This window comes from Triticum dicoccoides, chromosome 6B (genome assembly GCF_002162155.2).
Source record: "Triticum dicoccoides isolate Atlit2015 ecotype Zavitan chromosome 6B, WEW_v2.0, whole genome shotgun sequence".
Taxonomy (NCBI): Eukaryota; Viridiplantae; Streptophyta; class Magnoliopsida; order Poales; family Poaceae; genus Triticum; species Triticum dicoccoides.
Window position 1 is genome coordinate 586,290,822 of NC_041391.1, and position 72,089 is coordinate 586,362,910.

Consider the following 72,089-nt stretch of genomic DNA (forward strand, 5'->3'; position numbering starts at 1 on the left):
AACGAAGCACCGGGATAATTGGATAACGGTAGCTGGAATGAGAGGACGAAGAATTCTTATGGAAAGGTGGCCTCCGGTGAAAAGAAACGGGAAAACAACTCCTGAAATACTCCAGATGGTTAAGAAAAGGAATATCTGACAAATGGAATAATTTAATAGGATAATAAGAAGCTAGAACCGAGAAACTTCAGGAGAACGGGCAAGATTTAGAGGAAAAACTCTTCCTTTCTTCAAATGACGATGAGAAACACCACCAAAATTATTGAGATACTCCGGGAGAATGAAAAACGAAGAGGTTGAGGCAACCATGAAAGAATTTGAACGCGATCTTGGAGAAGGCATGTGACTGATGAAATTCATTCTTACGTCACACTTGAAAAGAGTTTAAGAATAACTCCGGTAAATTTGAAGAGTCAGGTAAGATCCTGGGAAAAGACCTGTGGGTTAGGGCCCACTGAAGAGAAAACACCGTTTGCAAGGATGATGAACAGATAGATGAAGCACCGGAACAATTGAAATATTTGAATGAGGTGACAACCTCGAATTAATTGGAACATAGACGAATCTCCTGAGATGTCTTGAACACTTCGGAAGGATAAACTAGCGAGAGGCAAACGAGCAGGGAAAACACTTGAGCCGAGGAAAAGAATGTAATCACTACCAAAAATTAGAATTGAATCCACCGGAGAAGAAAAGGAGCTGAAGAATGTCCACCGAGATGAGAATTCACCAGTTGAAAAAAATATTTACAAAAGACTGAAGAGGTTCCGCACGAATGAGATAGATGGTCGAGAGAGAGTCAGACTCCGGGAAGAAAAGGGTGGGAGGGTGGGAAAAACAAAGGCAACTCGGGAGGGGAAACGACGAATATCTTGAAGAGACAACACCGGTTGAAATCATTGAGGAAAGAAAGCAAAGACTTCACACGAGTAGGATGGGTACTCGATTACGGACTCCGGTTCCGAGAAGAAAAGGGGTGGGCGGGTGGGAAAAGAAAACAACTGAGGATTGAACTTGGCAATGATGAAGAGGGTCGAGTCGACTTGACGAGAAATGCACCGGATGAAAAGAGAAGAGAACCAACGAACGAAAAACTACCCGCATGAACCTAAAGAAAATTTGAAGGGGAAGAGAAGTAATTCAAAACACCTACGTCAAGATTCCTTACCAGAGCGACAAAGGGACTGAGGAGTAAAAAGAATTCCTACTCTCCGATATAACTAGACTCTGAAAAATAGTTTATTCTAGACTCAACATCGGCCAAACTACACGATCAATCAAGGGGGCTCCTAGGGTCGGTCGAGGCTCTGATACCAACTTGTTACGCCCAATATGCGATACTATCCTAAAGAGACTCGAAGGTCCCACCAAGGATAGAACCGCATATTGAAACGCTTTGCAAGGTGGATACCATTACATCAACATTACATAATAGATGGGGATACATACAAAAGGCATACAATGCCACACATATACAACATCATCATACATAAGAGCAACATCCGACTACGGATGAAACATAAACGGAAACTCAAACGACATCCACACTGCTAGCCCAGGCTGCCGACCTAGAACCTATCCCCTGATCGAAGAAGAAGCGGAAGAAGAACTCAAGACAAGCAAGCATCGCTCTCGCGTCATGATCATTGAATAACCTGTACCTGCAACTGTTGTTGTAGTAATCTGTGAGCCACGAGGACTCAGCAATCCCATTACCATGGGTATCAAGACTAGCAAAGCTTAATGGGAAAGGAAGGGGTAAAGTGGTGAGGTTGCAGCAGCGCTAAGCATATACGGTGGCTAACATACACAAATAAGAGCAAGAAGAGAGCAAGCGGAACGGTCGTGAAGCTAGCAATGATCAAGAGGTGATCCTGAACACCTACTTACGTCAAACATAACCGAGAAACCGTGTTCACTTCCCAGACTCCGCCGAAAAGAGACCATCACGGCTACACACACGGTTGATGCATTTTAATTCGGGTCTGGTGTCAAGTTATCTACAACCGTACATTAACAAATTCCCATCTGCCTATAACCGCAGGCATGGCTTTCGAAAGTTTATACCCTGCAGGGGTGTCCCAACTTAGCCCATGACAAGCTCTCGCGATCAACGAAGGATATACCTTCTCCCAGGAAGACCCGATCAGACTCGGAATCCCGGTTTACAAGACATTTCGACAATGGTAAAACAAGACCAGCAAGACCGCCCGATGCGCCGACAATCCCGATAGTAGCTGCACATATCTCGTTCTCAGGGCAACACCAGATAAGCTAAGTGTACAGGTACCGACGTAACCCAAGTTGCCAAGGGATGGTCCCGCACGGTGCTCTAGTTTGGACCAACACTTCAACAAGCATTGGCCCGGGGGGGCTGTAATAAAGATGACCCTTGGGTTAATTACTCCCAAGGGAAATATAGGTGGTGGTGAGGCAAATGATCAAACCAATGTTGGGCCTTGCTGGAGGAGTTTTATTCAAAGCGAACTGTCAAGGGGGTCCCATAAATCACCCGACCGCGTAAGGAACGCAAAATCCGGGAACATAACACCGGTACGACGTAAACTAGGGCGACAAGAGTGGAACAAAACACCAGGCATAAGGCCGAGCCTTCCACCCTTTACCAAGTATATAGATGCATTAATAATATAAGAGATATTGTGATATCCCAACCAAAATCCTGTCCACCATGAAGAAATCTTCAACTTCACCTGCAACTAACAACGCTATAAGAGGGGCTGAGCAAAGCGGTAACATAGCCAAGCAATGGTTTGCTAGGAATAGTGTCAAAGGTTAGAGGTTCATGGCAATTTGGGAGGCTTGATGAGCAAAACATAGGTAGCGCAGCAAAGCGATAGAACGAAGCAACTAGCATAGCAATGATAGTAGTGAGATCCAGGGTAGCGGTCATCTTGCCTGAAATCCCGCTAGGAAGAAGAACGAGTCCATGAAGAAGATGAAGCCACGAAGACGAACCAAGAGTAGACGAACAACTCCTCACGATCGCAACGATACGGGAACTATCAAGAAGAAGCACACAACATGGTAAACACACCACACAAGAACAAGGCATGATGCACAACCAAGCATGATGCATGACAAGGATACATGAAGCTACTCATGGCAAGAGATGATGCAAACAAGAGCAACATATCAAAGCAAGTTTAAATGAGGCCGGGAACAACATATAACAATTCCGGCAAGTCCTCATATGCAAATTTCGAAATTGGTCCAGATCTGAATAAAAATTATGTTCAAGTTGTTAAATAGCAAGTTAAGATGCACCAAGATGATCTACACAAGATTCTAGTCAAGTTACATATGAAGTTCATTAGATTTGGAGCTACGGCCTAGAAGATATGAGCAAAACAAGTTAAACATGGCATTGATGCAAAATGCACCCAAACATCAAGAAAACACCTCAACACAAGGATGCAACATGATAATATGAAGCTACATGCAATTCTAAGCAAGTTTCATATAGAGCACACTCAAAACGGAGCAACGGTTCAACACACACACATGAAACAAGTTTAAAGGACAAGTTGTCCAAAACAGCAACTAGGCATCTTGCAAGAATCAAAACAAAATGCTATAGGACCTCAACAAAAAAACAAAAGGCATGGGCATGATGTAAAGGTAAAGCATAACAAAATATGAACACTGGGCTATCTCTAGAAATCACTAGAACATGCTCAAACACACATGGCAAGATTCAAATAATAACAGTTCAGACTTTGCAGAAAATAACATCAGGTTGCAATGTTTAGAGCTATCAAACAACATGTTACAGGAACTTATCATGGCAAAAAAAGGCATGGCATGATACTACTAAATGCATAGAACAAAAGTCCCTTACTGACCATGAGCCAAAAAGGATCAGAAGATATGATGGCACCCATGTAAACATAGCAAGTTATATTACAGATTCAAACATGGCAGGAACAATGATAAGAAGGCATGTTGGTGAGCTTGTACCACTCACCACAGAGCATTACATGGCATGACAAGGCAACCAACAGTAAGAAGACATGTTTATTAAGCTAACCAAGGCAAGAACAAGTTCATAGCATGCAAGGATCAACTACAACAACCTTGGCAAAATTGAATAACATGTAAACAATCTGCCAGGAAACATTTTAGAGCAAAAGTAGAGCAAAAAACTGACATGCTAGACTACTCCATAATTGCAACCAGGGGCATGAATGGATAGACCATAATCATATGTTCAAAAATTCCTTACTGAAGTATCTCAAAATATGCATTGATCTCTCTGTAGCATCATGTTTACATGGCATAAAAATAACAGCAGAACAGGGACTGAAATCAGTAATATCACAAAGCCTAGTTTGCATGCTTGTGCTAGTCACCGCATTGATCACAAAAATACATGGAATACACCACTGTAAAGATGGCATGTCATAGTTCAAAACACATGTAGACATCAACCTCATAGGATGCACACATCAATCATGGCAAAAATGACAAAAGAGCATGTTCTGTTAACAGACAGCAGACAACATTATGAAGCACTCTTGTAATGATGATTAAGGCATCAAGACGAACTCAAATTAACATGGTGCAATGGAATGAAATGAAGTACTTGTTGAGATGAACAATTTGACATATTACACGCACAAAACGGAGCTACAGATGCAGAGTTACAGCAGTTCGAACATGCACACATATTATGAGGTTTTGAGGACTTAGCAGTTTTTCTGGAAAAAAAAGGACGAGCGCAGGATAACTAATATGTGACCAGGGCGGGATTTGGTGGTTTCTCACCATGGACTCAGCCCAGTCAGTGGAGAGGCAAGGTGGGCCGGAGCAGGCCAGCAGGAGGAGGGCCGGCGATGGGCCAGGACGAGGCCGGCCCACGCAGGGTCGATGCGGACGGTCGCGCTCCTCCGCGCGAAGCAGGACGGCGGCGGCGGCTTGTCGCGTCTCCGATGGAGGAGGGAGGCGGATCCCGCCGAGGATGAATGGATCCGGGCGGTGGGGACCGGATCCCGCCGGATCTGTCCCCGGAGCAGGGCGGCAGCAGGGAGCCGGCGACGAACTCCATGGCAGCGGCGACGAGGGGCACTACGGGGGAGAGGAGAGAGGTTAGGGAGAGGGAGGAAGATGGAGAGGAGGGGCGGCGGAGCTGGCCTGAGGCTCGGCAGCGGCGGAGCCAGCCGGCGTAGGGGCGCTCGGGCGGCGGGGCGGCGAGGCCCTGGTCGCCGGCGGCGGGGCGGCGGCTGACGGCGGCTCGGGGAGGATGCGAGCGCTCGGGCGCGGGAGGCTGGGGCGGCCTCGGGCCCAGATCCGGCCCGGGGCGGGCCGGTTGCGGGCTTCCGCGGGCCACGGCGGTGGGGAGGTGTGGGGTGAGGTGGCGATGCCACATGGCGGCGGGGCAGAGGCTGGCGGGCGCGAGGAGGCGACATGGCGCGCGTGGATTGGTCCGGGCGCGCCGGTGGCGGCGCCAAGTGGCGGGGAGGGGTTTGGCCGGCGCAGATAACAAGGGGGAGGCGGTTGGTGGCATGGAATTTTAGGAGGGAGACGGCAGGGAGGTAGGGGAAGGGCTAGGCTGCCCAAAATAGAAGTAGGAGGGGTTTATATAGGGCAGGTGCTAGGGTTAGGAGGATTTTGAGGGGTTTCGGAGCCCTCTGATCACGATCGGACGGCACCGGACGCGAGGAGGGGTAGGTTGGACCTTGTGGGTTGTGAGATAGAGGTTTGGGCTGAGGGGAGAGAAGGGAAGTGCAGCCCGGCAACTGTTTCCAGAGACCGAAAACGTCCGACGATAGACCGGCTATAATGCGGTTGTAGGTTTAACGGTTGGGCTATCAAATGGACTCTGAATGTGACGAAACTTGGCAGGCGGTCTGTCTACACTATAATAAGACCGCACGACAAGTTGCAACCCATTCCAAGAACATGTTTATGCCACTTATAAAATAATATTTCGGAGGTGCCGCGGGCGCGTGCGAGTGTGTCTAGACTCCGAACGGACAACGGAGAGGACCGGCGGAACCCGAACGGATGCAAGTTTTGAAAAACATGCAGATGATGACATGGCAAAATGCAACACGCAATAAAATGACATGTCAATGACGGCGAATAACTAGCAGACACCTGGCGCATCGGATCCGGGGCGTTACACTACTCCAACCCGAGCACACTTAACTTCTGCGTTCTATTCGACTAGGCTAGCGGATGGGAAGCGGCACCTTGCTAATAGGAATTGCCTCCTTGCCTTTAAGGCATTTCACGCTGGTCACCCTATGGGACCTACTCTGTCCTATCATGCACATTTGTTCTTTTAGAAATCGTGTGTGGTATTTACATGGCTAGTGTGTCGCCGCCTAGCCTTTAATGAGCACTGATACTGGTAGCGGGAAACCGATGGGAGAAGAGGTGGGAAACCGATGAGAGGAGTGGCGGGAAATAGTAGCCTGTTTAGAAAATGTAGAAGAGAAGGAAGCGTGAGCTAGCACGACACATGCACACAGTGCTTACCCACGTAGTGCATGTGCTATCGAAAGGGCTAAAGGTTGTCGTTCGCTCTGGGAGCATCCAACGATGCAGACGTACGATCCGTGGGGTTTGGGTTCTGGCCAATCAGAATGCACGACTCAGATCGCGCGCACAGCAGGGGGTGAGGGGGGCATCGGCCACGGTTTGGTAGGCACACGGCTTTCGTGAGTGAATCGTGTGCTATTTGAAAACATTTCATGAGAAGAATCTCGGTTTTTAAATCCCAGTGAATCCAAAACTCACTCGAAAATCATGAAACTTGGCATGATGTCACGACATGGCACATATATGTCGAGGAATTTTTTTCGTCCATTTTGGCGCAAGTTTTATTACAAGCCTCGTACAAACCGGAGCTTCTCTCAAAGAAAGCCTCGTGGTTCCGATAGGGAAACGTGTCCCCCTTGTGGGGGAAACGATAATCAGTGCCTCTTTTCGCCTTGTATTTTCTTCTACCGGCAAAATGGAACGACAAGATATCTGTGCTAAAATTTAAACTTATTCAGGGTTCATTTGGCCTTTTATACACTAATTGAGTTTCCTAGGCATTTATTGTCCATAATTCAAATCTGAACCTCAAATACATGCTCTAGTTCTCCAAAATGGCTAGAAAAAATTATACATGCATATGTCCTTGGGTGCTTGTTTAGGTCTCAAGCCACGAATGAGAATGAATTACAACTGTACCGGCGTCCTGGCTCATCCTCAAACATTCCGAATCTCGATTTTTAAATATCCGTAAATCCTAAACTCACGAGAAAGTCATGAAAGTAGGCATGGTGTCACATCATGGCACATATATGTCGTGGTAAAAATATTGTCCAATTTGGGCCAAACTTTATTACAAACCTATTACAAACCGGGGCTTCTCTCAAAGAATCCTCGTGGTTCTGATAGGGAAACGTGTTCCCCTTGTTGTCGAAACATAATCATTGCCTCTTTTTGCCTTGTATTTTATTCTACGGGGAACATTGAACGACAGGATATCCGTGATGAAATTTAAACTTATTCAGGGTTCGTTTGGCCTTTTTGTACACTAATTGAGTTTCCTAGGCATTTAATGTCCATAATTCAAAACTTAACTTCAAATACATGCTCCAGTTCACCAAAATGGATAGAAAAAGTATACATGCATGTGTCCTTGGGTGCATGTTTAGGTCCCATGCCAGGAACGGGAATGAATTACAGCCATACCGGCGTCCTAGCTCGTCCTCAAACATTTGGAATCTCGGTTTATAAATCCTCGTAAATCCAAAACTCACTAGAAAGTCATGAAAGTAGGCATGGTGTCACGTCATAGCACATATATGTCGTGGTAAAAAAATTGTCCGATTTGGTCCAAGCTTAATTATAAACCTCTTAGAAACCAGAACTCCTCTCAAAGAAGCCTCATGGTTCCGATAGGGAAACGTGTTCCCCTTGTTGTCGAAATGTAATCACTGCCTCTTTTCGCCTTGTATTTTCTTCTACGAGCAACATGGAATGACAAGATATCCGTGCTGAAATTTATACTTATTCAGGGTTTGTTTGGTCTTTTTATATAGTAATTGAGTTTCCTAGGCATTTAATGTCAAAAATTCAAATCTAAACAACAAATACATGCTCCAGTTCACCACAATGGCTAGAAAAATTATACATGTGTACTTGGGTGCATGTTTAGGTTACATGCCAGGAATGGGAACGAGTTACAACCTTAACTGTGTCCTGGCTCGTCCTCAAACATTTGGAATATCAATTTTTAAATCCCCATAAATCCAAAACTCACCAGAAAGTCATCAAAGGTGGCATGGTGTCACATCATCGCACATATATGGCATGGTAAAAACATTGCCAATTTGGTCCAAGCTTTATGACAAACCTCGTACAAACTGGAGCATGTCACAAGAACCCTCGTGGTTTTGATAGGGAAACATGTCCCCTTGTGGGCCAAACGATAATCGCTCCCTCTCCTAGCCCGTATTTTCTTCTACACGCAACACGGAACAACGGGATATTCACGCTGAACTTTGAAATTATCCATGGTTCGTTTGACCCTTATTATTCATTAATTGAGTTTTCTAGGCATTTAATGTCCATAATTCAAATCCGAACTACAAATACATGCTCCAGTGCACCAAAATGGCTAGAAAAAATGTACATATGTCCTTTGGGTGCATGTTTAGGTCCCATGGAACGAATGGGAATGAATTCAACCATCTCGGCGTCCTGCCTTGGCCACATACATTGCGAATCTCGGTTTATAAATCTCTGTAAATCCAAAACTCACCAGGAAATCATGAAACTTGGCAGGCTATCACTACAAGGTACATATAATTTTCCAATTTGGGTGAAGCTATATTACAAGCCTCTTACAAACCAAAGCTTCTCGCAACCCTCGTGGTTTCGGTGGGCGAAACAATAATTGTTTTCTACAGGAAACATAGAATAACTGGAGTGTCGTGCTAAAATTTGAAACTGTTTAGGGTTTGTTTGGCCATTGTATATATTACTAATTAAGTTTTCTATGCATTTAATGTATTCCATAATTCAAATTTGAACTACAAGCACATGCTCTAGTGAAGAAAAATGGGTGGGAAATCGTACATGTGTCATTGGGTGCATGTTTAGGTCTCATTTAAGGAATAGGAATCAATTACAAACTTGACGTCGTCCTAAAAACTTGAGAATCACGGTTTTCAAATCCTAGTAAATCAAAAACTCACACAAAATCATTAAACTTAGCATGGTTTCATGACATGGCACATATATGCCATGGTAAAAAAATCGTCCAGTTTGAGAAGAGGCGCACACATTAGTAGCCAACAAAGTCCTTTTTGAAACAAAAAGCTGACACGTTAATATTGAAAACGGTTGTATTATATGAACCGTGTCAAAATTTAACCATACTCAGTGGCGTGCGTGCAACTGTTTGATTAGACGGGACGAGCGTGAGAAGTCTGTCATGCAGGCTCGACATGACGCGTGCGAGCTGTCTGCCGCGTAGGCTCGACGGGACACGTGCGAGCAGCAAGGCCGCCCATGCTCACCGGGAAGGGTGCTCTTCGACCTCCATGCACCAGCCGCCACCCGCCTCGCTCACAGCATCTCCATTAATGGGTTAATTAAAGCGCCTGGATGGAGGGTTTTTTAGGGGTGGACGGAGGGTGTTTGCTTGTGATCCCATGGCAGCGTTTGCTTTGTTCGTGTTTTCAACTCGTATTCTGGCCTAATTTAAATTTCCACATAGGGCAATGGATAATACGATGACAAATAAAATGGCAACATATAGTACGACGACAAATTTACAATGGCGCAGATAATAATTGTCTTACATATTCCGGATAATTGTAAATGCCACATGCGGCAAAGCCCGGAAGACACGGGGGCAAGAAAAGAAGGAAATCATAGACAATGATCTGGATCACTACTGTATCTACTCTTCGATGGATCGTCGCGCAATGACATCCTCCAGCTCCTTTTTCAATTCATCACGACTTTGCTTGAAAGCAGCCACAGATTCCGCCACCTCCTACTCGTGCTCGATCCAGATCTTCCTCAAGTCACCCATCAGTTCCTCGACGACCACTGTCAGCGTCATCCCCGAGGCACTGCTCTGCTCATGCAGCATATTCCAGCCGGCCTCCTCCTCCTCCTTCTCGGTGAGCGCCTTGAGGAGCTTCGCATTGTCACCCATCAGTTGCTGGACGAGGTCGGCCGCCTTGTCAACCGGGGCATCTCTGATCTGGAGCAGCTTCATCAAGTCGTCGACCAGCTCCTGCTACTTAATGAGGCCAGCAAGAATGTCGTCGTTGCTGGCCAAGGACTTTAGCAATGCCAGCTCGTCGCAATCGCCGACGCCGAGAGTGAGCTTGTGAGAGCCCTTGCGTGCCCGTGAGAGCTTGTTTGAGGGCTTCACGGCGCGTCCGGACATCTCTGTTGCGGCTGCCGCTTCTCGGCGGGACCTCTCTAGTGCTTCCGCGGCCTTGGTCTTTGCTCCTGGTTATATGCCCACCCGGAACTCCTCCTACCAGTCATGGCGGAACGACTTGACAAGAAATACCAGTTTTGTGGGTAATGAGGAGAGGAACCGTGAAGTAATTTTCGAGTGTGTAGTTTTTATAGCCCGGTGCTAAGTGTGAACACATATTAGTTTGATAGGTGTGAACAGATTTGCAATTACTTATTGTGTTGTAATATGCAATGTGACGAGAAACAAAGTCAAAATTCATTGATGGTTCTGGGCCTACAAAGTCCCGTTTCTGTTGTTCCGCCTCATCGCAAATAGTTCTTTTGGATCAACCGCATGCCACGCATCGGAAACCCGAAACATGGGAGTCGAAGCATTTGTACCAAATCGTCTGGTAGATGGCATCGGGCGAAGGTGGTAGTGTGGAGAGAGGAGGAAAACCACGAGATGGACAACAGAGGTGTGGGCACAAATCCTTGGTGTTCGGTCCATGGTATGAAACTTTTGGGGTAATGGTAGAACTCAAACTGCTAGAGTTTTTCGAATTCAGAGGATGTCTGCCAAGCGTCCACCATGCAGGGTATGGATAGCAGGTAGCATGTCGGGATGCAGAGGCATTGAACAGGGCCCTGCTGGTGAGAGGAGATGATGGCTCTGACGATATCAAATTCAGGAAGCATAGATATCTGACGACAGTCAAGATTGAGGGGCACGGTGCGCCATAGAGGGCGCCACCGAGTTGAGAGGACTAGTGTGCGGTAGCAATCCTTGGTGGGGAGAAGTGAGATGATCTCCCCAAGGATGTTGTCTGGTAGATCATTGATATGGTCCATCGGTGATTCTACGGGTTCCTTAGATCGGGGTGGGGGGGCTCGCCGCTTCTCCCTGCATTGCCGGCTGCGGGATCTACAATCAGCATCGCCGCTGGCGGAAGCCTCATGTTCTTAGCGCTGGGGCCAGCCGACTCCATTTTCCTGGTGGATGTCGCACCGAGCTCACGGGTTTGAGCAGAGTAGCTAGAGGCGATCCTAGTAGAAGTGCGAGTGGGGAAGAAGGAGGGATGGGGTTTTCTGTAGGAGTGGAAGAAGAGGAGCAGAAGTTTTCTATATGAGTGAGGAATAAGGTGAGCGAGGGGTTTTCTGTATGAGTGAGGAAGATAGGGTGCGGGGGGAATTGGGGGGCGACGGAAGCAGGAGAGTCCAGCGAGCTGCAGTGTAAGTGGAAGCGAGGAGGAAGGAGGGTTTTTCTAGGATCGCTCCCTCCTTAAGAAATGTGGGATTTTCTTTGCAAAAAATAAATGGGCTTTATGATGGATAGGCTTTTGTATCAGGCTAGTTGGTTCCCCTTGTGTAACAGCCCCAAAATTGGTTTATCAATTTTTGTGTTGTTATTCCTTCCTGGCAATCATTTTCAAAATCTTTCTCCTGTGTTTGCTGGATGACTCTGAGAATTCTTGTCATTTCCATCCTTTCAAAACCTTGCTCATGTCTTTGTCAATTGGAAAGACCTCATTTGCATCATCTCAAACCCATTCAAACCCTAATTCCAAAATTTTGGGATTTGAATATGTCCTTTGTGATTTCAAAGGAGCCATCATTTTCCTTGATCTGTTGATCCTCCCAACTATTCCCACAGACCCTCCTACCTTTCTAAACCTTGGATATGCAAAAATATTGCTAAATCTTATGCAATATTTTTCATTTGTGAATTATTACTTTTCTTGCCTTTCTGAGGAATAAAATCCAAAGGCATAGCTAGCCATCTCCTAAATTCATGAAAATTGGTGGAGTTGATATTTATGCCTAATCCAAGCTCTGGCAAAAATATTGGCCATAATTAAATAAGGAAAATTGCATTTTCCTATTTTAAGCCAATATTCCATTTCTACCACTTTCTAAAGGAACTACCATTTTTATAGCAGGGAAAATTCCCAAATAGTTTTTGGAGCTTGTCCTTGATATATATTCACTAGTTATATCATAACCTCATGTTCCACAGATCAAAAATTGGGCACATGATCCAATGCAAGTTTCTGCCTTCTCTGAAATTTTGCAAAGGAAATGCTTGATACCTAATTCCAATTGAGCTGAAATTTGGCAGGGTTATTAACATTGATAAATCACCCATGGATACCAGAAATCAACTCAATCCCTTCATCCTATCTCCCTGTGAAATTTTTAAAAGTTGCTGACCAGTTTGCAACTTTGTGAAGGAAGTACCTTCATAGAGTATCCAAATGGGATGAAACTTTACCAGCTTATTGTATATCCCCAAGCATTAGTCTCTACCAAAATTCAGCTCATTCCATTGAACTATGTGAGCACATGACCAATACTTTGTTTCTGTCCAAATTTTATGTTTGTAAAGCAAGTATATTTTATCTTGCTCCATTATGGCTGAAAATATTCCTAAGCCTTCTCCTATCAATATAACCTGCCTCAAGAAGGTTTTGTCTCATTTCATCTAGCCAATATTTCCCTAGAAGTTTCTCAAGGTTTTGGGCAGAAAAGATGTTTGTGAAAGAAGTACCATTTTGGAAGCTCCAAATGGTATGAAAATTTTACCTCATCTCTGTATGTCCAAATAACTCCGCCGTGTTCATTTTTAGCCCAATCCAACACTCCTAGTGAGTGCTTCTTCCTCATTTAGTTTCTGGACCAGATATGGCGGTTGCAAAGCAACTATGCTAAGAACTTGTCCTAATGACCTCATGAATCCCAGGACCATAGTCCTTACTAGCCTAAGTCTCCCAGACAACAATTTTACTCCTTAACCTCACCAGGTTGATCACAAAGATGTGGTCAAGTTTTCTACAGCAAACTTGTGGAGCTTGGTTTACTCTACTCCCTGTACCTTTGCTCATCTCTTTACCACAGTGTTTCTCTATCTTGGATGAACTACAATGTAGACATGAGTGACATCATTAAGAAGGCCAGAGCATGCATTGTCGGTGGTGACCACGGGCGATGCAGGCCAAAACGGTGGTCTAGCCACTGTTGGCGCCGGCATGTCAATCCCGGCCGGTTCTGGCTTGTCCAAACGTGTCCTATAGGTCCCCCTCGATGTCGTCTTCTCCCTGGACCCCTCTCCCCCTCCATTTTCTACTCCAGTGAGTCGTTCCAATGGTCATACAGTGTGCTCCCGTGGGCATCGTCGTATTCTAGCTCAGTGTCCTCTTCCTCCTCTTGTCCGCGATCTATGCTTGTCTCTGTGAGCCTCTGGCACTCGTCTGCATCCTCCTCGGCATCTTCCTGCTCCTCCACGTGACCACTGCGATCGGCAGAGCCTTGGCCGGGTTCGCTCAACGGCGACCGGCTCGGGTGCCCCTCGCCCGGCTATAAATAGCTTGCCCGCGACCTGTCCGAGCTCATTAGCCGCTCCCCTGCCCTTCTCGACGCCTCCCCACGCTCCTCATTTTGCCTCGAACCCGCTCCCCAACCCCCACCATCGCCATGGCCTCCGCCTCGGGCTTTGCTCGATTCCGGCAATATCACGCCCCTCTCTCTGTTCCTCCCCCACCACTGCAACCCCTGGATCCCGGCAGACCTCCCCGAAGCCTCGGCCTTTCCATTCCCCCACCATAGCACCATGTCCGCCAGCGACCGAACCCCTCTTCGCCGTTGGCAATACTGCTCCTCCTCCCAATCTCCTCTCCGACAACGAAGATCGTCGCGAGATGCTCCTCTCTCTCCTGAGCATCTAGGTAGGTCGCCCATCGTGTAGGGTGGCCGGAATCGCTGGTGATATCATCGCAGCGCGCCCCTCCCTCGGCCACGCTTGCTCCTGCACGATAGGAAGAAGAAACTGTCTAGGCAGGCCCCACTCCCCCTAGCGACCCCACCTGGCGGCGACCGAAGAGCGCCACGTCAAATAAGTGGAAGCGCCCCAGCGCCGTTTACGTTTTCTGTTAGCCGAAGGCGTATTGCCTGAAATACGCTTTCACTTCATCGAAAATGCATTCTGAGGTTTACGCTTTATGTTTTTCGGCCCCGCCCGCCGAAGTGCTTAATTTGCGAACGTTCACTGTTTAAGCCTCTTTTTTGCCTAAAAAGTGAACGGCCACAACTTTTCAACTGTGACTCCGATTAAGGTGATTCCAACATTCACGTTCTCTGTTCGTCAAGCTCTTTCCGATGGGATTATTTTCATTATGTTTGCACATTCTAAAAAGGCCCATTTTCCCTTGCCCTATTCTAGCCCCTCTGAGAGAGAACCGTTCTCTGGCAAATTTTTCCGCGAGGTGATCATATCCCTTCTTGGAGTATTCCTCGACCCCAGGCAAGCCAACCTCTTATCATGAGCCCCGAACTTGCATATTGACTTTGCTTTCACCTCACGTGTGTGTTTAGTTGAAGTACTTTCTTGTCTGTTTCTTTGTAGTTATTTCGGTTGTATTATATGGTTGTACTGCTTGCCATGTCATGCTTGCCTTTCATGATAGCATTTGCCACGCTAGTTATGTTGTTATTGATAATATCATGCCTCTGTTTGATTTAGTTTCATGCCAGTAACATCGATGCTATGATGGTTCTGTTACATTGTTGATATGCTAGTGCTTTGTTTCGCCTTGTCCCTTATGATGTAGTTGTTCACTTGAGAAGCTTGGTATCTTGTTTGTGCATTGGTATGTTGCATGTTCATTGTTGCACTCGTGTTAAATATGCCCATAATGTTGATGATGATGGAGAAGATAATAGTATGATTTAATAACAAACCTCCTCCATCATCAATGGGATCAGAGGAGGACATTCGGGACGAAGCTTCGCCGCCTCAAGGCGGAACTTGGGCAGGAGCACTTTTGCTCTCCGGCGGAGCGATTCCGCTGGGGGAACTTCCCTCCCGGATGGGGAAATCATCGTCATCATCATCACCAACAACTCTCCCATCTTGGGGAGGGCTATATTCATCAACATCTTCACAACACCAACTCCTCTCAAACCCTAGTTCATCTCTTGTGTTCAATCTTTGCATCAAAACTATAGATTGGTGCTTGTGAGTGACTAGTAGTGTTGATTACATCTTGTAGTTGATTGCTATATGGTTTATTTGGTGGAAGATTATATGTTTAGATCCATTATGCTATTTAATACCCCTCTGATCTTGAGCATGTTTATCATTTGTGAGTAGTTACTTTCGTTCTTGAGGTCACAGGAGAAACCATGTTGCAAGTAATCATGTGAACTTGATATGTGTTCGATATTTTGATGATATGTATGTTGTCATTCTCTTAGTGGTGTCATGTCAACGTCGACTACATGACACTTCACCATATTTGGTACTAAGGGAATGCATTGTGGAGTAGTTATTAGATGGTGGGTTGCGAGAGTGACAAAAGCTTAAACCCCAGTTTATGCACTATTCTGTAAGGGACCGATTGGATCCAAAAGTTTAATGCTATGGTTAGAATTTATTCTTAATACTTTTCTCGTAGTTGCAAATGCTTGCCAGTGGGTTAATCACAAGTAGGAGGCTTTTTCAAGTAATAACAGCACCTAAGCACTGGTCCACCCACATATCAAATTATCAAAGTACCGAACACGAATTAAGCCAACATGATGAAAGTGACTAGGTGAAATTCCCGTGTACCCTCAAGAACACTTTGCTTATCATAAGAAACTGTTTTGGCATGTCCTTTGCCTCAAAAAGATTGGGCTACCTTGCTGCACTTTTGTTGCTACTATCATTACTTGCTCGTCACAAATTATCTTGCTACCAAACTACTCCGCTACTTACAATTTTAGCACTTGCAGACCTTGGTGAAAACCACTTGTCATTTCCATATGCTCCTCATTTGGTCCGACACTCTTACTTATCGAAAAGGCTACAATTTACCCCATATACTTGTCGATAATCAAGGCCATTTTCTGGCACCTTTGCCGGGGAGTGAAGCGCTCTTGGTAAGTGGAAATTGGTAATGAAACATTATTACTACATGCTGAAATTTATTGTCACTTGCTACTATGGGAAACAATCCTTTGAGGGGTTTGTTAGGGGTATCTTCACCTCGACCGGAACCATAATTATTTGCCCCTCAACCTACCACACCTACTGAAAATATTGAATATGAAATTACTTCTGGTATGTTAGAACAACTGCTAGCTAATCCTTATGCAAGAGATGGAACCGAACATCCTGACATGCACTTGATATATGTGGATGAAATTTGTGGATTGTTAAGCTTGCAGGTTTGCTCGGAGATGAAGCTAAGAAGAAGGTTTTCCCTTTATCTTTGAAGGGAAAATCATTGACATGGTATAGTCTATGCGATGATATTGGATCTTGGAACTGGAACTGTTTGAAATTGGAATTTCATCAAAAAAAATCCTATGCATCTAGTTCATCATGATCGAAATTATATATATAATTTTTGGCCTATTGAAGGAGAAAGTAACGCTCTAGCTTGGGGGAGGCTTAATTCAATATTATATTCATGCCCCAATCATGAGCTCTCAAGAGAAATTATTATTCAAAAAAATTATGCTCGACTTTCTCGTAATGATCAAAGCATGCTCGATACTTCGTGTACGGGTTCTTTTATAAAGAAGACTATTGAATTCCGGTGGGATCTTTTATAAAGAATTAAACGCAACTCTGAAGATTGGGAACTCGACAAAGGCAAAGAATCAGGTATTGAACCTAAGTTTGATTGTGTTAAATCTTTTATGAATATCGATGCTTTTCAAAATTTTACTAAATATGGACTTGACTCTGAGATAGTAGCTTCATTTTGTGAATCTTTTGCTACTCATGTTGATCTCCCTAAGGAGAAGTGGTTTAAATATCACCCACCAATTAAAGAGGAAATTAAAGAACTGGTAAAAGCTAGAGAAGAAACTATAATTTACAATGTTGATCCAGTTGTTCCCACAGCTCATATTGAAAAACCACCTTTTCCTCTTAGGATGAAGGAACATGCTAATGCTTCAACTGTGGTTAACACAAGTTATGTTAGAACACCCAAACCATCTAAATAAAAATCAGAGTTGAACCTAGTGTTGCTATGGTTAAATATATCTTAGTTGATACTATTGATGGGAATGTTATTTACTTCTATGGTGAAGCTTCTAGAATCGCCAAACCTGAAGGAAAAGATAAACATACACTAGTTGTTGGCATGCCTGTTGTCTTAGTTAATATAGGAGATCACTGTTATAGGTTATGTGACCTAGGTGCTAGTGTGAGTGCTATTCCTTTCTCCTTATATCAAGAAATTAAAGATGAGATAGCACCTGCTGAAATAGAAGGCATAGATGTCACTATTAAACTTGCTAATAGAGATACTATATCACCAATTGGGATTCTTAGAGATGTTGAAGTCTTGTGTGGGAAAATAAAACACCCTACTGATTTTCTTGTTCTTAGTTGCCCACAAGATGAATTTTGTCCCATTATTTTTGGTAGACCTTTCTTGAACACCGTCAATGCCAAAATAGATTGTGAGAAACAAATTGTCGGTGTTAGCTTTGGTGATGAATCTCATGAATTTAATTTTTCCAAGTTTAGTAGACAACCTCATAAGAGAGATTTGCCTAGTAAGGATGAAATTATTGGTCTTGCTTCTATTGTTGTGCCTCCTACTGATCCTTTGGAAAAATATTTCCTAGACCATGAAAATGATTTGCATATGCGTGAAAGAAAAGAAATAGATAGAATGTTTTTCGGACAACAACCTCTGCTTAAACACAATTTGCATATTGAAACTTTAGAAGGTCCTCCTCCACCTAAAGGTGATCCCGTGTTTGAATTAAAACAATTGCCAGACACTTTGAAATATGTTTATCTCGATGAGAAAAAGATATATCATGTTATTATTAGTGCTAACCTTTTAGAACATGAAGAATAAAGATTATTTAAAGTTCTAAGGAAGCATAGGGCCACTATTGGATATACTCTTGATGATCTTAAGGGCATTAGTCCCACTCTATGTCGACACAAGATTAATATGGAACCTGATGCTAAACCTGTTGTTGATCACCAACGTCGGTTAAATGCAAAGATGAAAGAAGTGGTAAGAACGGAAATATTGAAACTTCTGGAAGCGGGTATAATCTATCCTATAGCTGATAGTAGATGGGTAAGTCCTGTTCATTGTGTCCCTAAGAAGGGAGGTATTACTATTGTTCCTAATGATAAGAATGAGCTTATCCCACAAAGAATTGTCATAGGCTACAGAATGGTAATTGATTATAGAAAATTAAACGAAGCAACTAGAAAAGATCATTACCCTCTGCCTTTTATTGATCAAATATTAGAAAGATTATCTAAGCACACACATTTTTGCTTTCTTGATGGATATTCTGGCTTCTCACAAATACCTATTTTATAACCTGATCAAGAAAAGACCACTTTTACTTGTCCTTTTGGAACATTTGCTTATAGACGTATGCCTTTTGGTTTATGTAATGAACCTGCTACCTTTCAAAGATGTATGACTGCTATCTTCTCTGATTTTTGTGAAAAGATTGTTGAGGTTTTCATGGATGACTGTTTATGGGAAGTCTTTTGATGATTGTTTAAGCAATCTTGATCAAGTCTTGTAGATATGTGAACAGAAAAATCTTGTCTTGAACTGAGAGAAGTGCCACTTTATGGTTAACGAAGGTATTGTCTTGGGCCATAAAATTTCTGAGAGAGGCATTGAGGTGGATAAAGCCAAGGTTGATGCAATTGAGAAAATGCAATGTCCTAAAGATATCAAAGGTATTCGTAGTTTCCTTGGTCATGCTGGTTTCTATAGGAGGTTTATTAAAGACTTCTCTAAAATTTCTAGGCCTCTTACAACTCTTTTGCAAAAGGATATTCCCTTTGTGTTTGATGATGATTGTATGGAAGCCTTGAAACACTAAAGAAAGCCTTAATTACTGCACATTTTGTTCAACCAGCCGATTGGAACTTGCCTTTTGAGATTATGTGTGATGCTAGTGATTATGTTTTTGGTGCTACCCTAGGACAAAGAGTTGATAAGAAACTAATGTTATCCATTATGCTAGTAAAACTCTAGACAGTGCTCAACGAAACTATGCTACTACTGAAAAATAATTCTTAGCACTAGTGTTTGCTTGTCATAAATTCAGATCTTACATTGTCGATTCTAAAGTAATTGTTCACACCGATCATGCTGCTATAAAATATCTTATGGAAAAGAAAGATGCTAAACCTAGACTCATTAGGTGGGTTCTTATGCTACAAGAATTTGTTTTGCATATCACTGATAGGAAAGGAGCAGAGAACCCCGTAGATGATAACTTGTCTAGGCTTGAAAATATTCTTGATGACCCACAACCTATGAATGATAGCTTTCGTGATGAACAACTAGCAGCAATAAATGTTTCTAATAGTACACCTTGGTATGCTGACTATGCTAATTATATTGTTGGTAAATACATACCACCTAGTTTCACATACCAACACAAGAAAAAAATTCTTCTATGATTTAAGACATTACTTTTGGGATGACCCACATCTTTATAAAGAAGGAGTAGATGGTATTATTAGACGTTGTGTACCTGAGCATGAATAGGAACAAATCCTACGGAAATGTCACTCTGAAGCTTATGGAGGACATCACGCGGGAGACAGAACCGCTCATAAGGCATTGCAATCTGGTTTTTATTGGCCTACTTTCTTCAAAGATGCCCGTAAGTTTGTCTCGTCTTGTGATGAATGCCAAAGAATAGGTAATATCGGTAAGCGTCAAGAAATGCCTATGAATTATTCACTTGTTGTCGAACCATTTGATGTTTGGGGATTTGATTTCATGGGACCTTTTCCTTCCTCTAATGGGTATACACATATTTTGGTTGTTGTTTATTATGTTACTAAGTGGGTAGAAGCTATTCCAACCAGTAGTGTTGATCACAACACCTCTATAAAAATGCTTAAGGAAGTTATTTTCCCAAGATTTGGAATCCCTAGATATTTAATGACTGATGGTGGTTCACACTTTATTCATGGTGCTTTCCATAAAATGCTTGCTAAGTATGATGTTAACCAGAGAATTGCATCACCTTATCATCCTCAGTCTAGTGGTCAAGTTGAACTTAGCAATAGAGAAATAAAACTAACCTTACAAAAGACTATCAATAGGTCCCGGAAGAATTGGTCTAAGAAATTAGATGATGCACTTTGGGCTTACAGAACAGCTTATAAAACTCCTATGGGTATTAAGGGAGTCCTGGACTAAGGGGTCCTCGGACAGCCGGACTATATACTTGGTCCAGACTATTGGGCTATTAAGATACAAGATAGAAGACTTCTTCCCGTGTCCAGACGGGACTCTCCTTGGCGTGGAAGGCAAGCTTGGCCATTCGGATATGTAGATTCCTTTCTCTGTAACCGACTTTGTATAACCCTGGCTCCCCGGGTTTCTATATAAACCGGAGGGTTTAGACTTCTAGTGTTCAGTCACAACAATCATAATCTCATAGGCTAGGCTTTAGGGTTTAGCCATTACGATCTCGTGGTAGATCAACTCTTGTAATACTCATATTCATCATCATTAATCAAGCAGGAAGTAGGGTATTACCTCCATAGAGAGGGCCCGAACCTGGGTAAACATTGTGTCCCCCGCCTCCTGTTACCATTAGCCTTAGACGCACAGTTCGAAACCCCCTACCCGAGATCTGCCGGTTTTGACACCGACATTGGTGCTTTCATTGAGAGTTCCAATGTGTCATCAAAGATAGGCTTGATGGCTCCGTCAATCATCTACAAAAATGCAGTCCAGGGGGAAATCTTCCTCCCCGGACAGATCTTCGTATTCGGCGGCTTCGCACTGCGGGCCAACTCGATCAGCCATCTACAGCAGATCGATAGCTATGCCCCTGGCCATCAGGTCAGATCCGGAAGCCTGAATTTTGTGGCCGATGTCCGCGGAGACTTGATCTTCGACGGATTCGAGCCCATGACGGCTGTCCCCGGCCACTACGATGAACATGACCTAGATCTGTCATCGGGCCACACGCAGGATATAGCACCTATGACCGCCCTGGCCCTAGAGCCGGCGTGGACTGTGTCTTCCGAGGACGGGAAGCTTAACCCAGCCACAGAGGCCACAGACTCGGCAGCGCTCGAGCCGCACAAAGACCCATCATCGACCGGGGCTTGTGTTACCGGAACACCGGACTCGTCTCCGGCCATGGATTCCGGACCGCGTGCATCCACGTCCATTGAACCTAATTGGACGCCGGTCTTGGAGTTCAGCTCTGCGGACATCTTCCAGCACTCGCCTTTTGGCGACGTGTTGAATTCATTGAAATCTCTCTCCCTGTCAGGAGATTCTTGGACGAACTATGTCCGGCTCAAATGGGAAGCGGATGATGAAGAAATTCATTCCCCTCCCACCATCCACTTTATAGACACTGTCGACGACTTAACCGATGTGCTTGATTACGACTCCGAAGACATCGACGGTATGGACGACGATGCCGGAGAGGATCAGGAACCACCGCCTACAGGGTGTTGGACAGCCACCTCCTCGTATGACATATACATGGTGGATACACCCAAAGAAAACAACGACGATGATGGAAATCCAGTCGAGGATAAACCCCCTGAGATATAGAAGAAACACCGACGTTAGCGGCGCCGCTCCAAGCCATGCCGCAGCAAAAACAGCAATACTGTCACAAAAGAGGACAACACTCCAGACGGTGCCGAAAACAATGAAGACCCCGTTGAGCCAACCTCTGAACAGGAGGAACAGGATGATGGGCGAGTCAGCCCCAGTGAACAGGCCATGAACAAAGACTCGGAGGATAGCAACTACCTTCCGCTCTCCGAGGACGAGGCTAGCCTCAGTGACGAAGATTTCATCGTGCCTGCAGAGCCCGCCGAACAGGAACGCTTTAAACGTCAGCTCATTGCCACTGCAAGAAGCCTGAAAAAGAAGCAGCAGCAGCTTCAAGCTGATCAAGATCTGTTGAATGAAAGATGGACTGATGTCCTGGAAGCCGAGGAATACGGCCTCGAGCACCCAACCAAAAGCTACCCGAAGCGCAAACTGTTACCATAGTTCGATAACGAGGCGCTAGAGCCCGTCCTTCCAAGGTACAATACGGCTAACCCACCACCACGTGGCTAGGACAGGGCGGCACCTCAAGCCGAATACCAGCCCGCACTACCTCGCTGAACAAACAGAAATACAACCGCTTGGGGATATACACACGACCTGCGACACGATTTGGAAAAGAGAGCAGGTCAGACAAGATCAATCTATGGATCATGGGGGCGCCTCAACGCGCGACGATGGCCATCTGGCTGAACATGACAAACATAACCACGTCTGGGATGAAAACCGCAAACGAACTCCATCCGAGCTACCTCACGACTTGACCCGATATAGAGGCGCCGCACACCCCCTCTGCTTCACTGACGAAGTAATGAGACATGATTTCCCAAAAGGGTTTAAACCCGTAAACATCGAATCATATGATGGCACGATAGACCCGGCGGTGTGGATTGAGGATTTTTCCTCTCCACATTCATATGGCCCGCGACGATGATCTTCACGCCATCAAATACATCCCACTCAAACTCAAGGGACCAGCTAGATACTGGTTAAATAGTCTGCCCGAAAACTCCATTGGCAGCTGGGAGGAATTGGAGGGCGCCTTCCTCGACAACTTCCAAGGCACATATGTCCGACCTCCGGATGCCGATGACCTAAGTCATATAATCCAACAGCCCGGAGAGTTAGCCAGGAAATTCTGGACTCGGTTCCTAACTAAAAAGAACCATATCGTCGACTGTCCGGGCGCCGAAGCCCTAGCGGCCTTTAAGCACAGCATCCGCGACGAATGGCTGGCCAGACACCTTGGCCAGAAAAAACCGAAGTCCATGTCAGCCCTTACGGCACTCATGACCTGCTTCTGTGCGGGAGAAGATAGCTGGCTAGCCCGTAGAAACAACAACACAAGCGAACCTGGCACTTCTGAAGCCAGAAACAGCAACGGCAAGCCCCGACGCAATAGACACAAGCGTCGAAACAACGGTGATAGTACAGAAGACACGGTGGTCAATGACGGATTCAGTGGCTCTAAGTCCGGTCAGCGGAAGAAGCCATTTAAAAGGAACAATTCGGGCCCGTCCAGTCTGGACCGCATACTAGATCGACCATGCCAAATCTATGGCACTCCGGATAAACCAGAAAATCATACCAACAGGGAATGTTGGGTTTTCAAACAGGCCGACAAGTTAAATGCCGAGAACAAGGAGAAAGGGTCGCAAAGCAAGGATGATGACGAGGAACTCCGGACAAAGTAGAGATACTACTTGTGCATCCAAAACCCTTAAACCATATCTTGTTTGAGAGTCCACCATACCTACCTATGGATTGAGTAAGATTCTTCAAGTAAGTTGTCATAGGTGCAAAAAAGGCAATAAAAATTGCTTCTAAAAGTGTGAGATCATTTAGTGTAAGGGAAAATTGAGTGTTCTACGAACTTGTGATGGTGAAGAATAAAAGTGACAGACTGCATAATAAAGGTTGCCATCACAAGGGGCAATATAATGTGACGTTCTCTTGCACTAAGGGGTTGAACATACAAACAAAAGGTGAATGGCAACCTCTGCTTCCCTCTGCGAAGGGACTATCTTTTATTTTCATGTATTTACTTTTATGCAAGAGTCAAAGTTTTTTCTTCTATTCCTTTTATTTTTCTCCTTTGGCAAGCATCATGTGGTGAGGAAGGATCTAGGCACATATATCCAGTTGAATATGGGTAGCATGAGTTATTATTGTTGACATCACCCTTGAGGTGAGTGCGTTGGGAGGCGAAACTATAAGCCCATGTCCTTCTATGTGTCGGATTGAAACGTTTTCCTCATATGTACGCGGTGAGTGTTAGCAATCATAGAAGACTAAAGATGGTTGAGTATGTGGACTTGCCTAAAGGCTCCGATATGTGACCCTTCCTGAAAAGATGATGACTTGTAGTTGCAAAGTTGACTGAGAACATAGTTTTTTGGTTTCCAATAGACTTTATGCTTTATACTTCGATGTGGTGAGGAATTGTCACTTGTTCATGAGAAGTCTATGATAAAAGTTTTTGTTAAAGTTTGCTATTGTTATAATAAGTCACATGATGCTACTATGTCCGTATTTTTGTTTTTATCGACACCTCTCTCTCTCTAAGTGTCACGCCCAATATGCGATACTATCCTAAAGAGACTCGAAGGTCCCACCAAGGATAGAACCGCATATTGATACACTTTTGCAAGGTGGATATCATTACATCAACATTACATAATAGATGGGGATACATACAAAAGGCATACAATGCCACACGAATACAACATCATCTTACATAAGAGCACCATCCGACTACGGATGAAACACAAACAGAAACTCAAACGACATCCACCATGCTAGCCTAGGCTGCCGACCTGGAACCTATTCCCTGATCGAAGAAGAAGCAGAAGAAGAACTCCAAAACAAGTAACATCGCTCTCGCGTCATGATCATCGCATAACTTGTACCTGCAACCATTGTTGTAGTAATTTGTGAGCCACGAGGACTCAGTAATCCCATTACCATAGGTATCAAGACTAGCAAAGCTTAATGGGTAAGGAAAGGATAAGTGGTGAGGTTGCAGCAGCGACTAAGCAGGATATGGTGGCTAACATACACAAATAAGAGCGAGAAGAGAAGCAATGGAACGGTCGTGAAGCTAGCAATGATCAAGAAGTGATCCTGAACTCCTACTTACGTCAAACATAACCCAAAAATCGTGTTCATTTCCCGGACTCCGCCGAAAAGAGACCATCACGGCTACACACGCGACTGATGCGTTTTAATTCGAATCTGGTGTCAAGTTATCTACAACCGAACATTAACAAATTTCCATCTGCCACATAACCGCAGGCACGGCTTTCGAAAGATAAAACCCTGCAGGGGTGTCCCAACTTAGCCCATCACAAGCTCTCACGGTCAACGAAGGATATTCCTTCTCCCAGGAAGACCCGATCAGACTCAGAATCCCGGTTAGAAGACATTTCGACAATGGTAAAACAAGACCAGCAAAGCCGCCCGAATGTGCTGACAAATCCTGATAGGAGCTGACATATCTCGTTCTCAGGGCAGACCAGATTGTCCAAACTTCCGGTAGGCCAGCCCAGAGTTGTCCCTGATGGCCACCGGCGGCTAATAGGTTGGACCAACACTCACGACGAGCACTGGCCCTAGGGGGGGGGTAAAATAAGATGACCCTTGGGCTCCGGAAATCCAAGGGAAAAGGCTTAGGTAGGCAAATGGTAAAACCAAGGTTGGGCCTTGCTGGAGGAGTTTTATTCAAAGCGAACTGTCAAGGGGGTCCCATAAATCACTCAACCATGTAAGGAACGCAAAATCAAGGAACATAACACCGGTATGACGGAAACTAGGGTGGCAAGAATGAAACAAAACACCAGGCATAAGGCCGAGCCTTCCACCCTTTACCAAGTATATAGATGCTTTAATTAAATAAGAGATATTATGATATCCCAAGAAAACCATGTCCATCATGGAGCAAATCTTCAACTTCACCTGCAACTAATAACGCTATAAGAGGGGCTGAGCAAAAGCGGTAACATAGCCAAGCAACGTTTGCTAGGAAGGGTGAAAAAGTTTAGAGGCTAACATGGCAATTTGGGAGGCTTGATAAACAAGTGATAGGTAGCGCAGCATAGCGATAGAACGAAGCAACTAGCATAGCAATGATAGTAGTGAGATCCAAGGTGACATCCATCTTGCCTGAAATCCCGCTAGGAAGAAGAACGAGTCCATGAAGAAGACGAACTGGCGTAGACGAACCAAGCGTAGTCGAACGAATCCTCACGATCGCAACGAAACAGGAACTATCGAGAAGGAGCACAATCAGAAAGAAGCAAACAACATGGTAAACAACCAACACATAAACATGGCATGATGCACAACCAAGTATGATGCATGTTCGTTTAATGACGCATGGCATGGCAAAGTGAAACAAACAATACTACAAGTTAAGTGGAGCTCAATGTGCAACGAGTTGCATATTAATAAAACACCACATTGACATATTTAGTTTAATCTCGTTTAAGCTACCAAACAATATTAAATGTTGTTAAACATGACAAGAGGTGAAGCATAATTAAGCTACCTATCTAGGAAAGTTTAAATGAGGCCGGAACAACAAACAACAATTTCGGAAAATCCTCATATGCATATTTCGAATTTGCTACTGTTCTGCCCTAAACACAGTTTTAATGTTGTTAAACAGCAAAATAAAGTGCACCAAGTTAAACTAGGAATTTTCTACCCCATTTAGATATAAAGAACATTTAAATCCGAGCTACAGTTATTTAGTTATGAAATAAAACATTTTAGCATGTCATTTATGCGAATTAATGCAAAAAAGCAAGGTTAATCATTTTAAACATGGATGAAAGTAGCATATTATGAAACTAGAGTAAATTATAAGCACTTTTCATATTTGAAGTTTTAACATATGATGCACAGTTTGTGAGTTATTATATGCATGAACATGGAGGGGTTTTCTGCAAAACTGTAAAATCCTGGATGATCTTAAAATTGCAGCACAGGAAAAAAAACATGAGTCGGGCCGAATCTTGGTGGGCCAAAAATGCACAAGAGAGGGGCTGTTGGGGCTGCTCATCCATGGGCCTTGAGGCCGGTCGGCTTGGAGAGGGAGGCTGGAAGGGGAGCGTTGGGCCTGCTCCTGGCTGGACCGAACGAGGAGGTGGGGACGTGGTCAACGGGCGAGCGGTTGCGTTCTACTCGAACTTGAGCAGCGCAGGTCTTGGCGAGGACGCCGGCGGCAGCGAGCTTGCGCGCATGCAGAGGGAGGTCAAAGACGGCGGGCCAGCGCCGGATCTGGACGGACGCGAAGCAGGGCGGGGCCGTCCTGCTCGTGCAGGGGCGAAGCAGAGGAGGCGAGCGGTGCTCGATGCAGAGGAGGCGCAGGGGACTTGGTGGCCGGCAGCGGGGCTTGCGGTGGCGCAAGATCCGGCCGGTGCTTGCTGTATCCGGCACGGAGGAGGACGGGAATGGATTCCCGGTGGACCGAGGCAGGTCAGGGATGGCAACAGAGGAGCTCCGGGGCAACGGTGACCTCTTGTGATTGCTGACAGAGGCGAGTTCTAAGTAGAATGATGCAGCGGTCGCAGGGTTCAGAGAGGTAGCGAGGTTCAGGCGGGGATGGACGCCGGCGACGCAGACGAGATGAAGGCCTCCGGCGGGGAAACTCCAGGTGGTGGCGCAACAAGATTAGGGACGCGAGCGTCCCTGGCATCGGGTCCCTGCTAGAGAAGGGAGAGGCGAGAGAGATTAGAGAGGTTGAGAGGGAGAGAGAAGCAGGGGGAGTAAATGAAGAGAAGGCAGGGTGTGGCGACCTGGTGGTTGCCGGCTGCTGCTACTCCGGTGAGGAGGCTCGGGGAGGGTCGGAGATGCGTGGGAGCAGAGGTCTCCGGCACGAGAGGCGAGCGAGGCAGGGGGAGCTCGGTGCCAACGGCTTCAGGAACGAAGCAGGGAAGGATGGGTTGTAGGTGTAGCTCGAGGGGAGCTGCTGGTTGGATCGATGGAGGGATTGGGTGGATCTGAAAACAAGGAAGGGATTTTTGGATCAGGGAGGATCCCGATGAGGAAGAGACAGGAAGAGTGGTGGCGCTCGGGAGGATCCTAGAAATTAGGTGGTGTGTCTAGATTAGGTTAGAGGTGGTCTATATATAGTGGAATGAGGGGAATTTTGGGACATCCGATTTAAATCGGACGGGAGGGAAAAACAGACTAGGGGAGTTCAATAAATAAATCGAAGATATTTTAGAGATGATTGGGGATGATCCGGACTCATCGGTCATGATAGCCCGGTTCGGGTTCGGAGCAGTTTTCGGGCGCGCGCAAGAGGGGTTGGTGGTTGTGCAGAGAGGGTCAAACGGTCAGGCAAGAGAGAATCGAAAACCTGGTTGGACTCAGAACGGTCAACGAACGCAACAGAGAGAAGCGAGGAGCGGCAACTACGAGTGGATGCAAGTTTTAAGAAAACAATGCCGATGCAATGCACATGATGCTATGAGATGAGATGCATGACATGAACAAAATGCAAAACAAAAGACAAAAACCCAACCACGGAGGAAATAACATATCACATCGCTGGAAATGGCAAGAGTTGGAGTTACAATAATGGAAAGTTACATCCAGGGTCTTACAACACTCCACCACTACAAGAGGATCTCGTCCCGAGATCTAGGATGGCACCGGAGAGAAAACTGAAGAGGAAGAGAAGAGGTAAAACTAAGTTGCTTCTTCGACAAAAGAGTGAAACCAAAGAACCTTGAGAGGTTGAAAACTTGAAAGAAAGAACACAACGGAGTTGAACACAATTGAGAGCACTGATGTAGAAAATAGAAACAAGGAACACAATGTGAACCTTGGGGATTGCAAAGCTATGAATGACGATTACAATGGACAAGAAGGAATTGAACCCGCTCTGGTTGAAACGAGATAAACAATGAACAAGGAAGAATAAATTCAGACAACACTCTGGTTGAAAAGAGATGCAAGACTTGATAAGATGAAAAGAACTTGAAGAGATGACACAACACTCCAGTTAAATGGATAAGCACGAAAAGAACACGATCCTCAAATCGAGATGATGAGTGAAAAGAGCAACATCACAATGCCTCCGGAAGAAAGAATAGAAGATAGATCATTGGAATAACATAATGTAGGAGAAAATGCCAAGTTCTGCCACAAATGAGCTTGGAAAGCATCCTTGCAAAGAAGAATTGAACGGAGTTGTTGCAAAATCAACAACGAAAAGCACAAGCTTGTTGTGGGCTTATGGCAAACATCTCAAAATGATGAGGTGACAACCGGCCACCGATGGAAACAGTTAATTGGATTGAGATCAGCAAGGAGATGAAAACTCCTTTTAATGAGAGAATAGGAGGAAACTTGGATTATCGATAGGCACCACAATTAGCAACATTCCTTAGGGAAGGCTTTAGATGTAACCTAAACCAAGATAACTCCAAGGAAGAAAGTGATGGGTTTAAAATATGTCATTCTTGAAAACTTGTGAATCATGAAACACAAAGGGAATTGTCAAGAATGGCATAACACCATCTCAAGAGATACGGTAGAGAGAATTGCACTTCGAAATGCAAAAGAAGAATACTTGAACTTCTCAGAACAAAACATGTGTTGAGCACCCTGTTTGATTTGAGTATAGCTTGGCGGATCATAACTCCAAGAAAAATCTTGACGAACAATTAAAGAATGAGAAGGAATCCTTGATGAACCACCATGTAGAGCCTCCATGAAGAACTCCGGTAATAAAAGGATGGTAGAAAGAAAGAGAAGTTGAAAACACAAGGTGAAGCCTTGTAATAACTTAGGTGGAGCTTCGTGATGAGATAATGCGGAAAACTTGGAACTCCGGAAAAGAAAAGATGGAGCATCTCGAACCGAGAAATGTGACATGATGAACAAGGATGGAAAGAAGAAACTAGATCACTTGGATGAAACAATAATAAGAATTACGTTATTCGTATCCTTCACAAATTTAAATTGATGACAAGCAATGGATTTGGCATACTACTTATTCTCGTAAAAAGGATCAAGATAGATATGGCGCAAACTTGTGAAGGTCTTCAATGAACCACCGGTAGGATTGGAAAGAACGAATGAATTGATATGATAACAAGAGAAAAGGAATCTTGAGTGAACCACTATACGAATTGAAAATGAACAAAGTAAAGGGGTGAATCACTGGTAAGAATTAGAGAACGAATGAAGATACTTGAGGGAATTTGATACAAGAGAACGAAGAGATCACGAGCTGATTAGAGAATACTTGAATGATTCACCGGTTAGATTTGGAGAACAAGAGTTGAAGGTTGAGAATGACTAATATTCAGAAATGATGGCATTCGGATTATCAAGAAAGGAAGCAACTCCTGAAATGCGTCGGATGGTTGAAAAGAATTCTCACAGTCGAAAACAATTATGAGAGGATGACATAAGCTAGAACTATGAATCTTTGAGAGAATGGATAAGATTTGGAGGAAAACTCTTCTTTGGTCTTCAAATGTTGAGAATGACGATGGGAAACACCACCATGAATTGTTGAGATACTCCGAGATGAAAATTAGAAAGGTTGAACTAAGGATGAAAAGAATTTGAAAGATCTTGGACAAGGACATATGACTTATGATAATTCATTCTTACATCAAACTTGGAAAAGAATTTGAGAGTAACTCCGGGAAGGTTAGAAGAGTCAGGTAAGATCCTGGAAAAAGACCTGTGGGTTAGGGCCCAGTCGAAAGATACACCTTCAAAAAATTACTTGAAATGGAAATTGCACCGGTTGAATTAAATGACTTGAATGAGAAAACAACCTCGAAATAACTTGAACAGATATTGAGTGGAAACTAATCTTTCGAGATATCTTCGCACTCCGGAACAAATGAATAGTGAGAGGTGAAAGATTAAGAGGTGCACTGGCATGTGAAAGCATTAAAAACGAGGAAAGGAATACGATGAATATCGAAAGCTTGAATTGGATCCACCGGAGAAGAAACAACAATGCAGGATGATGAACTTGAAACTGTTGAGCATCTTCATGGGAAATCATCGGATAAGAACATTGAAAGAAAAGAATGAAGAGACTTCCCACAAATAAAAGGATACATGATTAAGAAATCTGAGTCCTTGAAGAAAAAGGGTGGAAGGGCGGGAAAACAAAGGCAACTTAGGGACGAATGAAACGGATACCATTGAGAAAACTTAGAATTGATCTCACAAATGTTTAAATGATCGGATCCACTTGAAGAGAAGCACACCGGTTGGAAAGAATTGACATGACAATCTTGATGATCAAAAGGATTAGTACTCCCATAGAAATATGAGAAAACCACTTGAAAAGTATGGAATCAACACTTGACATTGAAGCAACTCGAATACCACAACTCAAAACAAAACAAAGGATTGGCTTGCAGAAATAAGCCGGAACAAATACATATAATAGAGATTTACCCAATCCCATATCATGCATCTGTCGGAAAGATATTCTAGGAGCTACTAGAATTCCCACCTATAAACTCCCGAAACTTTCTGGTTATGCAATCTGGTGTTGGGGCTACAGGGGAAGCAATATATCTCACCCAAACTAACAATCCCTACATCCAGTTGTATCCATCCGTCAACACATAACCAAGAAACCTTCGGAAATCGTGTACCGCAACCTTTGAAAAGCATCTGTTATACGAGCTATGGCAATACTCCTGAACTCCCCAGTACTAGGTGGCGTCGAGGTTATCTCACCAACAACTGCATAAAAGAGATTTTTTATGTCGGCAAAACTCAGGTATTACAGAACTGCAACGATAAAATTGTGACGACAACACCTCGGAGCTCAACTCCCCGGGACACTGCCACAACCCCTAAATGTCAGGAGGTACCAAGAACAATGTTCTCGTCACAAGAATATCGGAACGATCCCAAGATACCCGTGTGATCCTAAAAAAATAGTGAAATTTGAGAAGAGAAAAGACAAAACATCTACGTCAGGAGACCTCACCAGAGTGACGAAGGGGCTGAGGAGTAAAAAGAATCCTACTCTCCGATATATATAATCCTAAGACTCAAAAATAGTTTTCTTCTAGACTCAACAATGGACAACAATCAAGGGGGCTCCTATGGTCGGTCGAGGCTCTGATACCAACTTGTCACGCCCAATATGCGATACTATCCTAAAGAGACTCGAAGGTCCCACCAAGGATAGAACCGCATATTGGTACGCTTTTGCAAGGTGGATATCATTACATCAACATTACATAATAGATGGGGATACATACAAAAGGCATACAATGCCACACGAATACAACATCATCTTACATAAGAGCACCATCCGACTACGGATGAAACACAAACAAAAACTCAAACGACATCCACCCTACTAGCCCAGGCTGCCGACCTGGAACCTATCCCCTGATCAAAGAAGAAGCAGAAGAAGAACTCCAAAACAAGTAACATCGCTCTCGCGTCATGATCATCGCATAACCTGTACCTGCAACTGTTGTTGTAGTAATTTTTGAGCCACGAGGACTCAGCAATCCCATTACCATGGGTATCAAGACTAGCGAAGCTTAATGGGTAAGGAAAGGATAAGTGGTGAGGTTGCAGTAGTGACTAAGCAGGATATGGTGGCTAACATACGCAAATAAGAGCGAGAAGAGAAATAACGGAATGGTCGTGAAGCTAGCAATGATCAAGAAGTGATCCTGAACTCCTACTTACGTCAAACATAACCCAAAAACTGTGTTCACTTCCCGGACTCCGCCGAAAAGAGACCATCACGGCTACACACGCGGTTGATGCGTTTTAATTCGAATCTGGTGTCAAGTTATCTACAACCGGACATTAACAAATTCCCATCTGCCACATAACCGCGGGCATGGCTTTCGAAAGATAAAACCCTGCAGGGGTGTCCCAACTTAGCCCATCACAAGCTCTCGTGGTCAACAAAGGATATTCCTTCTCCCAGGAAGACCCGATCAGACTCAGAATCCCGGTTACAAGACATTTCGACAATGGTAAAACAAGACCAGCAAAGCCGCCCGAATGTGCTGACAAATCCTAATAGGAACTGCACATATCTCGTTCTCAGGGCATACCGGATTGTCCAAACTTCCGGTAGGCCAGCCCAGAGTTGCCCCTGGTGGCCACCGGCGTCTGACAGGTTGGACCAACACTCACGACGAGCACTGGCCCCGGGGGGGGGGGGTAAAATAAGATGACCCTTTAGCTCCGGAAACCCAAGGGAAAAAGGCTTAGGTAGGGAAATGGTAAAACCAAGGTTGGGCTTTGCTGGAGGAGTTTTATTCAAAGGGAACTGTCAAGGGGGTCCCATAAATCACGCAACCGCGTAAGGAACACAAAATCAAGGAACATAACACCGGTATGACGGAAACTAGGGCGGCAAGAATGGAACAAAACACCAGGCATAAGGCCGAGCCTTCCACCCTTTACCAAGTATATAGATGCATTAATTAAATAAGAGATATTATGATATCCCAACAAAATCATGTCCATCATGGAGCAAATCTTCAACTTCACCTGCAACTAATAACGCTATAAGAGGGGCTGAGCAAAAGCGGTAACATAGCCAAGCAACAGTTTGCTAGGAAGGGTGAAAAAGTTTAGAGGCTGACATGGCAATTTGGGAGGCTTGATAAACAAGTGATGGGTAGCGCAGCATAGCAATAGAACGAAGCAACTAGCATAGCAATGATAGTAGTGAGATCCAAGGTGACAGCCATCTTGCCTGAAATCCCGCTAGGAAGAAGAACGAGTCCATGAAGGAGACGAACTGGCGTAGACGAACCAAGCGTAGTCGAACGAATCCTCACGATCGCAACGAAACAGGAACTATCGAGAAGGAGCACAATCAGAAAGAAGCAAACAACATGGTAAACAACCAACACATAAACATGGCATGATGCACAACCAAGTATGATGCATGTTCGTTTAATGACGCATGGCATGGCAAAGTGCAACAAACAATACTACAAGTTAAGTGGAGCTCAATGTGCAACGAGTTGCATATTGACAAAACACCACATTGACATATTTAGTTTAATCTCGTTTAAGCTACCAAACAATATTAAATGTTGTTAAACATGACAAGAGGTGAAGCATAATTAAGCTACCTATCTAGGCAAGTTTAAATGAGGCCGGAACAACAAACAACAATTTCGGAAAATCCTCATATGCATATTTCGAATTTGCTACTGTTCTGCCCTAAACACAGTTTTAATGTTGTTAAACAGCAAAATAAAGTGCACCAAGTTAAACTAGGCATTTTTCTACCCCATTTACATATAAAGAACATTTAAATCCGAGCTACGGTTATTTAGTTATGAAATAAAACATTTTAGCATGTCATTTATGCGAATTAATGCAAACAGCAAGGTTAATCATTTTAAACATGGATGAAAGCAGCATATTATGAAACTAGAGTAAATTATAAGCACTTTTCATATTTGAAGTTTTAACATATGATGCACAGTTTGTGAGTTATTATATGCATGAACATGAAGGGGTTTTCTGCAAAACTGTAAAAATCCTGGATAATCCTAAAATCACAGCACGTGAAAAAAAACATGAGTCGGGCCGAATCTTGCTCGGCCAAAAATGCACAAGAGAGGGGTTGTTGGGGCTGCTCTCCCATGGGCCTTGAGGCCGGTCGGCTTGGAGAGGGAGGCTGGAAGGGGGGCGCTGGGCCTGCTCCTGGCTGGACCGAACGAGGAGGTGGGGACGCGGTCAACGGGCGAGCGGTTGCGCTCTGCTCGAACTTGAGCAGTGCAGGTCTTGGCGAGGACGCCGGCGGCGGCGAGCTTGCGGGCATGCAGAGGGAGGTCAAAGACGACAAGCCAGCACCAGATCTAGACGGACGCAAAGCAGGGCGGGGCCGTCCTGCTCATGCAGGGGCAAAGCAGAGGAGGCGAGCGGTGCTCGATGCAGAGGAGGTGCAAGGGACTTGGTGGCCGGCAGCGGGGCTTGCGGCAGCACAAGATCCAGCTAGTGCTTGCCGTATCCGGCGCGGAGGAGGACAGGAATGGATTCCCGATGGACCGAGGCAGGTCGGGGATGGCAACAGAGGAGCTCCGGGGCAACGGCGACCTCTTGTGATTGCTGACAGAGGCGTGTTAGAAGTAGAGATGATGCAACGGTCACAGGGTTCAGAGAGGTAGCGAGGTTCAGGCGGTGATGGATGCCGGCGACGCAGACAAGGTGAAGGCCTCTGATGGGGAAGCTCCAGGCGGTGGCGCAACAAGATTAGGGACGCGAGCGTCCCTGACGTCGGGTCCCTGCTAGAGAAGGGAGAGGCAAGAGAGATTAGAGAGGTTGAGAGGGAGAGAGAAGCAGGGGGAGTAAATGAAGAGAAGGCAGGGCGTGGCGACCTGGTGGTTGTCGGCTGCTACTACTCCGGTGAGGAGGCTCGGGGAGGGTCGAAGACGCGTGGGAGCAGAGGTCTCCGGCACGAGAGGCGAGCGAGGTAGGGGAGCTCGGTGCCAACGGCTTAGGGAACGAAGCAGGGAAGGATGGGATGTAGGTGGAGCTCGAGGGGAGCTGCTGGTTTGATCGATGGAGGGATTGGGTGGATCTGAAAACGAGGAAGGGATTTTTTGATCGGGGAGGATCCTGATGAGGAAGAGGCAGGAAGAGTGGCGGTGCTCGGGAGGATCCCTAGAAATTAGGTGGTGTGTCTAGATTAGGTTAGGGTGGTCAAATATAGTGAAATGAGGGGAATTTTGGGACATCCGATTTAAATCGGATGGACGGGAAAAACAGACTAGGGGAGTTCAATAAATAAACCGAAGATATTTTAGAGATGATTGGGGATGATCCGGACTCATCGGTCACGATAGCCCGGTTCGGGTTCGAAGCAGTTTTCAGGCGCGCGCAAGAGGGGTCGGTGGTTGTGCAGAGAGGGTCAAACGGTCAGGCAAGAGAGAATCAAAAACCCGGTTGGACTCAGAACAGTCAACGAACGCAACAGAGAGAAGCAAGGAGCGGCAACTACGAGCGGATGCAAGTTTTAAGAAAACAATGCTGATGCAATGCGCATGATGCTATGAGATGAGATGCATGACATGAACAAAATGCAAAACAAAAGACAAAAACCCAACCACGGAGGAAATAACATATCACATCGCCGGAAATGGCAAGAGTTGGAATTACAATAATGGAAAGTTACATCCGGGGTGTTACACTAAGCATGTGGACATGTTTTTCGATTTCAGTTTTCGCTTGAGGACAAGCGAGGTCTAAGCTTGGGGTAGTTGATACGTCCATTTTGCATCATGTTTTCCTACTGTTATTTATGTTATTTTATTGTATAATAATGCTTTTTGGAGTAATTCTACTGCCTTTTCTCTCATAATATGCAAGGTATGCACCAAGGGGGAGAATTCTGGCAGTTGGAAATCTGGACCTGAAAAAGCTACGTCAAGCTACCTATTCTGCACAACTCCAAATGAGCTGAAACTTGTTGGTGTCAAAACCGGCAGATATCGGGTAGGGGGTCCTGAACTGTGCGTCTAAGGATCAGAGGTATCAGGAGGCAGGGGACACGATGTTTACCCAGGTTCGGGCCCTCTTAATGGAGGTAATACCCTACTTCCTGCTTGATTGACTTTGATGAGTATAGATGTTACAAGAGTTGATCCACCTCGAGATCATAATGGCTAAACCTTAGATGTCTAGCCTGTATGATTATGATTCTTTTCTACGGACTAAAACCCTCTGGTTTATATAGACACCGGAGGGGCCTAGGGTTGTACAGAGTCGGTTTATAGAGAAAGGAAGATACATTATCCTAACGCCAAGCTTGCCATCCACGCAAAGGAGAGTCCCGTCCAGATACGAGGGAGGGCCTTCTATCTTGTATCTTCACGGCCCATTAGTCCGGCCCATGTAACATAAGCAAGCTCCCCGAGGACCCCATAATCTAGGACTCCCTCAGTAGCCCCTGAACCGGGCTTCAATGATGATTTATCCGGTGCGCAGATTATCTTTGGCATTGCAAGGCAGGTTCCTTCTCCAAAGCAGTCTTCCGCACATAAGAGTTGTATCTGGCTCTATTTAATAATTACAACCCTAAGCTATAAGGGCAAAAATACTTAAAACAAAGTAAGTCATGTCCACTGGCAATTTTTCTGCGAGGCGTTATGTCATGGCCTCGTTATTATTCTGGACTGTTTCACACCCCCGCTTCGCGTTTCGAGGCACAGTCATTGACACGTCTTGTCAAAGCAGAGATCATGTCCCCTTATCACAGGATTCTCATCAATATGGGTTTGGGTAATCCAACTATGTCATTCGCACATCCCCTTGGGAATAGGCGAGGTTTAAGGCTTATGAGGGGGAGGCGCTTGATATTCGCAGCTTATATAAATGGATGAAGATCTATCCATTTACCCCACACCTTCTTCCCTTCCTGCCTCTCCGTCCTCGAGATCTAGCACCCAAGCTCCAATCTTTCCCTTCACCCCAACTTCTCCGGCTATGGCTGGATTAGGTTCCCAGGGCAAGTAGATGGCTTCCTCTGTAACGGAGAAGGATATCAAGGATCTATGCGAGGCGAGGTACTTGACGGCGTAGATTACACACAAGCTTACTACCCCGGGGCAGGTCATCCCCAACCCAAAGCCTGGCGAGAGGGTGGTATTCATCCCCCACTTCCTCCGAGGACTTGGGTTTTCCTTCCATCCCTTTGTCCAAGGTCTCATGTTTTACTACGGGCTGGATTTCCATGATCTGGCCCCGAATTCCTTCCTCCACATCTCGGTGTTCATCGCCGTGTGTGAGGCATTCCTCCGCGTCCCCCCACACTTTGGCGTGTGGCTCAAGGTTTTCAACGTGAAGCCGAAGGTGGTTGATGGCCAACACATCGAGTACGGCGGTGCCATGGTGAGCAAGCTCCATCATGTTACCTGGCCCAAAGGGAAATTCGTGGACACTGTCAAGGTATGGCAGCAGGAGTGGTTCTACATCACCGAACCCCACGACACCAAGTGGGCGGCCGCTCCTGATTTTAGATCCGGACCTCCGCTGCGGCTCGCGTCTTGGACCAACAAGGGTCTAGACTGGAGATCCTCCGACAAAGTGTTGATGCTGCAAAAGTGTATCAAGAGTATGATAGAAAAGGAAATCACCTTTGCATATGTGGTCCGGTGATGCTTATCCGCCAAGCTCTTCCCTGCCAACGACGGCCTCTCAAAATGTGGGAGTTTAATCCGAAAGGGCCACAGACCCTGTAGCGATTCTTTAGCATGACGCACAAAGGGATCTTGAAGCTGCTCTTAAAGAGCCAAAGAGACGTGGTCAAGGACGTCTGACGACACCGGCCTCGACTGCAACAGTTTGGCCTCCCCAGTAAGTATCATATTTCCGAACATTACCTAGTTCGTCAATCTTAGGGAGGGGTACTGAAAATTCCACCCCCTTAACAGGGCTGGATAAAGAAGGCGGAGCAGATCAAATGTCCGACCCCGCTCCCCAAAGACCCATCTGAGCCTCTATTGATGAGGATGCTGGTCCTGGCGCCCTACCAGGCACCGGTGAAGAAGGACAAGAAGAAGAAGGGCAAGGAGGTCGAAGGTGGCCTCCACCACGAAGGTACTTAGGGCGCTATGTCCAGAGGGACCGAGGCACATTCCTCTCACGACGGATACAAAGACGAGGACAAGGAGGAGGAGGAAGAAGAGAACCCTCCTCTCAAAGGGAAAAAGAGGATGGCATCCCTAGATCCGGAGGAGGGGGCATCCAAGAGGGGAATGATATCCCTCTCGCACGACTCGGATTTGGATGCCGAAGCAATCCCCAAGCACCGCCCCTGAGCCAAGCCCCTTGCCGCATCGTAAGTACCTTAGGATGCTTTACATACATCCAATCTTTTACAAATTGTGAGAATAATATTAAATCATGTGTTTCAATCTGGCCCGCGATCTCCCTCAAGAATCATCGTCATTGGGGGATCTTTCGCCGAAGATGATGGAGAGTGAGACGCCTCCACAAGCTTCCCCGCCTCTCGGGGTGGATGACACTGATGTGTCATCCCAAAGGATCTCTCTGGGCTTCGGAGAAATGCGGGAGAGGACCAAGACGACACTAGAGGATAACACCTTGGCTGCCGAGAACATGGGGGCGCAACCCTCATGGAGACCGGCGACGGGGGTCTTGGATCATCCGACCCCCAGCCGGATACTGCCCCGGAGATACAAACGGCTCCACAGTCGAATCATCAGCCCCCTCCAAGGGAGGGGAAAGCGGCTATTCCGGCAGCAACCTCTACTAATCCGGAGGCGCCGAATATGCTGATGGACGCTCTGCAAAGTGCGTCCGTCTTGGAGGAGCATCGTACCTTGATTGGTACAGTGATTGAGAAGATTCAGTCCGCTAAAAGCAGGCTGAATGAAGCCTTCACGAGCCTACTAACAGGCTTCGAGGTATGTGATGTAATGTCTTTAGCCGCTTTCCATATGAAAAATATGCCTGTATATAGATAGTAGCCCCTGGGACTTTGTTCGGCCCATGAAGAAGGCCGAACAGAGGATCTATAAACATTCGCAGGAAATAACATACTTATCTTTTTGGTAAAAAACAGGCTTCACTATTAGCAGCGACCACTCAAGCTGCCGAAGTTTCCGAACTGAAGCAGAAACTGCAGCTGGCCGACGAGGACATTATCCTTATTAACAAGCGGCTCGACGATGCACAAGGTATGTTTCAAATACTCTGTACATAATTGTATTAATATGCAAACGCTAAGTTGAAGCTTACGCTGCTATATGCATAATTGCAGATGGCGCTGCTGAGGTCGAGACCCTCAGGGGTGACCTTGCCCGGGCGAAGGAGCAGGCAAGGGTGAGCAATGCAGCCGCTAATAAAGCGGCTGCAGATTTGAAGGTCGAATAGGCCACCCGGCGCCAATTCGAGGAGCGGGTATCCAAAGTGGAGCAAGAGCTCAAGGACGCCACTCGCAAGTGTGAGTCCCTCGAGGAGGAGAATAAAGCTAAGGCAACCGAACTCGCCAAGGCCCTTCAGGAAGCCCAAGAGGTGAGGTTCGAATCCCGAGCGGCTCATGAGGAGATCCGACAGACCGGACAGATAGCGGCTGGTAAGCCCTTTCTTTTACAGTCTAAGTTTGGCCATCAGAGGTATGCCTTGCTTAATCAACTATGGAGTTCTCCAAGAGCTTTTGCGGATCTTCCGAAGAGTGCCACCAATGCCGTGCAGTTCTTCCGAGCCCAGGAAGGGCATGCGACGGAGAAGTTGTTCTGGTCGTGATGTCTACTATACAACCTTATTCTTGTAGGTGTTGTTGGGCCTCCAAGTGCAGAGGTTTGTAGGACAATAGCAAATTTCCCTCAAGTGGATGACCTAAGGTTTATCAATCCATGGGAGGCGTAGGATGAAGATGGTCTCTCTCAAACAACCCTGCAACCAAATAACAAAGAGTCTCTTGTGTCCCCAACACACCCAATACAATGGTAAATTGTATAGGTGCACTAGTTCGGCGAAGAGATGGTGATACAAGTGCAATATGGATAGTAGATAAAGGTATTTGTAATCTGAAATTATAAAAACAGCAAGGTAACAAGTGGTAAAACTGAGCGTAAACGGTATTGCAATGGTAGGAAACAAGGCCTAAGGTTCGTACTTTCACCAGTGCAAGTTCTCTCAACAATAATAACATAATTGGATCATATAACTATCCCTCAACATGGAACAAAGAGTCACTCCAAATACACTAATAGCGGAGAACAAACGAAGAGATTATGGTAGGGTACGAAACCACCTCAAAGTTATCCTTTCTGTTATATCTATTCAAGAGTCCATAGTAAAATAACATGAAGCTATTCTTTCCGTTCAATCTATCATAGAGTTCGTACTAGAGTAACACCTTAAGACACAAATCAAACAAAACCCTAATGTCACCTAAATACTCCATTGTCACCTCAAGTATCCGTGGGCATGATTATACGATATGCATCACACAATCTCAGATTCATCTATTCAACCAACACAAAGTACTTCAAAGAGTGCCCCAAAGTTTCTATTGGAGAGTCAAGACGAAAACATGTGCCAACCCCTATGCATAGGTTCATGGGTGGAACCCGCAAGTTGATCACCAAAACATACATCAAGTGGATCACGTGAATATCCCATTGTCACCATAGATAACACTACAAAAAAATACACTTTCGTGATGATACGTGTTTATCACAGTAGGTCGTGTTTTTTGTCATGCATGTACATCCATGACAATTTTATGAAAGAATCAAGATAGTCATACCTGTGTTGTCGTAGAAGTGTTCCATGACATTACCAAAATTATCATCACGGAAGTGCCCACTTCCATGACGATAAATCACGCGTCACAGAAGTGCTTTCGTCAAGGGTGACCGACACGTGGCATCCACCGTAATGGAACGCCGTTAAGCTATCGGGTTGGGTTTTGGATCCGATAACCCATTAACAGCCCTGACCAATGGGGATTTTTCCACGTGTAAAATCATCATTGGCTGGAGGAAACACGTGTCGGCTCACCGTTGGGACAAATGTCATTCGCTCATTGGACCGAAGGCGCCTATGATACGGAGACACGTGGCACGGCCCAACAAAGGCTCATTCCTGTGAAAAGGCCGGCCCATTTGACTTGGTCAAAAGGTGGCAGGCCGGCCCACGGGAAGCCTGTTAACGGCATGTTCGCATATAGCCCATTTACAGCCTGCTAACCCAGGGCCCGTTATGCCCTATCCGAATTAGGCCCAATAGCGTCATCTGGGCCGTCCAATATGATTCCAGCCATTTTAACTTCCGGCCCATCTGTGGCCCATGACTTCTTTCGGCCCATATGAGGCCCTTTGTAACTCTTGGCCCATTAAAGGCCCATGGTGAAACTGGCCCGTAATGAACAGTGTATCACTTTATACCGATTAACGGCCCGTTATTCCATTGGGTCGTTTCCAGCCCAAGTTATCTTTCGGCCTTCTCAGGGCCCATTGATTCTCGGGCTCATTTGCAGCATTCGGTTACATACGGCCCGTTACTGTCATTTTCTGCTTATGGGCCAAATTTAGCTCGTCGTTACAGTCGGCCCGTTTGTGGACCGTTAATACGTTGGGCCATTTTCATGTCAAAAAACCCTGTTGGGCTGTTTTCATAGAGTTATCAAATACGGCCTATTAACGGCCCGTTATGGTCCACGAATAATACGGCCCATGATTGGCGGAATGATAATACGCCCCGTAGAAGGCCCATGGATCCTACGGCCCATATGAGGCCCATTAATAGTACAACCCGTAGAAGGCCCATGGATCATACAGCCCGTAGAAGACCCATGGACCCTACGGCCCGTAGAAGGCCCATGGACCCTACGGCCCGTAGAAGGACCATGGATCCTAAGGCCCGTATAGAAGGCCAATGGATCCTACGGCCTGTATAGAAGGCCAATGGATCCTACGGCCGGAAGAAGGCCCATGGATCATACGGCCTGCAGGAGGCCCATGGTTACAACAGTCCGTGTGTTGCCATGATTATTTTGGCCTAGTTACCAAAAATAGGCTATTGTGGCCACTAGAAAAACACAGAAAAAGAACTGAAGTGACTACAAGCAAACAACTAAACAAGACAACAAGGAAATAAATAAGAAAGCAAGAAACGCTAGCCTATTACTGCTATTACACATATTACATCCACTGGGCATCAAAGCTCGCCACCAGTGCAAATATAGGGAACAAAGCAGCATATTACATACACTGGCCGTCAAAATTGGCCACCAGTGCAAATAAACGCGGAAGCAAAACAAGAGCATAACTGAAACAACTTCAGAAGAGCTCAAGAAACGTTATCCTGGGTATCCACCATGCTGGCAATAAGCTTAGCAAGCTGATTAGCTTTGTCCTGTTTGGCGCTAAAATCCTCCAACGCTTGCTGTTGCACCAGAAAGTATGCATCTGAATGCTCCAGGGACTTCCGCAGTCCTTCCGCTTCTTGTCGCAGCACAGCTGATCAATGTCTTTCAGCTTGTAGTTGAGACTCAAGAAACCGAACTGATTCAGACAGTGAGTTTGAATAGCTTGTGCAAGCGGTAGTGGCCAGTAACTCGAACACTAAACCAAGACAGGACTTTGGGGTTGTCTTGCTGTCTTCAAGATAGTCTTCCTTAGCTGTTTTATCAGCTTTGTTGGAGACCAACAAGGATGTGTCACTATCCTAAACCTTATCTGCATTACTTCCTTTACCATTGCTTAATAAGGCACTCTTCCCCAATATTCGGTTAGCATTCTAAAAGAAGAAACAAGCAGACACATAACAAGTTTAGCATGTACTAGTATATGAATCTCATTTCGGTGAACCAGTTCATTAGTAAGGTGGACAGGATTAAACTACGAAGTCTTCTATTGCCAAGTACTAGTACATAATAAAAGCATCAAACAAACATATATCTATGTCCTATGGTCACTGAATTATCTTGCCAAATCAAAATAGAGACACGGTTCAAATCATATCAGTTCAAGACAAAGCAGCAGTGAAAGAATACAAAGCGTGGGAAACTACACGGCACAACAAGGTTTCAGATGGGTACCACGGGTCTACATGTACAACAACACTATTGGCTCTGTTGTGGTGCTCGTAATGTGCATGATATGAATGTCAATTGTATACACAATTGAAATTGAAATCAGAAGAGCTATTGATAAGAGCAAACCTGTTAAAGAAACATGCGTGAACATACCTGTTGTGCCACTGGAGTTTCGATTGGATCCTTCAATTTAAAAATAAGTTTGTATGAGTAAATACAGTGATACAAGAGCAAAGCAATCATAGTTAAAAAAAGGCGCGCCTAAGCGAGCGCTTAAGCGCGCCTAGGCTCTAGGCGTTGGCAAAACGCATTGCGCATAACTATGCTTAATCTGTGCATAACTGCGCATAAGCATGGGCTTTGGTCAGTAAAGCACAAGGCGGTGGCAAAACGCACAATTAATGCCTAGCGCTTTTTTGAACTATGATAGCAATGGAATCTTAAATTAGAACAGTTGTTCTTCAGGTTTAGGCACTTGTTCTACATAAACAGAGTACAGTAAGACGCAAGAATATAATACTTAAAAATAGAAAATGAGCTCATAGACCTTACCACATTCTTGGTTCGGGACCAGTACAGAACAAGGCGTTCCCAGTCATCGTCCAGTAAATGTGTCTCAGGAGAACGTAAGGGAATTTGATGAGTTTCTTTGCCGGTGAAGTACGTTTTCTTCAGGTAATTTTGATACTGCCACCAAGCATTCTTGAAGATAGCAGAGGTATTAGCATAGGTTACCTCATTCTGAGTTTCCAAATCGGTCCTTCTCTATAGAGAAAAATGGGAAAATTTGTTGTATTATAACCATCATGGAGGTAGGATGTATGGGACGAAGCAAAGTAATTGCCATGAATAACATTACTTACACATAACTCCTGGACAAACACCTGCAACTGGCATTTTCCTTCATCTTCAGTATAATATTTCCAAGATGGGAAGATACGCACATACGATTTAACAACATCAAATGTGATAGATGCTAAACTACGACTAGCTGGTTGTGCTTCCTCCACAGGAATAGGGGTACTAACTGGTGGAGTTGGGGTTCGTCGTGATAGTACTGGCCCTTTGGGCACTGGAGCTGCCTTACTAACTGCTCTTGTTTGGGAGCTCTATGGTGGAGATGGTGATGTGTCAACAGGAACTGGGTTACTATCGGCTGGGGTTGGGGTTAGATTGGGTGAAGCTGGTTCTCTGTCCATCGTAGTAGGGGTACAATCCGTGAGAGTTTGGGTTATGTGTGGTAGGGCTGGTTCTTGTGCATGTACAACCGGGGTGCTATCTCCACCAAGAGGTAGCACTGTTTTATTTGAAGACCGTGTTTTTAGTCTGCTAGATACTAGCATCACCCGCTCCAATTCAAATGGCTGATAAACAGGAAACATAGTTGAATGTACATACATTGTATGAGAGACAGATGCAATAGATAGTGTGGAAAAAAGAGGGCATGAAATAGTTGACATGTATATTGTTTAATTAAAACAGATAGCATGACATAATTTCACATATATGATGTCTATCTAAACTGGATAGCATAGCATAACATAATTCAAAGATATGATGAATAACTAAACAGGATCGCATGACATAATTCACCTACATGTTACCTAAGTAATCAGGATCGCATCATTTAATTCACATATGTGATTTATATGCTAAACAGAGGGCATTCGATATGATGTCTGAACTAAGAACATGGTGTTGAATATTGTGTATATGATGTCTAAATTGTGCAATGCAAGACACCGTATGCATGATATGAGCAGTATAACCGTGCCAAGTTAGATCATACACCTCAGTGGGGGAATAGGACTGGTCATCTATCTTTGAATCCATCTCTGAGGAGCTATCGGGACCCAACAAGAGATCTGCTTCGACAGGTAGCACTATCTGCTCTAAAGGCCTTGTTTTCACTCCAGATTTTTCCATCTCCCACCCAAATGGCTGATTCACAGGAAGAGTAGTTTAATGTACAAACATTGTCAACAAATGGAAATGTAATGAAGAAAAGGATGGGCAAGATATCATTCAAATATATGATGCCTGGTTAAACAGGATGGCATTGCACATTTCACATATATTATGGCTGGCTAAAAGACATGAGACTGCATAATTCCCATATATGATATAGAAACTAAACAGGTGGCATTACAGAACATGTCTAAACAAAGCAGATGACATATATGATGTCAAAAGTAGGCACTGCAAGGCAACATATGCATGATATGACTAACATCATCATGCCAAGGTAGAGCAAACACCTTGGGGGGTAAATAGGAGTGGTCAGCGGTGTCTGAATCCACCTCAGAACATATATATTCCTCTGGATTACAATCTGGAGAGGGGTGGGGAGGGTTTGCCATTGAATCCACCATGGAGTGATGTCTGCATGACATTGTATTGCCGCGCAAAACTCTTCTCTTTTTCTCTACATGTTCAGCATGACTGTGTATAATATCTGACATGCATACGAAAAAATATGGTGAGATTATGTAAGGAGAGCATGAAGAAATTTAGAGTGATGGTAACAACCAGTGGATGGATCCAAAAATAATGATAGCAGGCTGATGATTGCTTTAAATTAATAAAAAGACAGATGTTGATTGCTTTACTATTTGTTTCCCACCCAAGATGAACAACATAGGCATACCCTAGGTGAACCAGATATTAGACAGACATACTGTTCATTGCTGCCTCGATATGTGCCCCACAACTAATTTAGAACTCAAGTTTGAACATTAATTTGGACCTGACTTGGGAGTCCAAGAGCTGAACAGGACGATAAAGTAGCAGGTAAGTTTAAGCAATGCATAACATAAGCAGAAACAAAAGAGTGCGACCTCTCTTGTGGACCCGTGTACTCCTCAGGTTCATCTGCTGAGACGATGATGGTGATGCCGTTGCGGTGGGTGCCGGTGGCAGGGAAGGAGATCTGAGGCAGCGAAAGACAGTCAGGAGTCGTGATGTCTGGTTTGGTGGATGCTTCTGTCGATGGAGCAGCTCAGGTGAGGTGGACGACATCGCGGCAGGAGTAGGACAAACCACACGAAGTTCCCTTCGTCACGTACCTGTAACTGAAGTAATTCTGTAAGGGCTCATTTGGCTTGCATGATTCTTAAAATGCAGGGATAGGAAAAACACCAGAATAGGATAGGAAAATGCACATGGTAAACATAGCATTTGTACACACAGGATTTCTATCAACTTGGGTGTTTGGTTTACAGGAATTGGAAGAGCAGAGGAATGCAAAGAAACATGGCCAAAATAAAGTGAAACCATATGAAAGCGTGTACAGTTAGAATGTTATTCTGGCACTAATGCACTTGGTCTTGTTTTCATGCATAGGATTTTGAAAAGTAGGTCCAGATGGATGTTTTGCTTCATTCCTTTCAATAAAATGCATGAATAATTGAATAGTAGAGTGCCATTGGAAAATTCCCTATTGCTATGTTTTTTCGTTGAACCAAAATAGCCGTAAGGGATCGATGTGAATGTATAGTAATAAGTGATGCAACAAGTGTACAACCTCTTTGCCGTAGCCGTGTGAACCTCAGCATCATTGGGTTGGTCGCTGAAGCAGTTGAGGCAAAGGTGGCCGTCGGAGGTGTGGAGGAAGATATGAGGAATCTGTAGGCGACATCCAGGGCACTGCTTTGTTGTGATGGATCGTTCTGTCGTTGGAGCAGCTCCGGTGAGCCATAAGACGTCAAGGCTGAAGCAGCACAAGACAGACATCGTCAATCTCAACTGGGATTCTAATAGCATCTCCAATAGATGATGTAAAATGGATGTAAAATTAACATCACCAAAAACCACCTGACTACAACAGATAAGGTAAAATCTGTTGACTCAGAACTTAACTGTCGAAACTAAAATTTACTGTGGAATCTGAATGCTACTATTGAAACTGAACGCAATGGTAGCAGAGAGGCACTTGACATGTAGTTTAGGGAGGGCCTGCAGTTCATCTTCAACCTGCACCCCCCTGAGCCGCCAGCCACCACCGGCAAAACCGCCGGCCCTAGCGCCGCCTCGCCGCCCCAAAACAACTCGCCACCGCTGCCCCGGCCAGCCCTCTAGGCCCCCCACCTCCCACCCTGAACCCTAAGATAGATAATGGGGTACCTCTCCGGTGAGCCCCCGTCCCCGCTGCGGGTGGTTCTTCCTTAACTCCGGCGAGCCCCCCCCCCAACCCCTGAAAATCGACTGACCCAAAAGTCGATTCAGTCGACTGAAGTGTGGCTTAATCGGAGCAGAGCAGCAGCAGGAGCGAGGGGGAGAGCAGCAGCAGCAGCAGCTGGGCGAGCGAGCGATCGAGCGAGAGCTGGAGCAGCAGTAGCAGCGCGAGCGAGCGAGCGAGAGCCGGAGCAGCAGCAGCAGATCCGGATGGTATGGCCGCCGCCACCGAAGGGGCATCGCATTGGGGGAGAGCCACCGTGGAGATGTCGCCCGCGGCGCCGGCTTTAAGGTAGCCGCTCGATGGGGGTGCGGGATGGAGCACTGTCAGCGCCGGGAGGTCGTGTTAAGGAGAAGGTGCGATGCGATGAGTGTACAACCTCTTTGGTGGCGCCGAGTAGGCCTCGGCTTCGTCTGAGGAGTCGGTGAGGATGCTGCAGTTCCGGTGGAGCAGGTTAAGGCGGCACTGTGGGGATGGAGCAGCCGCGATAGACGAGGCGATCGTCGGAGCAGCTCCTTGGAGGTGGAGGACAGGGTGGCTGAACCGGTGGGACGGCAAGATGGACGACGAATCCTCATCCGGGGAGGTGGACGAGGGATGTCGAGCTGTTGCGGTGGATGACATCGTCGGTGAAGAGGCTCCGGTTGGGCAGCGGTGACGTGGCGGACGGAGGAGGGTGGGGTTTCGTGGCTGGAGCGGAGAGGTTATGGCGGCCTGGGATTTCGAATGGTGAAAAGGGGGCGATGGGAGGGGGTGAAGCATGACTTAGGGACGCGCTTGTCCAAAATGTAGGGTGTGTTACAAAAGTACCCCCCACCAATTTGAACTAGCGGCCCTTTTGGCTCAGGGTTAGAAGGGGGATTTCGCGTGTCGGGATTTGGCAGCTGGAGGGAGTTTTTGCGCGCGTTGTAATTTCGGGATAGCAAGGTGCGGGTTGTGAAGGCGCGAGTTTTGAGAGCATGATATCTGAATTTTCAGGATATAACAAGACGCGGGTTGAATTTTAGGGACAAGCCTAATGTGTAGTAATATTGTACTTGTACATACTAAATCAATTCGCACTTCCCTCAACCAAAAAGAAAATGAAAAAAATAAAACTATTCACACCACACAAAGAGAGAGTCTTGCCCCGTTTTACTATACAAATGCTATTCAAAGCTACTCCCTCCTTCCATCTATATAGGGCCTAATGCGTTTTTCGATGCTAACTTTGACCAAATATTAGAGCAATGATATATGACATGCAACTTACACAAAGCACACCGTTAAATTCGTCTGTGAAAGGTTCTTTCAATGATATAATTTTCACATTGTGCATGTCATGTACTATTAATCATGTCAATAGTCAAAGGCGGTCTTAAAAATCTCATTACGCCCTATATAGATGGAAGGAGGGAGTATGAATCCATGTTATGTCCGATTAAATTTTTTTGCTTGCTGTATAATGCATGTAACCTACTCATACCAACATTTTAGTGCATTCCAAATGTCTATACTACCGCTGCAATTCGAACTAAATTTGAATTTGTTTCTCTATTTCAATAAGAATCTACAATCATGATTGTTGCCAACTTCAACCATCATTCGTGTATTACCTTAATAACACACCACGTGATTACTATAGAGATAGATATGAACTATGTGTACTACATGAACTCGAATTCTATTTTTTGAATACACTTGATGTTGATTCCAAATAATAGTACATTTGATGTACTAACTATATATTCATAATCTAAACCATGTTCCACACGTACACCGTGTTTATCACACAAAGTATAGTGCCCCGCCCCCTAAATTATGACAAGTATTTGGACCTGAGTTGCAAAAGCCACACATTAGCCCAAATTATAATCAATGTTCTACATTATGATATCTTCTTCAAGTATTTGTATCCACTTTTTTATAATGAATTATGATCTTTGTTCGTCTTTTACACCTTCACGATCCTATTCTATTTGTAGCTAGCTAGTGCTAACTTTCTATCGTGCATGCACACGCCCGCCCCCCTCACACACCCTTAGCTTCCCCTCCATCGCGCATGTTCATTATTTCTCTTTAGGTCGTCCACCAGCGGTGTGTGTAGGCCCCCGTCTCCTTCTTTCTGGCACACACCGGTCGATATACCTCTCTAGCCAAGTGTGCCTACAACAAACACATATATACTTCCCATCTTCTCTTCTCACCGTCCATACCCCCATATGTCCCATACGATTCCACGCAGGTGCACACTCCCGCCCCTCTTTTCATTTATCACATGCTCGCACACTCCTCCCCCTCGACATGGTAGGCCTCTCGCACCACCTCCTAGCCACACCCTCTCCCCCTGTCTGCCTCTCCGGGCCTTATTTGCTTCTAACACATGCAGGCGTGTATATGAACTGATCTCCCTACATATAGCCAGGTCGACTATAATTCGTTTTCACCAAGCACTGATACTTTTACCTCGCTAGTTATGTCTCTCCTTTTCTCGGACACACGATGGTTGATCTTCCTATGTAGTTACACATGCTTACCACAACCATATCTTCTCCCCTCATCATCCTTGAATACCTCCCAACCCATCTCTCACACGCACGTGCATAGACAGACAGACATCCCCCGCTCTCTCTTATTGATATTGCACTCATACCCTCAGTTTGTCTAGCAGGCCTCTCCCACCATTTGTGAGACGCCACTCCACCACCAACCCTCCGACGCTCTACCTTTGTCTTTTTCCCAACCTTATTCCTCTGCTACACATATCCATGGATGTCGATCGATCTCCCTCAATACATAGCTAGGTATCTCTCCTTCCCCACGCATATAATAGTCGACCGGTCTCTACCCCCCCCCCACACACACACCGATAGTCGAACGTTGTAGGTAGGTATCCATGCCACGGAGAAGAACTGCACCTCTGCCCTCTCAAATTCCAATAGGCCAGCCGCCTTGTATCTTTGACGTGGGCAAACACAAATTCGATGGCACTCTTTATCAATCGCGTAGCCACACACTTCATCCCTGTTTTCAATTCTATCGATATCTCACGTCCATGACTCCATTTCACACACATTGCATATGTTATGGTTTTCTGATTGAGATATCATCAACACATTGCCTCTATTTCGCACAAACCATCTCTCTCACACCCACCCATGTACGTACTTGCACCTAAAGAAGAAGTGCACGCAGGACGCACGTACTCACGTCTTGTTCCCGGCCACACCCGCGCGGGTGCACGGTGGAGTTCGTTTCTGTACAAAAAGGCAGCCCACGTGATAATTTGACGCGTGTAGCAGTTGTTTACTCGAAGGAGGGTTGGGTACCACGCCTAGAATATAAAACGATTGCAGTGGGGAAAATGGAAAAATGGGTTTGTCTCTCGTCACACCATCTCACACAAGGTCGCCGTGGCCTCTCTCTCTCAGCGTTGGTGAGTGATCAGGCCGCATCCCGTCCGCCGGCGGAAACGGAGGATGTGCATCGTCTCTCCGTTCGACGGTGTTGAGGAAGCTCGTCCCGATCTGTGGTACCCGTCGTTCTCTCTGACCAAGCTCCGGCGCGGTAGGGCCTTCGCCACTTGCTCGCTGCCGCGGTATGGGCAGATCCCGGCCGCCGGCGCCCACCTAGTAACATCCCGATGACCCTCAGGTACATCTTCCTCCGGCCTTGCTCCACTACCCATCTTCCCACGTTGCTGCATGTGGATCTTCTTTAGTTGTTTTCTTAAATCGTATCTCGGCCGGCGTACTTTCCATCTTGCAATCTCGTCCTCAAACCATTTTTGATAAACCACCATGTGCTATCTTTCCCTTTTTACATGGAACATGCTTCTTTTTTGTCGGCGTATGTGTCTTCAACTCGTGTTATTGGGCAGTAATTGTTTCCATTCGACCTCCTTTTGCAAACAGGGCTATCCATTTTCACCTCGTTGCTATTGCGACCTTTTGGTGAACTGCACAAATCACTTTTCTGAAGAGTGTTTTGTGCAGTTCTACCAAAATGTCACACAGGCAATGTTTTTACATTTCTGTGGGACTGCGGAAAGGGAGATTGGTTTTGCTATCCTCCTCCTCCAACTCCGTGCCTAATCTTCTCCAACAAGAAGTTAGTCCTAAAGAGAGATCGTAGAGGTGATCGGCTTCTATTTATGTGTGTTATGTTTCATCATCTAGTTCCACTATTATTGTAATCACACTGACTGGATATCTTTGCAAACAGGGATGGTCCGCTCGATTTTAGTGGAGCTGCACAAAATGATCGGATTGTGGTGTCCTTCATACACCTCTTTTTTGGCTACAGAGCTGGGTGAAACTAGCTGCCAAGCAATGAGCACTGTGCCAAGGAAATGGAGCCATGCCTACGAACAACATCGATCAATTATATATTTTTTCTTTATTTGTACACCTTCTCACAACTTTGTCTTTAGTTGTGATGTGAATATTTGCGCTGATCTGTGAACCATTGAGATGCATTAGCCATGGTAGTTTCATTTATATTTGATGGAATGTTGTAACGAGATAATCTCGAGGCAAGACACATGAATCCTAAGTTGAAACCTTTTTTTCCTGCGAGAACCAAAGTTGAAACCTTGATAGCATCACAGTACAATTTCATCAAAATTATGCGTACATATAAACAAATCCTGAAGGATTGATAGCAATGCCAGAAACAATTCAACTTCGTTTCGCCGACATGTTGGACATCCTTCATCCGGCTCCACCTGCCATGCAGCAATATTGAGTGCACAACACAACTTCAGGGAAAGATTCACCCCGGTCGTTGCACCGTAGTAGTAATGACTAGTGAGCAGTCAAATCACAGAGCCCCACCTTCGCCACAGTAAGTTGCTCGGATGAAGCAACCATCATTTCTCTGTTCCTTGAATCCGCTGGTACTCCCATATTCCCACAGTAATAAGTTTCTTGGGCGAATCAACCACATGAGCTATCCATTTAGATTGCATGTTAAAAAAATAAAAGGTCGATAACTAATGCGGCAAACTTTCAAATAAAAACTAATGCGGCACCTCGGGCCAACGCGGCCAGATCGCATTTTGCACAAGAAATTACACACCATGTTTCATTGACATGTGGTCCCGTTCCAACATATCAGTGAGACGACAGCGAGTAGTAGGAGTATTTCCGAATGAATGTGTAGGCCGGGGCGCCTCTTCGTGAACCGTGGCAAACTGGCAACCGTCCACTGACTCTTCACCTTTCCCTCTCGATTTGGAACTGCTATCGCACGCTCTTCCTCTCCCTTCTCCATTTTCCTTCAGCCATTCACCCTTTCTTCTACCATTGTTTGATCGTCTTCTCCATAGAGGGAACAGGCCAGAAACGACCCTGTTATTCTTGCCCTGATTTGAAAGATGACGTGGTGGAGGAACTCATTGATCGGTGCGACATCATCACCTCGGCTAGCATGGCAGGTTCGTGTTGGAAATATGCCCTAGAGGCAATAATAAAATGGTTATTATTATATTTCTTTGTTCATGATAATTGTCTATTATTCATGCTATAATTGTGTTATCCGGAAATCTTAATACACGTGGGAATACATAGACCACAACATGTCCCTAGTGAGCCTCTATTTTACTAGCTCGTTGATCAACAGATAGTCATGCTTTCCTGACTATGGACATTGGATGTCATTGATAATGGGATCATATCATTAGGAGAATGATGTGATGGACAAGACCCAAATCCTAAGCGTAGCACAAAGATCGTGTAGTTCGTTTTTGCTAGAGCTTTTCCAAATGTCAAGTATCATTTCCTTATACCATGAGATTGTGCAACTCCCGGATACCGTAGGAGTGCTTTGGGTGTGCCAAACATCACAACATAACTAGGTGACTATAAAGGTGCACTACGGGTATCTCTGAAAGTGTCTGTTGGGTTGGCAAGAATCGAGACTGGGATTTGTCACTCCGTATGACGGAGAGGTATCTCTGGGCCCACTCGGTAATGCATCATCATAATGAGCTCAATGTGACCAAGTGTCTGGTCATGGGATCATGCATTACGGTACGAGTAAAGTGACTTGCCGGTAACGAGATTAAACGAGGTATTGGGATACCGACGATCGAATCTCGGGCAAGTAGCATACCGATTGACAAAGGGAATTGTATACGGGATTGATTGAATCCTCGACATCGTGGTTCATCCAATGAGATCATCGAGGAGCATGTGGGAGCCAACATGGGTATCCAGATCCCGCTGTTGGTTATTGACCGAAGAGGCATCTCGGGTATGTCTGCATGTCCCCCCAACCCGTAGGGTCTACACACTTAAGGTTCGGTGACACTAGGGTTGTAGAGATATTAGTATGCAGTAACCCGAAAGTTGTTCGGAGTCCCGGATGAGATCCCGGACGTCATGAGGAGTTCCGGAATGGTCCAGAGGTGAAGAATTATATATAGGAAGTCAGGTTTCGGCCATCGGGAAAGTTTCGGGGGTCACCGGTATTGTACCGGGACCACCGGAAGGGTCCCGGGGGTCCACCGGGTGGGGCCACCTATCCCGGAGGGCCCCATGGGCTAAAGTGGGAGGGGAACCAGCCCCTGGTGGGCTGGTGTGCCCCCCTTGGGCCCCCCCTGCGCCTAGGGTTGGAAACCCTAGGGGTGGGGGCGCCTCCACCTGGCTTGGGGGGCAAGTTTCCCCCCCTGGCTGCCGCCCCCCTTGGAGATTGGATCTCCTAGGCCCCCCCCCCTAGGGGGCCTATATAAAGAGGGGGGAGGGAGGGCAGCCTCACCCATGCTCTTGGCGCCTCCCTCTCCCTCTGCTACACCTCTCCCTCTCGTAGAGCTTGGCGAAGCCCTGCCGAGATTGTTGCTGCATCCACCACCACGCCGTCGTGCTGCTAGATCTCCATCAACTTCTCCTTCCCCCTTGCTGGATCAAGAAGGAGGAGACGTCTTCCTCAACCGTACGTGTGTTGAACGCGGAGGTGTTGTCTGTTCAGCACTAGGATCATCGGTGATTTGGATCACGACAAGTACGACTCCCTCAACCCCGTTCTCTTGAACGCTTCTGCTCGCGATCTACAAGGGTATGTAGATGCACTCCTCTCTCTCGTTGCTAGATGAACTCATAGAATGATCTTGGTGAAGCGTAGAAAATTTTTATTTTCTGCAACATTCCCCAGCAGTGGAATCATGAGCTAGGTCTATGCGTAGTTCTCTTTGCATGAGTAGAACACAAATTTGTTGTGGGCGTAGATGTTGTCAACTTTCTTGCCACTACTAGTCTTATTTTGCTTCGGCGGCATCATGGGATGAAGCGTCCTGGACCGTCCTTACACGTACGCTTACGTGAGACAGGTTCCACCAACTGACATGCACTAGTTGCATATGGTGGCTAGCGGGTGTCTGTCTCTCCCACTTTAGTTGGAGCAGATTCGATGAAAAGGGTCCTTATGAAGGGTAAATAGAAGTTGGCATATCATGTTGTGGCTTTTACGTAGGTAAGAAAACGTTCTTGCTAGAACCCTATTGCAGCCACGTAAAAACATGCAACAACAATTAGAGGACGTCTAACTTGTTTTTGCAGCATTTGCCTTGTGATGTGATATGGCCAAAAGTTGTGATGAATGATATATATGTGATGTATGAGGTCATGTTCTTGTAATAGGAATCACGACTTGCATGTCGATGAGTATGAAAACCGGCAGGAGCCATAGGAGTTGTCTCAATTATTGTATGACCTGCGTGTCAATGATTAAACGCCATGTAATTACTTTACTTTATTGCTAAATCGTTAGCCATAGTAGTAGAAGTAATAGTTGGCGAGCAACTTCATGGAGACACGATGATGGAGATCATGATGATGGAGATCATGGTGTCATGCCGGTGACGAAGATGATCATGGAGCCCCGAAGATGGAGATCAAAGGAGCTATATGATATTGGCCATATCATGTCACTATTTGATTGCATGTGATGTTTATCATGTTTTTGCATCTTGTTTACTTAGAATGACGGTAGTAAATAAGATGATCCCTCATAATAATTTCAAGAAAGTGTTCCCCCTAACTGTGCGCTGTTGCGAAAGTTCGTTGTTTCGAAGCACCACGTGATGATCGGGTGTGATAGATTCTAACGTTCACATACAACGGGTGTAAGACAGATTTACACATGCAACACACTTAGGTTAACTTGACGAGCCTAGCATGTACAGACATGGCCTCGGAACACAGAGACCGAAAGGTCGAACATGAGTCGTATGGAAGATACGATCAACATGGAGATGTTCACCGATGATGACTAGTCAGTCTCACGTGATGACCGGACACGGCCTAGTCGACTCAGATCATGTATCACTTAGATGACTAGAGGGATGTCTAATCTGAGTGGGAGTTCATTAAATAATTTGATTAAATGAACTTAATTATCATGAACTTAGTCTAAAAACCTTTGCAAAAATGTCTTGTAGATCAAATGGCCAACGCTCATGTCCACCTCAACTTCAATGCGTTCCTAGAGAAAACCAAGCTGAAAGATGATGGCAGCAACTATACGGACTGGGTCCGGAACCTGAGGATCATCCTCATAGCTGCAAAGAAAGATTATGTCTTAGAAGCACCGCTAGGTGAAGCACCCATCCCAGAGAACCAAGACGTTATGAACGCTTGGCAGTCTCGTGCTGATGATTACTCCCTCGTTCAGTGCGGCATGCTTTACAGCTTAGAACCGAGGCTCCAAAAGCGTTTTGAGCAACACGGAGCATATGAGATGTTAAAAGAGCTGAAAATGGTTTTCCAAGCTCATGCCCGGGTCAAGAGATATGAAGTCTCCGACAAGTTCTTCAGTTGTAAGATGGAGGAAAATAGTTCTGTCAGTGAGCACATACTCAAAATGTCTGGGTTGCACAACCGCTTGACTCAGCTAGGAGTTAATCTCCCGGATGACGCGGTTATTGACAGAATCCTTCAGTCGCTTCCACCAAGCTACAAGATCTCTGTGATGAACTTCAATATGCAGGGGATGGGAAAGACCATTCCTGAGGTATATTCAATGCTGAAATCAGCAGAGGTAGAGATCAAAAAGAAACATCAAGTGTTGATGGTGAATAAAACCACTAAGTTCAAGAAAGGCAAGGGTAAGAAGAACTTCAAGAAGGACAGCAAGGGAGTTGCCGCGCCCGGTAAGCCAGTTGCCGGGAAGAAGCCAAAGAATGGACCCAAGCCTGAGACTGAGTGCTTTTATTGCAGGGGAAGCGGACACTGGAAGCGGAACTGCCCCAAATACTTAGCGGACAAGAAGGCCGGCAACACCAAAGGTATATGTGATATACATGTAATTGATGTGTACCTTACCAGTACTCGTAGTAGCTCCTGGGTATTTGATACTGGTGCGGTTGCTCATATTTGTAACTCAAAGCAGGAGTTATGTAATAAGTGGAGACTGGCGAAGGACAAGGTGACGATGCGCGTCAGGAATGGTTCCAAGGTCGATGTGATCGCCGTTGGCACGCTACCTCTACATTTACCTACGGGGTTAGTTTTAAACCTCAATAATTGTTATTTAGTGCCAGCTTTGAGCACGAACATTGTATCTGGATCTCGTTTAATACGAGATGGCTACTAATTTAAATCCAAGAATAGTTGTTCTATTTGTATGAGAGATATGTTTTATGGTCATGCCCCGATGGTCAATGGTTTATTCTTAATGAATCTCGAATGTGATGTTACACATATTCATAGTGTGAATACCAAAAGATGTAAAGTTGATAACGATAGTCCCACATACTTGTGGCACTGCCGCCTTGGTCACATTGGTGTCAAGCGCATGAAGAAGCTCCATGCTGATGGACTTTTAGAGTCTCTAGATTATGAATCATTTGACACATGCGAACCATGCCTCATGGGAAAAATGACCAAGACTCCGTTCTCCGGAACAATGGAGCGAGCAACCAACTTATTGGAAATCATACATACTGATGTGTGTGGTCCAATGAGCGTTGAGGCTCATGGAGGATATCATTATGTTCTCACTCTCACTGACGACTTGAGTAGCTATGGGTATGTCTACTTGATGAAACACAAGTCTGAGACCTTTGAAAAGTTCAAGGAATTTCAGAATGAGGTAGAGAATCAACGTGACCGAAAGATAAAGTTCTTACGATCAGATCATGGAGGAGAATATTTAAGTCACGAATTTGGTACGCACTTAAGGAAATGTGGAATCGTTTCACAACTCATGCCGCCTGGAACACCTTAGCGTAACAGTGTGTCCGAACGTCGTAACCGCACTCTATTGGATATGGTGCAATCTATGATGTCTCTTACCGATTTACCGCTATCATTTTGGGGATACGCTCTAGAGACAGCTACATTCACTTTAAATAGGGCACCGTCTAAATCTGTTGAGATGACACCGTATGAATTATGGTTTGGGAAGAAACCTAAGCTGTCATTTCTAAAAGTTTGGGGATGCGATGCTTATGTCAAGAAACTTCAACCTGAAAAGCTCGAACCCAAGTTGGAAAAATGCGTCTTCATAGTATACCATAAGGAAACCATTGGGTATACCTTCTACCTTAGATCCGATGGCAAGATCTTTGTTGCCAAGAATGGATCCTTTCTGGAGAAAGAGTTTCTCTCGAAAGGAGTAAGTGGGAGGAAAGTAGAACTCGACGAAGTACTACCTCTTGAATCGGAAAGTAGTGCAGCTCAGGAAAATGTTCCTGTGGTGCCTACACCAACTGGAGAGGAAAGTAATGATGATGATCAAGGTACTTCGGATCAAGTTGCTACTGAACTTCGTAGGTCCACAAGGACACGTTCCACACAAGAGTGGTATGGCAACCCTATCCTGGAAATCATGTTGTTAGACAACGGTGAACCTTCGAACTATGAAGAAGTGATGGCGGGCCCAGATTCCAACAAATGGCTTGAAGCCATGCAATCCGAGATAGAATCCATGTATGAAAACAAAGTACGGACTTTGACATACTTGCCCGATGATCGGCAAGCGATAGAAAATAAATGGATCTTTAGGAAGAAGATGGACGCGGATGGTAATGTTACCATCTATAAAGCTCGACTTGTCGCTAAGGGTTATCGACAAGTTCAAGGGGTTGACTACGATGAGACTTTCTCTCCCGTAGCAAAGTTGAAGTCTGTCCGAATCATGTTAGCAATTGCCGCATACTATGATTATGAGATATGGCAAATGGACGTCAAAACGGCATTCCTTAACGGCTATCTTAAGGAAGAACTGTATATGATGCAGCCGGAAGGTTTTGTCGATCCCGAGAATGCTAACAAGGTATGCAAGCTCTAGCGATCCATTTATGGGCTGGTGCAAGCATCTCGGAGTTGGAACATTCGCTTTGATGAGATGATCAAAGCGTTTGGGTTTATGCAGACTTATGGAGAAGCCTGCGTTTACAAGAAAGTGAGTGGGAGCTCTGTAGCATTTCTCATATTATATGTAGATGACATACTTTTGATGGGAAATGATATAGAACTTTTGGACAGCATTAAGGCCTACTTGAATAAGTGTTTTTCAATGAAGGGCCTTGGAGAAGCTGCTTACATATTAGGCATCAAGATCTATAGGGGTAGATCGAGACGCCTCATAGGTCTTTCACAAAGCACATACCTTGATAAGATATTGAAGAAGTTCAATATGGATCAGTCCAAGAAAGGGTTCTCGCCTGTATTGCAAGGTGTGAGATTGAGCTCGGCTCAATGCCCGACCACGGTAGAAGATATAGAAGAGATGAGCGTCATCCCCTATGCCTCAGCCATAGGGTCTATTATGTATGCCATGCTGTGTACCAGACCCGATGTAAGCCTTGCCATAAGTTTGGTAGGAAAGTACCAAAGTAATCCTGGCAAGGAACACTGGACAGCGGTCAAGAATATCCTGAAGTACCTGAAGAAGACTAAGGATATGTTTCTTGTTTTTGGAGGTGACGAAGAGCTTGTCATAAAGGGTTACGTCGACGCTAGCTTCAACACAGATCTGGATGACTCTAAGTCACAGACCGGATATGTGTATATTTTGAATGGTGGGGCAGTAAGCTGGTGCAGTTGCAAGCAAAGCATCATGGCGGGATCTACATGTGAAGCAGAGAACATGGTAGCCTCGGAGGTAGCACATGAAGCAATCTGGGTGAAGGAGTTCATCACCGACCTAGGAGTCATACCCAATGCATCGGGGCCGATCACACTCTTCTGTGACAACACTGGAGCTATTGCACTTTCCAAGGAGCCCAGGTTTCACAAGAAGACCAGGCACATCAAGCGTCGCTTCAACTCCATTCGTGAAAATGTTCAAGATGGAGACATAGATATTTGTAAAGTACATACGGACCTGAATGTAGCAGATCCGTTGACTAAACCTCTCCCTAGAGCAAAACATGATCAACACCAGCACTCTATGGGTGTTCGACTCATCACAATGTAACTAGACTATTGACTCTAGTGCAAGTGGGAGACTGTTGGAAATATGCCCTAGAGGCAATAATAAAATGGTTATTATTATATTTCTTTGTTCATGATAATTGTCTGTTATTCATGCTATAATTGTGTTATCCGGAAATCGTAATACACATGTGAATACATAGACCACAACATGTCCCTAGTGAGCCTCTAGTTGACTAGCTCATTGATCAACAGATAGTCATGGTTTCCTGACTATGGACATTGGATGTCATTGATAACGGGATCACATCATTAGGATAATGATGTGATGGACAAGACCCAAATCCTAAGCGTAGCACAAAGATCGTGTAGTTTGTTTTGCTAGAGCTTTTCCAAATGTCAAGTATCATTTACTTAGACCATGAGATTGTGCAACTCCCGGATACCGTAGGAGTGCTTTGGGTGTGCCAACTGTCACAACGTAACTGGGTGACTATAAAGGTGCACTACGGGTATCTCCAAAAGTGTTTGTTGGGTTGGCACGAATCGATACAGGGATTTGTCACTCCGTATGACAGAGAGGTATCTCTGGGCCCACTCGGTAATGCATCATCATAATGAGCTCAGTGTGACCAAATGTCTGGTCACAGGATCATGCACTACGGTACAAGTAAAGTGACTTGCCAGTAACGAGATTAAACGAGGTATTGGGATACCGACGATCGGATCTTGGGCAAGTAACGTACCGATTGACAAAGGGAATTGTATACGGGATTGATTGAATCCTCGACATCGTGGTTCATCCGATGAGATCATCGAGGAGCATGTGGGAGCCAACATGGGTATCCAGATCCCGCTGTTGGTTATTGACCGGAGAGGCGTCTCGGTCATTTCTGCATGTGTCCCGAACCCATAGGGTCTACACACTTAAGGTTCGGTGATGCTAGGGTTGTAGAGATATTAGTATGCAGTAACCTGAAAGTTGTTCGGAGTCCCGGATGAGATCCCAGATGTCACGAGGAGTTCCGAAATGGTCCGGAAGTGAAGAATCATATATAGGAAGTCAGGTTTCGGCCATCGGGAAAGTTTCGGGGGTCACCGGTATTGTATTGGGACCACCGGAAGGGTCCCGGGGGTCCACCGAGTGGGGCCACCTATCCCGGAGGGCCCCATGGGCTGAAGTGGGAGGGGAACCAGCCCCTGGTGAACTGGTGCGCCCCCCCTGCGCCTAGGGTTGGAAACCATAGGGGTGGGGGCGCCTCCACCTGGCTTGGGGGGCAAGTTTCCCCCCTGGCCGCCGCCACCCCTTGGAGATTGGATCTCCTAGGGCCGGCGCCCCCCCTAGGGGGCCTATATAAAGAGTGGGGAGGGAGGGCAGCCGCACCCATGCTCTTGGCGCCTCCCTCTCCCTCTGCTACACCTCTCCCTCTTGTAGAGCCTGGCGAAGCCGTGCCGAGATCGCTGTTGCGTCCACCACCACGCCGTCGTGCTACTGGATCTCCATCAACCTCTCCTTCCCCCTTGCTGGATCAAGAAGGAGGAGACGTCTTCCTCAACCGTACGCGTGTTGAACGCGGAGGTGCTGTCCGTTCAGCACTAGGATCATCGGTGATTTGGATCATGACGAGTACGACTCCCTCAACCCCGTTCTCTTGAACGCTTCCGCTCACGATCTACAAGGGTATGTAGATGCACTCCTCTCTCTCGTTGCTAGATGAACTCATAGATTGAGCTTGGTGAAGCGTAGAATTTTTTTATTTTTCAATGTTCCCCAGCAGTTCGTTCAAGCCCATTCTCGACTCAACTAATAACATCATTACAAGGAACCCAAGAGGCAAGGAGCGGTTTGATCTCCCCGATCTTCTTTGCCGTGACCTTAATTACTGGCGCCGGCACGACGGAGGCCTCGCCCTGTGCAAGTTTATGCCGCTTGATAATGATACGTATGTTGTTAAGATGCCATTGCTTGAGGGAAAGGCTTGGGCAGGCACAAATGGAGATTGGGTTGTTTACATTGGATCCAACTGCGAGTGGGAACTTGTAAATGTGTACACTCGTGACCGGGTTCCACTTCCAAAAATCTCAGCAGACTGCCCAGAGGTTGAGCACACCGGTATTGTATGCACATTCAAATAAGATCATGGTGACTGTCTTCTATGGAAGATAGCAATTTGTCGAGTTCCCAACCGCTCTTGGAATTACAACAACTATGAAGTTGTTTCTATCTTCGACAAGCTTGTTGCCGTCCTTGGTGGTTTGACTCGATGGATATTGCTCAAAATCAGTTTCTATACACGGATGTGTACTGTGATGCAATTCAATACGAGGGTCTTGTGTTTGCTTCCACTGCTCATGGCACTGTTTTTGCATGGGATCCTCGTAGTTTCGGTACGTTTGTCTTCCACCGTAATTATAATTGTTTCATCCACATGCATGCGGATTAGCAAGTTTCCCTTTACTAATTAACCTTCTTCTTGTGTTTCCAAGGTCCTATGAACATTCCACCACCTATACTTGAAAAAATTTATAACCAAGGAGGAGATGGCGATGGTGATGATCACGAGCATGAGGACGAGCAGAACGTATATACTCAGTGGTGCCTGGCAACTAATTCCGATGGATCACCTCTTCTTGTGTGTATATAGCCCACTGATGATGTTACTACTGAGGGAGCACGTGTTGTCTCCCATGGTCGCACTCTCCGGACCTATTCCAACACCCGTTGCATGGTATTCGGGATGGATACTAGTGTGCTAGCGCCAACACCTTCCCCTGGTACAGAATTGATAGTCTTGGAGAAAACTCGCTCTTCCTTGGACAAAACTATCCGATGATGGTGAAAGGTGATCCAACTGTTGTTGACACAAAGTGATTCTCTATACCTCGGACATTAGGGTGGTTCCCTACCCTGGTACTGATATAGTAGGCCGCTTCAGCCTGGATGATCAGTCCTGCGTTGGTCTCGAGATCGACAATAGATGGCCCGTCCCAGAGAATCACTTGTGGTTCAAAGCAAGCGTTTCCAACACTGATGAATGGTTGAGTTGAAGTTCATTTCATTGCTTGTTATTTGTTGTGTGGTGAAAACTTTAGTATTTATAATGTATCCTCGTTGTTAATGTGTGTTGATGACCTGTTGTATGTAATAAAATGATATGCCTGTGATAAACTTACTAAATTTATGAATGGCTTTCGAGTTGCTTCTATGAGTGAGTGGTGCGACGAGGCAGAAAAATATTTTCCGAATACATAATTGTACGTGCATTGCAACAGGTTATTGGATGAGGCCAATCAACAATAGTAGTACACTATTTGTACTAGCTTCACATGCTTCGTGCATCGTGCGGGTGTTTTTACTGTAGCCATATTGTACGTAACCAGCACCTCGAATCCTCGATACTAGTACTATATAGTAAGTAGTAGGAGTAGTAGGGTGGCATGGGCCAGAACAAGCATTCACGTCCAGGAGTACGACACACGCCACCAGCACGACTTCCATCTGACACCATATTTCTTGGAGTCCGTGCCAGAGCAATCTCTTCAACCTCATCGTTTCTCTAACTCAGCCATCGCGCGGCGGGCGAGGTGGGGGTTTGCCGATAGTTGGCTTCCTCAACTGCGGTCCCACTTGTAAGGCCAACTCCAATGCTCTATCAATATATGATTGTATTCTTCTTCCCAATACAAAAACTTGCATCCATTCTACTCCCTCCGTTGCACAATACATGCCTTCTATTTGTGAAAATATATATGTATCTAGACATGTTTTAGTATATAGGTACATCCATTTTTGGACAAATGGAAGTCAAGTATTTTGGAAAGGAGGGAGTACACAATAAAAAATTTAAGTTAGCACAACTAGTCTAATCCGAGAGCACAACCAAAGATTTGGTCGGGATCTTCCTCCTTTTGCCGACACGTGGGACATCCAGCATCCAGGTCGTGTCATGAAATAAAATAGAGTGGTAGTTGAAGCCACAAGATGTGCATCTTGGGTTAAACTGTAAATAGAATCTTACTACTCTTGAGTAACTCCAAAAGCAGCCACCGAAGATCTTTATTGGATTTGTTTTTCATCACCAGCACGTCGAGGTGAAAGATGTGCAGGTTCAGTGGGTCCTCTTGCGTTTTCACTGACATGTGGGGCCGCATGTGAGCAAATAGATGATGGACTCCGCGCATCCGCTCGTTGGCTGAGAAGAGAGATAGAGGAGGGATGAGCACGGACTGCAGGAAATTTGTTCTACCTAACCAGCACCTTGATATTCGCGTGTGGTTGTTTCTAGAATAAAAAAAGGAGGTACCCCTACTTATGTTACTCCCACTATGCCTAGCCAAAGGTTAGTAGGTGACCTTGCGCTTGGCTGTTCGCCTCTTCCGGAAGTCGATGGTTCTACAGTAGTGCTTCTAGCAATCTGACACCAAATGAACTGTTGCACGTCCACCGCTTGTAAGCAAAAGTTTCTCCTCGTGCTACGAGCCATCGCGCACGCGTTGGCGAGGGAGAAGGCGTAATCAAGCTTCTCGTCGTTCTGCGAGTTGACGGGACACATCAAAGTTATTTACTAGTAGTACGTACTCTCTCCAAAAAAGGGCTGACCATGTCATTGCTACCATCCCGTGCTCCGTCGTTGAGTACATGCACTATTCATGTGCCATCGAGGAGAAAAAATATTGTGTAAGTGCCTTCGAAGTGCACGACTCACTTACGAAAAAGGGTTTCCCCCCGCTTCCCCCCCCCCTCCCGTACGACTCACTTACGCCCTGCTTATCTGATTATCTCCATTTTCTTGCATGACATGTGCACCTTGATGCTAGATGTCTCGCGTATTGGGAAAAGGATGAACAAAGCTCACGTAAAAGAAAAGAGTTGAAGAGCATAGATTCCCGACGACCGAGGAGGAGCAAGGAACCTCGCGGTGGAGTGTCTGCAAGGAACCTTGCGCCTTTTCCCCTGTTTTTTGTCGCCTGCCCACCTATAAACAAATAAAAGAACATGAACTTTTCGCTAACCACTAGAAACGGTACATCAGGATGCTAAGTTGAAGATGTTTTATACTCCCTCCGTTCCCAAATATAAGTCTTTTTAGATATTTCAATAAGGGACTACATACGAAACAAAATGAGTGAATCTACACTCTAAAATATGTCTACATACATCCGTATGTTGTAGTCTATTTGAAATGGCTAGAAAGACTTATATTTAGGAACGGAGGGAGTAGTTTATATTGAATTACTGATAACCACGCAACAAGCCACACATGTACAGGACGCATGCAGCCACGCATGTACACAAGCCAACGCACTAACTCCATCCGATCCAACTCATGCACATACACGCACAGCATGGAGCACACAACGCACGTACACAAGACGTGCATGCACACACGCTCGGCCACAGAATGCACGTGAATAACACATGCATGCGCACACACTCGGTTGCATGGAGGCGTGCACGATCCGCGGCGACGTCCAGTTCGTCGTGCTACGGCGAAGCTCGCACGCAACAGCACATACGCATCTCTTGCAACACCTCTTTGCCGTCGTTGCTCAACTACTAGTCGGAGATGAAGACGACCGCAGCCTCGGCCTTAGATCTGGCACCGATGGAAAAACACGCACGCTGCACGCACACGAGCACATACAGAGTGCCCATGACGTGGTGGTGGTGCGTCCCCAGTCGCCTCTACTCCTTCTACGCAGGTTTTCTATCAAGGCAGCTGCATGCTAATGATGATGTGGGTGAGATCTTCTAGGACTCACATGATGACGAGGAAAATTATGAGACACAAGGTGACGTACACCGTCAAGGTCCACGGTCAAGGGGGTGCTAGTAAGTGCTTAGATGTGCTTAGAGCAAGTACAATAGAGCTGAGTCAGCGGGCTATAAGGAATAAACTAGTATATTTCTGCTTATTTGGAGGAAAGAGAAGAGGAGAGATAAGGTAAGCGGGCTCTTCGTGAAGATCCAGCTCTAGCACGTGTTCCTAGGCACTTTGTGAGAATGAAAGGTGGGCCACGGAATAAAAAAGTAGTAGTAGTACACTCTTTTGAGCTACTATTGTACATGTTGACTATAAGATGGGCTGTAGATGACATGGCACTGGCTTATAGCCAGCAGCTGGCTATACTATTAATGCTCTTTAGATGAGGTGCTAAGTGCATTAAATGGCTTAGTAACTCAAGTCTTCAATGCATAGGTGCTTAGTTTATTGGTGCCACATCATATTTTATGCCTACGTGGCAGGCTTAGCAGCTATACATGATGGAGCACTGGGAGAGGCCAAGGATGGTCATAGTGGGGAGTAACTTGTACTGTAACATATTACTATGTTACTCTAAACATCTCTATAAACCGGAAAGGAGGGAGTAGTAACATAGACTAGTGTCATATGCAGAGTATGGGAGCACATGATATTTCCCCGTCCGGACCGATCCCAAGTTGGCTTCTCACCTTCTTGGCCCAACAAAAACCCCTCCCCCCCTCCCGTGCGCGCTTCCCGCCTGGCGCCAGCTGAGCCTGCCGCTCCACATTGATGGCAAGTCAGGGCGACGCGACCTCTCACTGCTTCCGCCGTTGACGCGGCGCGCCGACCGAGGGCACCACCCGCTGCACGCCCCGCATTTCATACTACACAATGGATAGTAACTTTAGAGCAAGTACTACAATTAGATGACATAAGCAGGCTATAAGGATTTAAATATAGTATTTGTGCTTAGTTGAAGGAGAGAGAAGAGGAGAGAGAAGAGAAGCGGATTGTAAACGTGTAGCCAGTTGTACTCCAACATACTTTGTGAGACAAAATGTGGGGCAATTATTAATGATATTGTATTTATACTAAAGGGACTAATAGATGCCTTAATTACTCCATTTTTTAGACAAACCTTCGTGGGGCTATTATTGACTTTTCTGAGCTATTATTGACTTGGACGTGGGGTTTGGGGGCCAAAGGCCTACTATTATACCCGCACGACCGACCTGACATGCTCTACCCTAGCCGCCGCTGTATCATATGGTTTCACACCATTCCAGATCTTAGCACTGCCACGCAATTCTTCTCCGGCCCTCCTTCCGGCGTGCACCGCGAGAAGGGATAGCAGTCCTCCGAACCCCGCCTTTCGTGATCCTGTACGGGAGAGGGGCGATCAGGTTTTTGGGGAGCACACTCCTATGATTGCTGCCAGCGACGACTTCCTCAACGACAGCCTTCTTCCCTGACCTCGGTAACCTCTTCATCAACGACATGAGTGACAACATCAACCACATCGGTTCTGCTCCCGCTGTACAGTATGTGATTATGTCCTCCTGGTTTAGTCTGCATCATTACTTTGATGTTTGCAATTGTCGTCATGATCTATTTAATGCTGATTCGGATTAAATCCCATACTAAATTGCTCATATATTCAACAATCCAATCCAAAAACCTGATTACAGGCAATTTACTCCGAGTGGTTTTGCTGCGCTTTTGAAGCTGCCTACTTTTAAGGGGGTGCAATATAAAAGGTGGCGCACAAAAGCAGTATATTGGTTTCAGATCATGTACTGCTATGACGCCACTAAGGGTAAGCCTGAGGGCGATCTTAATCCTACACAGCAGGAAGCTTTTCAGAACATGGATACCCTCTTTAAAGCCGCCCTGCTGAGTGTTCTTGACGATTCCATTGTGGATTCATATATGTCGTTTGACAGCGGCAAAGACATGTGGGTTGTGCTCGAGGCCACGTTTGGGCCCTCGGGCGCTGGCAACAAGTTGTACGTCATGGGGCAATTCTGTGACTACAAGATGACTGATGAGCACTCTGTTGTTCAGCAGACTCATGAGATACAGTCACTCTCTAAGGAACTTGAGTACTTTAAGTGTGTGTTGCCGGACAAATTTGTTGCTGGGACCATCATTGCCAAGCTTCCACCTTCGTGGAATGATTTTGCTACTTCTCTGAAAAACAAGAGACATGAGTTTTATGTTTTAGATCTCATTAGCACTCTTGATTTTGTGGAGAAGGCGAGAGCAAAATACACATGTGATCGGGTCGCTGAGGGAGCTTCTAGTTCCCACATGGTACACGAGAAGAACTTCCATCCCAACCAGCCCGAAAAAAACAAGAACAAATCTCAAGGGAAAGGCAAGTTTGATGCAAAGAACAAGCCATCACATTCTACCAACTTCAAGAAGAATTCTCATAATGGGAAGGGATACAAACCTCAATTTTGGTAGCACCACACAAAATTTATATGGCTGCATCTACCTGCTGTCAGCTAACCTCATGGTGCTCCAGGTATTCCTACATTCGTAACTAGGTACAATGACCACCACAAGATGAAATTAGCTTATTCGTACGTTGACTTGCTGAATGCAGTGCGGAACAATCTTGTCATGTGTGGAGGAGCAAACAAGCAGTGCAGCTGAAGGTGGAAATCAACCAAGGACTTATGAAATTATATGTAATCTTCCTCAGGCAGGTCAGTATCCCCTTCGTCTAGATGATCGTGTTTCGTCATGCCGAGCTATTGATATGTGCTACTGTTTTGCAACACCATTTAAGTATAGCTACGGTTTTCCTATCTTTTCAGATTCAAGACAATGAATACAATATCAGGGGAACTGCACAATATGGACCCATGTTGAGTCATCTCTATTGCCTCATGTGTTTGCTGCAAATGTGTCAGCATCAATTACAAGATGAGGCAGCTAGCTAGCTGTGGAGTTGCCAACATGCTCAAAGTGCTCGAAACATTGAGAAGAAACAAGCATGCTCAGGAAATTAATGTGTGCGCAGGGAGGCCCTTTGCTCAGAGAAGCATCGACCGATTTTCTTTATTTCCACACCTTCTCACAACTTTGTATATTGGTTATAGTATGGTGAATCATTGAGATGCATAGACATGCTGAACTTTTGTTCTTCTGAATGTTAGTTTAATGTGAGTGTCTGCATCCAGTACCACATCCTCTAATTTGGTGGATGCACACAGAGAAAATAAATCTCCTTAATTTACTCCATAACCACCCTATTAAATAGGCCTCGTAACAAACCAGGAGCATGCAGTGGCCGGCGGGCACATGCATCCTGCATGCAAGGCCAGTCAGACAAGCCCATGCGCCAGCCCCAATGCAGCAACGCAAAAGAAGAGAGCGGTTCTTGGGAAAAAGCAAGTAGTTAGTGCAGCGGGCCTTATAAACACGAACAGCTTGCTCTCCCGCTGCCGTCTCCCCACCCAATTCCCCCCGCTCCCTAATCTTCCTCACTCGTCCAAAAAACCCCGCTCACCTTCTTCCTCACCCATACAAAAAAAGCCTGCTCCTCTTCTTCCACTCCTACAGAAATCCCCAGCCCTCCTTCTTCCCCACTATAGGCTCATCTCTGGCTACTCTGCTCAAACCCGTGAGCTCGGCGCGACGCCCACAAGGAAAATGGAGTCGGCTGGCCCCAGCGCCAAGAAGATGAGGCTCCCGCCAGCTGCGACGCCGGTTGTAGATCCTGCACCCGGTAGCGCGGGGAGAAGCGGCGAGCCCCCCCCCCCACCTGGATCTGAGGAACCGGTAGAATCTCTGGTGGACCGCATCAGCGATCTCCCGGGCGTCATCCTTGAGGAGATCATCTCGCTTCTCCCCACCAAGCATTGCTGCCGCACACAAGTCCTCTCAACTCGGTGGCGCCCTCTATGGCGCACCGCGCCCCTCAATCTCGACTGTCGTCAGATATCTGTCCTTCCTGAATTTGATCTCCTCAGAGCCATCGTCTCTTCTCACCAGCAGGGCCCCGTTCAATGCCTCTGCATCCCGACAAGCTACCTGCTGCCCATACCTGGCAAGGTGGACGCTTGGCTGACATCCCCTAAATTCGGAAAACTCCAGAAGTTTGAGTTCTACCATTACCACGAAAGTTTCATACCACGAACATACCAAGAATTCGTGCCCACACCACCATTTTCCATCTCGCGGTTTTCCTCCTCTCTCCACACCGCCACCTTTGCCTGGTGCCATCTACCAGACGATCTGGTACAAATTCTTCAACTCCCACTGCTAAAAAACTTTCGCTTCTGGTGGTTTATCAGTCGGAGGCCTCACTGCACAGCATCATCCACTCCAGTTGCCCTGCCCTGGAGTGCTTGCTGATTGTTTTGGGAATAGAAATCGGTATCAGTTGTCTCCAAATAAAGTTGCCTCACCTTAAAAGCATTGGAATTTGTTTTAAAGGACAGCAGCTCATCATCGAAGATGCCCCTTTACTTGAAAGGTTGCTCCTTCATAATTGTTATACACCTTCAGAAATAATTGTCGTCTTTGCGCCCAAACTGGAGACCTTGGGTGTAATTCGTGACCCGTTTAATAATCACAAGGAGTTGGTGTTTGGCTCCTCACTTTTTCAGGTACCGTATATTATCATCCACATTTGTAATCATATGCTGCATTTTTCATTTGTGCGCATAAGTTTTATATCATCTTGGAGTACACTTTGGGTACTAATATTATGTTATATGTTCAATGAAGAGTTCGTCCATTGATAGCCTATCAATGTTGCTGGATTCTGTCAAGATCATATATATCAGAATGTATAGTTTTGATCTAGACATAATTATTGGCTTGTTGTGATGCTTTCGATCTCTGGAGAATTTATACATAAAGGTGATGATTTCATGCACATTGAAAGCCCGTATATATTGTACTAGAATTAACTGTTCAGCTGTCATTCTTTTGACATACTCTTTTTTCAGACCTTAACTGCTTTCAATCTTCATGTCTACTTAGGCAGAACCACATGGAGAAAAACATATAACCAATCGTTGGTGTAATAAGCACAAGGATTTTCTCAGTTCTCAAGACATTCGTTTGAGGACAATAACGATGGGATGATATGCATCCAACCAGGCAAACAGAAGCTTTGTCACATTCTTCATGTTGAATGCGAGGTTACTATTGTCCATGAGGCTTAATTTTTACAGCAAGAGATTTCTCACGGACGAACATGTTGAACAGCAAAAAAAAGAAGTTTCAGGTGGACAAATGGGCTTCTAAACGTGCTCGGCTTCTATTTACAATAAGTTGTAGACATCCTGAAATAAAATTTTTTGCACAGGATGTTGATTTTATGGATCAGACCGATCCATTTGTTTGTGACTGCAAAAAAGAGTGGTTGGGTTAGATGTTACTGTCATGTTCAATCTGGGTTTTGTCTAAAAATTTGATGAACAATTAATCCTTGGGCCTTTTGTACCATTTGTATGCTTGAATTGCATGTTGTTGCCCTCGTACTCCCCTCCACCTGCCACTACACTGCCGCATCTTCCATGGCTGTTGTTCGTTCCCGTCCGAGGCCTTGCCGTTGTTCTCCGCCTTGGTTAGCTCGCTGTGCCCGCCGCCGACTGGCGTTCTCAACATGGTCAACAACCAAGAGGAATCAGGAGATGACTATACGTGGAGAGGCTGACAGTAGGGACCCACCAGGGTCATTGCATTTCACAAGCAGGTGCCTCATTATTACAAGCCAAAAAAATACTTCCTCCTAATTGTTTGACGACTAGGTTCCATGTCATTGTCAATGTAGTCAATAAATGAGAAAATTACACAACAAGCGGATAACACCAGGGACCCAGCAGCTCGCCCAGTTGTTTTTCAGTTTCAGAGATGGAGCTCAACTGCGTGTTGTGCGGGGGCTGTGGCCCGTCTAGCCCACGCTTACGCTTTTATTAAGCACATGACGAGCCCAGTTGATATATTTTTTCTTTCTGAAATTGGCTAGTCCAGTTCTTTTTTTTTGGAGAATACCAAAACCGAGGCCTACTTGCTTTTCTCAGCCCTGCTGGGCTGCAAATCTTTCAAGACGAGGAGGGATGTAAGTAGTAAGAAATGGGCTTCCCCAGAAAACGGGCTATAAGTTGTAAGAAATGGGCTCTAAATTTTTAAACCAAAGCCAACCGGCAATTGCATTAAAATATCATTTTTCAGGATTTCTCTACTCTCTACTCT